The sequence below is a fragment of the Balaenoptera acutorostrata genome, chromosome 17 (genome assembly GCF_949987535.1).
Source record: "Balaenoptera acutorostrata chromosome 17, mBalAcu1.1, whole genome shotgun sequence".
Taxonomy (NCBI): Eukaryota; Metazoa; Chordata; class Mammalia; order Artiodactyla; family Balaenopteridae; genus Balaenoptera; species Balaenoptera acutorostrata.
The window spans coordinates 68,315,993-68,388,081 of NC_080080.1; positions in this window are offsets into that span (position 1 = coordinate 68,315,993).

Sequence of the window (72,089 nt, forward strand, 5' to 3'; positions counted from 1 at the left end):
ATTTAGAGGTTCAAATAAAATAAAGTGGGTTCCCGTTGTAGACTGTGAAGCAGATGTGAATGGCAGCAGAACAGCTTCAGAACCAATACTAACTGGAACATTAGGGCAAAGTGATGAGCACGGACTTTTTTTGTGCAAGGCCATGGGTGGTTCTGATCATGCACTAGCCTCTTCCCATCTTCCTCAACAGTCTTTCTACCGCGTCCCCTGGAACATTTTTCCAATGGTGAACACAATCCCTCACATCCTCAAACTTTTCTCTTCATGCTCTTGTTTTCTCTTTCCCATAGCTGAGCCTTGGCTCCCTCCTGCAGGAAGTGCTCCCTCCTGCAGGAAGTGCTCCCTCCTGCAGGAAGTGCTCCCTCTCTCTCTGCTCAGGGCTGCTTGTCCTACATGTGGCAGTGTCAAGGGGGGGCCAGGGGCCCCTCACCTCCCCATCCTCCAGCAGATTATCACTCCTCAACCCTCCTGGGAAACCACTGCTCTGAGTCCCGCCCTTCCTTATGCCCCACCGCCACCTATCAATCTGCAGGTCACTTCCTCTATTTGTTTAATGTGTTTGCACCTGCCTCACCATCTTGCTCCCAGCCCTGGGTCTTTGCAGCATGTCGAGTCACTGCCACCTCCATCTCCTAGCTTCTCCTACCCTTGACCTGTTCAGCTTTAGTTACCTTTGCTTTAACTCCAGTTCCATACTTTGGAATGTGCCATTTCTGGGAACTGCACACCATGGAAATCTATTTCAAACATCCCTCTTTCAGGCCACTCCGGCTATTTCGTTTAGCTACACCCACTCACTGTGCCTGTTCTCAGGCCTCAAGACCTACCTTATTGCCTCTATGTCTATCACTCATGCCTTCATTTCCCATCCAGGTTGGACTTCATGGTCTATAATTTCAACCACTTTTTAGCCAGTGTCCTCCAATCCCTTACTCCATTGTTTATGGTAGCATTTTGCTGGCAAAGCTCCTACCCAGGATGAGCCTATCTTCATAACTGAGCACATTATTTAGGTTTTGATCACTGTAATCACACGGTGTCCTACTTCTATGGGTACCTCAATACTGCCCTGAGAAAATTCTCAGCTTCCCTACTAATTTCTCCTAGGTGTTCTGTTGTGACTATTCTCAATTTTCTTAATTTTTCTCAAACCTCTGAAACTTCCAACTTGCCATGTAACTAATAGATACTCTGTAAATATTTTCTGAGTGAATGAATGAATAAAAATTGAATAAATACAGGCTTCCTTGGTTTTAGTCAAAGTAGCTTAACATGCTCTCTGTAATTATGAAGATATCTGCCCTCCCCAAATTTATCTGTAATTCAATGTATTCCTAGTTGAAATGTTGGTAGATTTGTATGTGTGTGTGTGCGCATGCAAATTGACAAGTAGATTTTACTTTGCTGAGTTAACTGGATATTCATATGGAAAAAAATGTATCTGGGTCTCTACCTCATGTCACACACATGGAATCAGTTCCAGATGGATTAAAAGTATAAATGTGGGAAGTAAACTATCAGGCTTTTCAGAGGAAAACACCTTCTTGCCTTTAGAATAGGAAAATACTTCTTAAACATGAAAAACACTAATATACCATTAAGAGAGTGAAAGGCAAACCATAGAGTGGGAGAGGTCTTCACAACGCATGTGTCCAACAAAGGATTCATATCTAGGATGTAAAAAGAATGCCTCCAAATAAGTGAGAAAAAGGGCGGTCAGGCCATCAAAAAAATGATCACAATTTGAATACAAATTTCACAAAAGAGGATATCCTAATAGCCAGTAAACATTAGAAAAGAAGCTGAACTTCATTAGTAACCAGTGAAATGCAAATTAAGCGCACAGTGAGATATCACTGCACACCCACTAGACAGATAAAATTAAGAAGATGGAAGATGCAAAGTATAGGCAAAGACACTGGAACTTATATGTTGCCAGTGGGTGGACCTAGAATGGGAGAAACTGGAACTTATGTATTACTAGCGGGTGGGTAAATTGGTAAAAGCACTTTGGAAAGCTGTTTGGCAGTGTCGTGTCTGCTAAAGCCAAACACATGCATACCCTGTGACACAGTAATTCCACTCTACACATGCCCACCAAAAGCCATGAGCTAGAATCTTCATAGATGCAATATTTGTAATAGTTCAAAACCGGAAATACTGAAAGAATGTGGCATAGTCACACAATAGAACACTGTAAGTAGGGGCTGGTAGACTCTTTCTGTAAAGAGCCAGATGGTAAATATTTTAGGTTTATGGGCCGTATTTTAGGTTTAGGAGTTTCTGTTGCAACTCCTTGAACTCTGCCATTGTAGCATGAAAGCAGCCATAGACGATATGTACATGAATGGACAAGGCTGTGACCTAATAAAGCTTTATTTACAAAAATAGGCAGCTGGCCAGAGGGCCATGGTTTGCTAACGTCCACTATACATCAATGCACTAATAAAATTATGACATTTGCACAATGAGATACTATACAGCAATGAGAATAAGTGACCTACAACTCTAGGTAGCAAAATGGGTAAATTTCACAAACTATAGAGTGAAAGAAGTCTTATTTAAAATTCCATATTGTTTGATTCCATTGACTGTGTAAAGATGGGTAAAACTAACATGGTCAAGAGGGTAGTTTTCCTTGGAGGGGAAGGTGGGAACTGTATGAAAGCATGAGGAGGGCTTGGCTGTATGGTCACGCTCTGTTTCTCGATCTGGGTGCTGTGACGCAGGTGTGTTCAGCTTAGAAAACTTCAGCAGGCTGTATGGTTGTGATACATACACTTTTATGTATGCATATTATACTTCACTTTTAAAAAATCCTCAGTTGTATACCTTGGGGAGTAAGTTAGAAAAAAAATTGGTTTGATTGAAGTTCATTCAAAGGGCTCCAGATGGAAGCACAAGCTTCTGGAAAGATCTGTTCTCATCAGGCAGTGAACTGATGGAGACATTTTTTTTTTTGCAGATGCAAAAGTCTTCTTAGTATAATCTAACCTACACTTTTAAAATGCAATGGCTTGCAAATATAATAAAATAACCAAATGTGTTTTGATCTATTTTTTCCTGAGACTACTCTTTAACTGGTATCTTGGGACAACTTTAGAATGAGAACAAACCCATTCGGAGGAAACAGAATGGCCTCATAATTCTCCTTTTAGGATTCTAATGAGAAATGGGTCATTTTCTGGCATTAGTTGAATGCTTCTGGCATAATCTAAGACTGTATGATCACATGATTAGAGAACTGAGGGAGGAAAAAGTATCCCAGGAAAGAATGATAATAGTAGTGATTTACAAGTCATATAGCACATGTTCCTTAATGACTTTCTTAGAAGTTTTTTTTTTAACCTATGAACTATTTTTCCATCCCTTTGTTACATTTGAGCCTCATTATTGTGTGCCTAGATGACTGTGTACATTTTTTAATGCTGGTCACATCAGTGCTGCTCCTCCCCTCCCCCACCCGCCAAGTTCAACCTCACAACATTGCCCACATGAATCTCTCCAAAGACCAAATGTGGTAATGTCATCACTCTGATCAAAAGCTATCAGATTTCCTCATTTTCTACCAAAATGAGGACCTAACACTGAATTGTCCTTCAATAGCCTCTAATCTGTCCCCAACTTCTGTTAGTGTTTATCTTCCACTATTGGTCCGGAACACATGTGGTCTCTGAACAAGCCAACTTTTGGCCTAGTAATGCTCATGCATCTGAATGTAATGAGTTTATCAGTGCTGGCTGAACTCCTGCTTCTCCTTCCAGGCCCAGCCCTGATGCCACTTCCTCCATGCAGCCTTAGCATATCATTCTGGGGAGAGTTGTATGTTCTTTTCTCTCAGCTAGTGCTACATGGGCTAACCATACACGTGATTATTAGATATAATCTAAATAACCTCCGATCAAATTGTTAAGCTCCTGTTAACAAATCCATTTATCTTTGAAACCTAGCATACAGCTTTATATGTAGTAGGTACTCAACAAATATTCATTTAAAGGATGAAAATTCATTTAATTAAAGGATATTACAGGTGTCCACATTTAAAAATTCGGTTCCACATTTCAAGTGTTCAATAAGCACATCACTACGGTGATGGGTGGCACAGATACAGACAGTTCCTACCATTGCAGAAATTCCTATTGGACAGAGCCACTCTAAAGTTACTAGTATTAATTTTCAAAAACTTTAGGATGTAATAAATACAAAGACAGTCTTCCCTCAGCTGTGTTCTAAACCCAAATAAAGTTTCTGTCTTCCAATATTTATATATTACATTAAGCCAATGAAACTAAGGTAAAACCTACTGTTATCATAGTGTATCAGAGAATGACCAAAATCAAATGATGCATTACTAGTTATTGATAATTTCTTGGAGGAGGCCAAAGACTACTATATTCTTTAAATAAATGTCTTGGTTTCATTTCCTCTGAAGGCGTTGTCTTTAAAGTAGAAAATGTCTTCCAATGCACTGTATTTCAGATTTCTTTTGAACCAGTAAGCTTATATTAATTAATTTTTATGAGGTGTATATTTTGGAAATGTAAACAGATAATTTCAATGCGTATTATAATGCCATGTGTGTCCCAAGAGCCCAGAAGGGGAGTTGACTAAATGCCTGATAGAATCAAGCAAGTGCTGAACAGGTTAGGATGCACTTCACCCAAGAGGAGATGTGAATTGGGCATGAGGGGAGGAAGAAGAATTTGTTAGGAGAATAAAGCTTGGAAGTGCAGTCCAGGCAGATGGAAAAGCAAAGCACCACCGGGAGGAAAATCATGTAAAATTAAAAATTTTTAACCTGTCTTTCCCTGATCCAGCCTTTGCCAGGCTCTCTAGCGTTTTCTCCCTCTGCTCCAGCAATACTGATCACTTGCAGTTTCTCACCCACAACTACCCCATTTATAGCTTCTGTGTCTTAACCTGTTCCTTTCCCTGTGACCTGAATGGCCATACTCCTCCTGCTACACCCTGACTCTTTTCATCTGCCTAACTCCTAACCCCTCAAGTGTATCCTCTTCCAAGAAGGCTTCCCTGTACCCTGCAGTAGTGTTTCCATAATTCTGAGTGAATACACTTTTATTGTATTGATTAGATTGTGCATTGATTTTATTTTCCAAATGCTCATAAAAATACAGCTGTGGGATTTACTTTTAGGTTATTGTAAGCTAAACTCTAAAGAAAGTTCATGTTTACTGATAATTAAGGAAGTATTCATTAAAGTTAAGTAACACTTTTCATCTATCATATTACTTTTAAAAATTTGAAGGCAATAATGGGAAGGGTGGTGGATGGAAAGACCATTTGTTACATTGCTGATAAAAGGATGCATTCTTGCAACTTTTGGGAAACAATTTGGCAATATGATTTATTTATTTATTTATTTGTTGATCAATTGATTGTTTTTATTTTTTTAATTTATTTTTTATTTTTTAATACCTTCACTGGAGTATAATTGCTTTACATTGTTGTGTTAGTTTCTGTTGTACAATAAAGTGAATCAGCTATAAGTATACATATATCCCCATATCCCCTCCCTCTTAAGCCTCCCTCCCATCCTCCCTATCCCACCCCTCTAGGTCATTGCAAAGCATCATGAGCTGATCTCCCTGTGCTATGCAGCTGCTTCCCACTAGCCATCCATTTTACAGTTGGTAGTGTATATATGTCAATGCTACTCTTTCACTTCGTCCCAGCTTCCCCTTCCCCCCCTTGTGTCAAGTCCGTTCTCTGCGTCTTTATTCCTGCCCTGCCACTGGGTTCATCAGTACCATTTTTTTAGATTCCATATATGTGCATTAGCATACTGTATTTTTCTCATTCTGACTTACTTCACTCTGTATGACAGACTCTAGGTCCATCCACCTCATTACAAATAACTCAATTTCGTTCCTTTTTATGGCTGAGTAATATTCCATTGTATATACGTGGTAATATGATTTAAAGGTCTCACATTTTGATCTAGAAATTCAGATTCTGGGAATGAAATCAAAGGAAACATTACTAAAACTGGGAAGGGCTTTATGTACAAGAGTGACCGTCACGAGTTACTTATACTTGTGAGAAATTAGAAATGGCATGTGTATTCCCCCAAAGAAAAATGATTAAGTAAAAAGCACAATATAGTCATATTCTCAGCAGAATTTTAAAATGCTGTTAATAATTACTGTGATAAATCTTGTAACATACTGTCTAAGCTTGGGCTGTTATAACAAAACATCATAGCCTGGGTGGTTTAAAAGATAGATGCTTATTTCTCACAGTTCTGGAGGCTGGAAGTCCAAGATCACAGTGCTGGCAGATTTGATTCTTGGTGTGGGCCTTCTTCCTGGTTTGCAGATGGCCTCCATCCTTCTATGTCCTCACCTGATGGAGAGAGAAAGAGAGAGACAGAGACAGAGATAGCGAGAGAGATAGAGACAATGGGCTCTGGTGTCTCTTCTTATAAGGACACTACAAGCAAGGAGCTGAGACTTGTCTTCAGCCTTCTTAATGATTTAGGAAATGGATGAGAGGTCCCTTGAGTTTCTCTGGAGTGCAGCAAAGGTAGAGCTGACAAAGCATTTTCAGGAAGAGTAAGGCTATAGGGAAGGGTTTCTCCATTAAGGGGAGTAACCAAAACTGAGCAAAAGCCTCATAGGTAAGACATGCATATTCTACTGCTCTGGCATTGGCCTGAACCTCAGGCAGAGCTCCCCTGTCCTGTGTCACCAGATGTGCAGGAAGCCGAGTACTCAACTTCTATACTACTCTACCCATTGGTTTGATGGCCATTCAGAAATGGGTCAGAAATTTCCCCTAAAACAGATAGTTTAGTTTGCAGTGCGAAAGTTAGTGACACTTTGCATCCTGCTTTTAGAAGCCGATGAAAATGACTTTTACGTGTGCATCATTTCATTTAGGGCATGTCCAGAAGGTTTGACGTCAAAATTGCAATTAAAGTTCTGTCGCATTACCTCTGGGAATAAAAAGGCTCAAAGGTGAATTCTGCAGCAAGCATATCCATGAACGGAAGCAAAGGTGCGGTTATAGAAGCATGTCAGGACTGCCACCCGGGCCCCGTAGTATCACTTGATTTCTCAGAGCAAAGCATTGCTGTGTGTGTGAAGGAGATTCAGGGAGGGTCTATAAGTTTGGTTTGCATGACTGTGGTGTGATCTCTTCACTTAATCCTGTCCCCCTGGATTGTGCACAGAGACACTTGAAGCATGTTTCCCAGCTCTGGGTTACCTAAAGCACACAATCATCCAACACAAGAGTGCTCCTGATGGCTGAGCACGTTTGACCCCAGTGAAAGTCCAGTACTTGGATGGGATTAAATTCTGCCTCTTTCAGTAAATAGTCTAGACATGTGTCATTATACTTTGGACAGTGTAATGGGCAGGTATCTATGCGGGTCACAATTTGAGCTATTTGTCAGAGCCATCATATAGCCTTCTCCAAGGTCTTTTTGACTCTGACTCCAAACTGGTACCACTGCTAGACTGGACCGTCAGTGGGAAGATGGGTCCCAGTTATTAGAAACAATAGGAGACGACTGTAGAATAATTTTATTCCCTGGTTGTTATTTTTGCTCAATCAACGAAATTGAGTTCTGGGACCAAACTTCTGCAATTTACTAGGAAGATGAATTTTGCTACTGTTTGGAGAGTGGATTAGAGAGAGCTAGAGAGGAAGCCAATATAGTAACCCTGGTGAGAGGTGATGGTGGGAACTCAGGTGATTACAGCGAGGACCGAATGAAGAAAGTTGATTCAAGATATGTTTTGGTGGTGGAGTTGCTGGGATTTGCTGAAAGATGAGATGTGGGTAATGATTACAAAAGCATCAATGATAGCTTCCAGGTTTCTGGCTTGAGGACTTGAATGGGTGATAGCTTCATTTCCTGTAATGAGAAAGACTTAAGGGCAAGAAAAACTTGAGGAAAAATTTAAAACTCCATTTGGACACATTAATTTTAAAATTTCTGTGAGAAAGTCAAGCACAGATGCAAAATACGTAGCTGGATATGCTTGTTCGGAGCTCAGATAATAGCTATCAATGCTGGAGACATACACTTGGGGCTCACAAGCATGGCAATGTCATTTAAATCCACGGTTACTGTTGATATCTGGGGGTCAGTGGAGGGCAAGAGACTGATCTCTGAAGTTTTGCAGCACTTGGTTCTGGAAGAGAGGAAGAAAGCGTTAGGAACTATTGACTCTCTTTCTGACTTATTTCACTTAGCATAATGCTCTCTAGATCCATCCATGTTGTCCACAAATACCTTATGACTCACTTACGTGTGGAGTTTTAAAAACCATACAAACAAAATGAAGTGACAACAGACTCATAGAAAGAACAAATGGGTGGTTCCCAGAGGGGAGGTGGGTGGGAGGGGAAATAAGTGAAGGGGATTAAGAGATACAAATCTCCAGTTCTAAAAAGAATAAGCCGCAACATGTAATAAACAGGATAAGGAATATGGTCAATAATGTTGTAATAACTTTTGTAGGGGGGCAGATGGTTACTAGACTTATCGTAATGATCATGTCATAATGTATGCAAATGTCAACTGACTATATAATTCACCTGAAACTAACATGACATTGTATATCAACTATATTTCATTAAAAAAAAAACAACTATTGAGAAATAAGTGCAAGGAATTCAGAGCACAAGTGAGAACGTGTTGCTTAGTTGCTCCCATTCTTACCCTGGGTCTCTGTGGTCTTCTCTCTCCTCCCATCTCCAGCCTGGGAGAGTATACTTTCTCTGGGCACCTGGGCTTGCACCTCTCAGAGACCAAATGGAGAATGGTCAGCTTTTCTGAAGAGCAAGTGATTCCACTTTAGAGTGTAATCCACTCCTTTCCAAAGTTTGTATCTCTGCTAAGAGGCGAGACATACACTCATTGGGCACATTAGCCCCCAAAGGTCCACTGACCAGGATGATCCTAATAATTGGTATCATGTAGAAAGTGTTCAATGTGTACCAGGCACTAGTCTAAATGCTTCAAATGTAGTACCTCGTGTAATGCACACAACAGCTTGTGAGATTGATAGTATTACCCCCGTTTGCACATTCAACAAATATTTGTTGACCACCTTCTATCTCTGGGAAACAGGTTTTGGGGGAGGAATACCCTGTGCTCACATTAGAGAAATTGGTTTAATAGATTTTCTTCCTTCTGCCTGAGTGAGAGCAGCCAAATGGAGGTAAAGCAGGTTCCAGGAATGAGAGGGAAGACGATGATGATGGAGAGCAGGCTGGGCAGAGTGGGGGGGGGGGGGGGTTCATGTAACTCACGTGGCATCGATCATTGTAGGAAGCCTTCAGTAGTTTCAGTTAGAAGGGTCTGAGTCAGACTTTTCACTCTTGCAATTACTGAAAAGATATAAATATATACCCATTTATCACCTGGCTTTAATTAATATACCTGCACAATGGAATGTCCATAAAAGATGTTCAACACAAATACACTTAGAAGGAAAAGGATAAAAAGCATTGATCCAAATGAGTTTGATTAACACCTGTTGAACTTCTTCTCCAACAGGGGTAAAACACTCCCAGAAATAACGTAGTGATGTTTAGAAAATGACGTAATTGTTTTAGACCACTAACCAATGATTCCGTGTTTTTGTGTGTTATATTCATACTTTACCCTGGGATGTAATTTTAGTTAGGAGGGGACCCCATTTAGTACAAAAATATACTCATTAATGTAATAGAGGTGGAATTCCAGAGAATTGCAATGCAAAGTGGAAATTAATTTGGAAACCTACATTCTGGCATTAAATAGTAAGAATTTACTTATTCATGGTTAGAGAATGTTAAATAACTTTTCACGTTTATATATTCACTGTAGGTGACAGAGTGAAAACTTCACAGACAGAGAGTTCATCTGATCTAAAATATATATTATTTATAAACTCTTATGAATACCAGATTTTGCCGTTTGATGTAAACAGCCAGATGTTACCCTTATGGAGTTATCGAAAATTATTAAAACATGCTTAGGGCTCATTTCATCAAATAAATACATTTCTGATTTTAGAAAGACATGAGTTGAGACAAGAAAAGGGCAAGACATGAAGTTGAAACAAATTTTTAAAAAAATACTATGCATCCCAAATGTTTCGAATGTTCAAATATATCAGAAATTCTTTACAAATCCCTAAGGAATGAGCATACAAACACTGTGCAGCCAACAGGGAAGTATCATTGCAATAATGACAGTTTTATTTAATCCAGACTTCCAGAAGCAAAAGTGATTTAACTATTTTGTGAAAATGATGGAACAGTTACCGATGATGATAATGTTTAATGCTTTCTATGTACAAAAAATACGTATCATTAAAATAACCTCTCCTTTTCAGAAAAGAAAGCTTTCATAAATGAACATTTAGGGCTGTATTCTTTCCTAAAGTTCACCCTAGGTACCATTAGCATAATGGGAATCTTGCACCAGCATTAAGGAAAATATGTCTCACTTGGGAGTCTGATTTCCAGTTTGGATCCATGGTAATATTGCACCTGGTATCTTTAAATGAAATAGGGAGTTATGTGTACAGAGGGTGGTGACAAATAATATGCTAAACAGTCATCCTTATGAGATAAGGACTGATCCCTTAGGGTTTGGATTAGGTTAAAATTGAAAGCAAGCAAAGATTCAAGTCAGATAGCTTAAGGCTAGGATTTTCTGTATATTCATATCTCTGATTTTCAGTCTTACCTGATGATTTCATGTAGAAAATGACGGAGACACAAAAAATTGTTTTGAATTCTTTTCTTTCTGTAACAACAAGGCATACGTCTTTGACAATCACGTAAATACTATTACTTTTTTTTTCTTTTGCCAGCCAATATTAAGGTTGTATAATCAAAGTGCTAATCATTTCTTGCGTTGCCGAATTCACCCAATGAACTGTAGTATCAGAAGGAAACAGGGAAAGATGTCCGATTCCATCCAGTTATCTGGGTTCAGCAGCTTCAAAATGCTGTGTGTGTGTGTGCGTGTAAGTAAGTGTGTTGTGATGGTTATGGCTGTTCATCAGGATGACAGTTACGGTGAATTTATGAGTAAGTGATTATTTTTTTCTCTTGACATAAATTATTTGCATCAGGACTGTTCTTGGATGCCAGTTCATGAAGCCATTAATTTGCGTTATGAAGGACATCTGCACATAGCCCTAAGATCGGATTACTGGTGCTTAAACACTCGTAGTCTATCTCTTTTTTCTTGATATATTTCATACATGATTGCTTATCCATTCACTTCCAGGGTTCTGGTCCTTCTGCTACCAGGTTCTCTGCTGGTTTATAGCAGCAGTTCTCCATCGATATGTGGCCATGATCTAATGACCATAAGTGATAGACAAAGGTGATTTTTTTATGAGTAATGTGGTAGTAAGTTTCGCAGATGGTGTATTTTTTAAAAAAGTAAACACTATCCTTACACTATCATCCATTGTCTCAATGGCATTGTGATCTGCCTTTTTGGATAGGACAGAAGGATTTGGAGCTACATAGGTGTTTTTGTGGAATTTAGCATTATTGTCAATATGTCCACGAGGGCAAGGTAGACATAGTCCTTCCTCATTGTGCTTCTGGAAAAATACGTCTGAGAAATCTGGTTTAGAAAATGCCACAGCATCCAGATACAGTGGTTTGACATTTGACCAGGCAATCTATTACATTTTGTGTCATCATCACCATCACTAAAATGGTGATGGAGCCTTTAAAAATGATGGTTCAGGAGCTATGACTACATCCACAAGCTTCAAGTGCCTAATTCATCTATCTGCTCCAATTGCCTCAGAAACAAGACCAGAACCACTACAGATAGAGCAGAAATGCACTTGCCTTCACTTGTGCAGTTGGAAAATGATGGAAAACAATAGCTAACAACTTTCCTTTATTGAGTACATTCTACATATGGTCTTTCAAATATTTTCAATATGTCTTTAAGTTAGGATCATTGTCTTTTTTCTAGATGAAATAACTGAGCTTTAGCTGTAAATGGCTGAGCAGAGACTTCAGTATGCCTCTAAAGTCAAAGCACTTTCTACTAAATGATGCTGTTTTTCAAACCTCACTGAGGACCAAACTTCAACTGATGGACCATATTCAATTACAGGGAATTGGGCTTGAGAACAGGCAATTCCTATGGATGTCTTCCAGCAGAGTGAAACAGTCGTGTAAGCCTAATAAAATGATAATTGTGACTTCAAAATCCCACTGCCAGCAGTGAGATTTCTAGGAAGGATGAGAAAGCCACTGATAATTTCAACACTAGATATTATGCATTTCATAAAAGTAAAAACTTTCACTGACTCCCATTCTTATTCAGTACTAAATATGGAATTTTAAGCATGGTATTAGATGAAATATCATAAGGTATGAAGCCTGAGAACTCAATAATGAGGAGCCAATAATGGACACTGGGAAGAAACGGCCCATGAGGGAGGAGAGACACCAAAAGAATGTGGTGTCCCTAGAAGCCAAGTGACAAGAATGTCTGAAAAAAACCAGTGATCAGCTATGGCAAATACTTGAGAAATCAAGTAGGATGAGGTCTGGGGACCCAAAGTGGAGGTCTTCTCTAACCCTGTAAGGAATTATATTAGTGGATAACGGGTGCTGAGGAGGTAGAGTCTGTGAAGATACACAACCATTCTGAGTGTTTTTCTAGAGAAGAGAGCAAGAAATGGCAGTGAGGGTGATTATTGGGAGAAAATGTGGGATCGAGAAGAGGATCTCTCCTGCTTTCTTTTCTCCCTTCCTCCCTCCTCCCTCCCTCGCTCTCTTCTTTCTTTCCTTCTTTTTTTCTTTCTTTCTTCCTTTCACATTTGGGTAATTTAAAACATGTCTGTTTGCTGATAGAATTATGCATTTGGGAGGAAAATTTTGATGATGTAGGAACAGACGGATATAACTGCCAAAGTCCTTGAGTAGGTGAGAGAGTGGGGCTCAGGGCACAGAGCAGGTGGGAGGGGGTTAGCCTTAGCTTGGAGCAGGGAAAATACATTCCTTGAAGCAGGAGGGAAAGCACCCATGTAATTTGGGGTAGGAGAGGTGATGTGGGTAGCTTTTGTGATTACTTTTATTTTCTCACTGAAACGCACCAGCTGATTTGAATGGGTGGTGAGAAGTTGAGGGGATGACGGATGTGTGAAGAGCAAGGGGAAGTGTATTCGTTTCCTGGGGCTGCCATCACCAAGTGCCACAAATTAGGTGGCTGAAAACAACAGTAACTTATGGTCCCCTAGTTCTGGAGGCTAGAAGTCTGAAATCAAGGTGTCGACAGGACCATACTCCCTCGGAAACCTGTAGGGGAATCCTTCCTTGACTCTTCCTAGCTTTTGGTGGTTTGTTGGCAAGGCTTGGTGTTTTTTGGTGAATAGATTTGTCAACTGAAAAAAGAAAGTACAACGTGAGAGTTGTGAGTTAAGTTTTGTTTGGGGCAAAATGAAGACTAGAACCTGGGAGACAGCATTTCAGATAGCTCTGGAGACAGCGTTTCAGATAGCTCTGAGGAACCGCTCCAAAGAGGCAGAGGGGAAGGTCAGTATAGGATTTTAGTGAATGGGGGGCACGTGCAGTCAAGCACACATGTTGGCGGAGGCTGGCTGCTACTCACGAGAGCAGAGGTCCCTGTTAATGATTTTAGTGTTTTGCTCGATATGAGGAGATGCAAGAATTGGGCTCATAAAATCTTCTCCTGAAAATATCTAACTATCTAAAGGCCTGTTCTGCCAGTTTTTCCCAGAGCACAGAGTGCGGCATCCCTGACCTCCACCCTGAACTCCTTTCAGGGGGTGTTGAAGGGCAGCGGCTCATGATTTAATCCTTGTAGAGGCAGATGGCAAGGTGCGAGTTTTTAGTTGGCAGGTTCTTCTCTCCAATCCTCTGTCGTCACATGACGTCTTTCCTTTGTGTGTCTCTCCCTTTTTATTATAAGAACACCAGTCGCAGAAAGTAGGCATAGAGGGAACTTTCCTCAACATAATAAAGGCCATATATGACAAACCCACAGCCAACATTGTCCTCAATGGTGAAAAACTGAAACCATTTCCACTAAGATCAGGAACAAGACAAGGTTGCCCACTCTCACCACTATTATTCAACATAGTTTTGGAAGTGTTAGCCACAGCAATCAGAGAAGACAAAGAAATAAAAGGAATCCAAATCGGAAAAGAAGAAGTAAAGCTGTCACTATTTGCAGATGACATGATACTATACATAGAGAATCCTAAAGATGCTACCAGAAAACTCCTAGAGCTAATCAATGAATTTGGTAAAGTAGCAGGATACAAAATTAATGCACAGAAATCTCTTGCATTTCTATACACTAATGACAAAAAATCTGAAAGTGAAATTAAGAAAACACTCCCATTTACCATTGCAACAAAAAGAATAAAATATCTAGGAATAAACCTACCTAAGGAGACAAAAGACCTGTATGCAGAAAATTATAAGACACTGATGAAAGAAATTAAAGATGATACAAATAGATGGAGAGATATACCATGGTCCTGGATTGGAAGAATCAACATTGTGAAAATGACTCTACTACCCAAAGCAATCTACAGATTCAATGCAATCCCTATCAAACTACCAATGGCATTTTTCACAGAACTAGAACAAAAAATTTCACAATTTGTATGGAAACACAAAAGACCCCGAATAGCCAAAGCAATCTTGAGAACGAAAAATGGAGCTGGGGGAATCAGGCTCCCTGACTTCAGACTATATTACAAAGCTTCAGTAATCAAGACAGTTTGGTACTGGCACAAAAACAGAAATATAGATCAATGGAACAGGATAGAAAGCCCAGAGATAAACCCACACACATATGGTCACCTTATCTTTGATAAAGGAGGCAAGCATATACAGTGGAGAAAAGACAGCCTCTTCAATAAGTGGTGCTGGGAAAATTGGACAGGAACATGTAAAAGTATGAAATTAGAACACTCCCTGACACCATGCACAAAAATAAACTCAAAATGGATTAAAGACCTAAGTGTAAGGGCAGACACTATCAAACTCTTAGAGGAAAACATAGGCAGAACACTCTATGACATACATCACAGCAAGATTCTTTTTGACCCAGCTCCCAGAGAAATGGAAATAAGAACACAAATAAACAAATGGGACCTAATGAAACTTAAAAGCTTTTGCACAGCAAAGGAAACCATAAACAAGACCAAAAGACAACCCTCAGAATGGGAGAAAATATTTGCAAATGAAGCAACTGACAAAGGATTAATCTCCAAGATTTACAAGCAGCTCATGCAGCTCAATAACAAAAAAACGAACAACCCAATCCAAAAATGGGCAGAAGATCTAAATAGACATTTCTCCAAAGAAGATATACAGATGGCCTACAGACACATGAAAGAATGCTCAACATCATTAATCATTAGAGAAATGCAAATCAAAACTACAATGAGATATCATCTCACACCGGTCAGAATGGCCATCATCAAAAAATCTAGAAACAATAAATGCTGGAGAGGGTGTGGAGGAAAGGGAACACTCTTGCACTGTTGGTGGGAATGTAAATTGATACAGCCACTATGGAGAACAGTATGGAGGTTCCTTAAAAAACTACAAATAGAACTACCATATGACCCAGCAATCCCACTACTGGGCATATACCCTGAGAAAACCATAATTCAAAAAGAGTCATGTACCAAGATGTTCATTGCAGCTCTATTTACAATAGCCAGGACATGGAAGCAACCTAAATGTCCATCGACAGATGAATGGATAAAGAAGATGTGGCACATATATACAATGGAATATTACTCAGCCATAAAAAGAAATGAAATGGAGGTACTTGTAATGAGGTGGATGGAGTTAGACTCTGTCATACAGAGTGAAGTAAGTCAGAAAGAGAAAAACAAATACAGTATGCTAACACATATATACGGAATCTAAGGGAAAAAAAAAAAAAAGGCCATGAAGAACCTAGTGACAAGACGGGAATAAAGACACAGACCTACTAGAGAATGGACTTGAGGATATGGGGAGGGGGTGGGGTGAGATGTGACAGGGTAAGAGAGTGTCATGGACATATATACACTACCAAATGTAAAATAGATAACTAGTGGGAAGAAGCCGCATAGCACAGGGAGATCAGCTCGGTGCTTTGTGACCACCTAGAGGGGTGGGATGGGGAGGGTGGGAGGGAGGGAGATGCAAGAGGGAAGAGAAATGGGAACATATTGTATATGTATAACTGATTCACTTTGTTATAAAGCAGAAGCTAACATACCATTGTAAGGCAATTATACTTCAATAAAGATGTTTAAAAAAAAACAAAAAACAAAAAACACCAGTCACCTTGTGTAGATTAGGGTCCCACTGTACACCACTATGAGCTCATCTTAATTAATTACATCTACAATGACCCTATTTCTGAATAAAGTCACACTTTGAGATATTGGGGTCAGGACTTCAGCATATCTTTTTTAGGACACAATTCAACCCATAACAAGAAAATACGAAATAGTTGGCTCGAGGAGGGGAGTGAATTGAGTAGGGTCATGAAGTAGTACTTCTGGTAGCTCTAAGGGTCCACTTGAGGGTTGTGTTCACAAAGTTTAAGAGATCTCTGTCTGTTTAGGTACCTTTGGAAACACAAGTGTGTTTCTTTTATTGTTCTCATGTTGGTTTTTGTGTTAGTTTAGTTTTTATTTTAAACTAATAACTTCACTTTCTTGACAGAGGACAAACTTATCACTCCTCCCAACGATAGCGTGGCCTAGCCAGGCAGATAATTCTTTGGACTGAAACTGCTTTTTTGCTAAGAGTGCAATAGATGAAACATGAAGAAACTTTATTTTACATTTTCATATTCTTACAAACATGAAATTTCTCTTGTGTAGTGCAAATATACCTTTTCTGCTATTAAATCAGCTGCCGAGTAAATCATTTTCAAACCTGATAGACGGTTTGTTTTTCAGAACTCTTCCAGATTATAAACAAAGAACCCCCCCATAGAAACCTCACCAAAATATCTTTCCTTTATGGGGAGGTATTTAAAGGCAACACCTGTAAAAACATCCTTCTCTGAGCTGTTTCTGAGGGCACAGGGAGAGAATAGTCTGTGCTTTATTCTTGAGAACCGGCCTGCACATTCTTAATTCAGGGGAGCTGAGAATGACCAGGGAGTTGGGAGAAGAGAAGAGAACTTTCCCAACAGTAAACTTCATCTTGACAGATGAAGAGAGGTTGAGAGAATAACTTGCCCTTGGTCACTGAGTTACCCAGCCATGGGGGTAGGATTTGAATGGAGTTCTATATAATCCTGACCTCTGTGGGCTTCCTGCTTGACCACGCTGCCAGTAGATGTGTTTTCTGGGGCCACTTTTCCCCTCTCTCTCCCTGGGCCTTTATGCATTACTGTAATTTATGTATGTGTCTGTCACCTCTCAACTAGAATCTAACTGAGGGCAAAGTCTTTGTGGTGCTTCTTTTTGTAGTGCTACCCCGTGTGTCAGGGTGAGACTGAACCTGAGAGGGGACAGAATATGGCCACTTCCGGGTGACTGACACATGACCCAGGGAATGGAACCCAGACCACAGACTGACTGAGAGGGCTGAAGTCTCACCACTATACCACCAGGCTGCTAACTTCGATTGTGCTAGTGGGCTGAGATTAGAGGAGTTTATTTGATAGAGGAAGTCCTGGGGGAAGTGTACTGGGCAGAGGGCATCACTAATGCAGGGAGCCTGAGACAGTGATCGGTGTACCCCTTGCGAGCGGAGGCAAGCAGGCCGCCATGGTTGGAGCTGAGCAGGCAAGGGGGCCTGAAGGGAGATGTCAGGTGGGAAGGTGGGCCCAGATTACAGCACGGCCTCGTAGGCCAGACCAAAGACTTGAGCATCCTCTTGTAAATGCGATGGGGAGTTGCTGGAGGGTCTCTGAAGGGGGTGGTATGGTGATGTGGTTGGTAGAGGAGGGACATGGCAGTGCTGCATGGAGTAGCAGAGTGGATGGTGCGGAGGCTACAGCCTGGCACCCAGGGATTCCCACACAGAGTAAAGAGGCCGGGGCACCAGCAACCGAGGAGGCGTCCTAAAGCTGCCCGGCGCACAGTGTTTGTGCTACTACGGAAGCCTGTCCTCACTTGTGGTCACAGGCTGGTAGAGCCCTAGAATATTTATTTGTTTATTTATTTATTTATGGCTGTGTTGGGTCTTCGTTTCTGCGCGAGGGCTTTCTCTAGTTGCGGCAAGCGGGGGCCACTCTTCATCGCGGTGCGCGGGCCTCTCACCATCGCGGCCTCTCTTGTTGCGGAGCACAGGCTCCAGACGCGCAGGCTCAGTAGTTGTGGCTCACGGGCCCAGCTGCTCCGCGGCATGTGGGATCTTCCCAGACCAGGGCTCGAACCCGTGTGCCCTGCATTGGCAGGCAGACTCTCAACCGCTGCGCCACCAGGGAAGCCTGAGCCCTAGAATAGTTGGGTTTCACCAAACTAGGATCTGTCATACATTAAATTTTCAGTGGGTACTTATTGAATTAAAAATATCGATGGTAACATTGTTTCTCCAAAGAACACCAGGCAAATTCTCATGTCAAAGTTATCCCACTTTTCTTTCATCCCGTTTGGGAATGTTTTAGCAGTGGCTTCCTGAATATAATTAACCTTAAGTCTCAGTGTGGGAATCCTGCTAATGGTCACTAAGGACTAAGAGGCTGACAGCCGTGGCTGAATTCTCCTGGCCCTGGGAGTGTGGTAGATTTTCATGAGAGCATGTCTGGTTATATAGCCAGAGAGGAGGGCAAGTCATACTCTGTTGATGGGACGGAAGTGATGATGGGGATGAAGACACATTTGGAATCCTCGGCTGTCAGTAGCATGGAAATGAGCAATTCGCTTTCCCTCTGTAGGAGGCTGCACTTTGTGGCGGTGAAAGAACGCTGCCCTGGAAACCAGGAATGTTGGTCTTCACGGGCTCAGCCATTCTCTACCGTGTGACCTTGATTTGCAAACCACTTTTTCTTCTGGGCCTTGGATGCTGTTGGGATTAGCTAGTTTTCTATCTCCTTAAAATCTCTGATGCATTTTTCCAGCATTGGTTGGGTGTGTGAATCCAAGACTTAGTGAATACTACAGGATTTATTGATTTATTTCATCACTTTCTCCTTTGGACGATAGGATTGCCACATAAACCCGGTCTGTCTGAAGACTATTAGTTCTGCACAATTTACGTCTTATTTGAACACATCTTTCCAACCCAACAGCAGAAATTAATCACCAAAATTTCATAATTGCTGCAAAGTGGGTTTAGTTTTATGGCTTCATGATAGGTACCAGGCTAAATGCACTGTAAACAGTCTCCAGTGTGCAAACAAAATATTTACTTAGGATCCAGAGGGGTAAATGGATATCCCAGTCTAATAACCAGTAAGATGGAAAGGGGTCACCCAATCAAACCACAACTTTATAAATTATACAACCCAGTTAGATGTTGTAATAAAAGGTAAAGGACAATGAATTTATTCATGTTTTTAGTATAAATTTTTTTCCCACTGATACTGTCTTCAAGTCAGAGGGAGTTTTGAGAAATCAGATATTTTTTTAAGCTTGTTAAAGTTTTAGAATCTAGTGTAGGGAAACCCCAAGGTTGTATCAACTCTGATTTGCTATTGTATCCCTTCTAAGCTCTCATGAGGGGGGGTCTGAAAAATTTTATGTGTAAGAAGGAATGCTATGTGTTTCATAGCAAAGGCTTGTGAGCCACATCCACAAAGAAATGGTTTTAGATACTTTCAACGGAAAAAAAGAAGCCTCACCTATTATTGTCATGTGCCTTGGTCCAGAGTGCTAAAGTCTTTAGGGCAAGTGACAAGAATCATGTCCAAATCTCAGCACAAAAATTAAATCTTAATTGAGAGCTAAAAAAAAAAAGTCTGGCTCTAATAGGTAAAATGTAGAATGAACTACATTTTATTTTATTTTTTGAATTGACGTATAGTTGATTTACAATGTCGTGTTAGTTTCAGACGTACAGCACAGAGATTCAGTTATGCATAAATATTCTTTTTCAGATACTTGTTGTTTATTTTGTATATAGTAGTGTGTATATGTTAATCCCAACCTCCTAATTTATCCCTCCCCCACTCCTTTCCCCTTTGGTAACCGTAAGTTTGTTTCCTATGTTACATTTCATTTTAGAAAGATCCTTAAAATCTGTCTGGAAAAGATACAGTGAGCAGGCAAAAGAAAAAGAGCATGTCCCTGTTAAAATGGAATCTTTCGTAAAATAATACATCAAATTAATTTCTTCTTTCAACAAATATGTATTGATCACTTATAATGTGCCAGGAACTGTTCTAGGTGTTGAGCCCAGTTCTAGGCATTGGATATGCTGAAAGACACATATCAGACAATATAAATGGACCAAATAAATCTGTGAGATCATGTTTTTTTATATACATATTTTTTAACTTTTTATTTTGTATTGGAGTATAGCCGATTAACAATGTTTTGATAGTTTCAGATGCACAGCAAAGTGACTCAGCCATACATATACATGTATGCGTTCTCCCCCAGACTCCCCTCCCATCCAGGCTGCCACATAACATGTTAATTTACTGAGCGTCTACAGTAGTGCCTGTAGAACGCCCAGCATTTTAAAAACCGTAGTAGCTCAAGAATATAAAACGTAGTGTGCTTCCATTCAAGAGCCCTATTGTCTAGCTGGGGAAGCAGGATGCACTTATTTGAAAAATGATAGACTATTCCAAGACAACTTGTAAGCAAACATGTACTAATCTGGTATAATTCATCATTCTCGCATTTTTATGATATGACTCACTTTGTGATGGAGCTTGGTAGGAAAGTTTTCAGGAGATAAATAAATGGTGAGTTATTGCTTGAAAGAAGTGGAGAATGCAGATAATTGTTATGAGGAGGAAGAATTAAGAGGTGGCATTAAGGAAGTAGTTAGAGGGGAGGATGGAGACCTAGAATACAGCCATTCTATGGAAATTAACTAACAACCAAAATTCCCGCAGAGGAAGATAAAGTGTCTCCCTGGGTTTAAATGAGGAAGTGGTGATGTGAAAACTTCAAACACGTTTGCCAAGTTTGCACAGAGAGATTGCCTGATGAGGCCCTTGAGACTGCTTGGCCACTGTCCCCTGTCGTGATGGGCCAAAGACTCTGTCCTCGGATTCTAAAACAGAGACAAGATTTAAAAAAAAATTTTTTTTTGCTCTCTTTTCACACTGATTAAGCATTCAGTATTTGCTTTCAAGTAAATAATTGCTATATTTGCTCTTTTTCTCTCAAAACATTTCCTCCACTTATTCCTTTGCCTGTCCTTGTCAGTTTTCTTCAGTTTATTGCAGCAGCACGGCCTCGCTTTGAAGACCCTTAAAGCCACGATGAGAAATGACTGTGCATCCTTTCCTAAGGAAGTGTCAATTTAAAAAAAAAAAAAAAAAAAGCACAACCTAAAAGTTGAGAATTGTGTTTTATTTGGAAGACTTGCCAAGGACTCAAGTCTGGGAGGCAGCCTCTCAGATAGCTCTGAGGGACTGATCCAAAGAGGTAAAGGGGAAGCCACGATATATAGGAGTTTTTGCAACCCAGGTAGTTCAAACATCAAAAGATTACTGTTAATTAAAGAAAACCAGACATCTCAGGTTAAGGAATTTAGTGCTTTTCTATATATGGGGAAGATGCAAGCATCTGGGCTCATTGAAATCATTCCTTTGATATGCACCTTAACTATCTGGGGCCAGTATCCTGTTTTTCCATCCTGAATCTCCTCAGGGTGCACAGTTGGGGGTGCCTGCAGTGCTGTTGGCTTGATGGCCGCAACATCCTTTGTTTACTGATACGGCGGGTGACATACTTCTCCCACAGAAGTGTTCTGGTGGGCTTCCTGCTATCATCTTAAAGGTGGCATTTCTAATATTAGATACAATTGTTATTTAAAAACATCAGTAAGGGACTGAAGCCACACACAGTCACAATGCTAAGCATCCCAGAGCGAGTTAAACAAATTCTTCCTCCTAGGAGCATACAACTTAAAACCATCACCGAAATCATTCAGATGATCATTAGCTCACCTCTATGATATTACTGTGTATTTTCAACTATTACACATTACCAGAAAAAGCACTGTTCTGCAATGTGGTATCCAGAGCTGTATACCTCATTGAAAACTGACATCAGGACCACTCCACACATTTCGTCAAATGATTACATTTAAAGCCCATTTTGAATATTTTGCCAAGTTTCTCCCTTTCATGAAATAGCTATAGCCACAGCTTTTCTCTGCCAGATGTATCAGCTTACGTTTTTCTGTACTGATCCCACTTTTTATCATAGATCTACAACCCTATCTTTCTTAAGTATATATACATATATTTATAATGTCTCTATCCTTGTTGAAGAATAACAATCTTTAGTTAACAAGTATAAAAGGCTTTATTGGTAGATTACCCAAGAATGTTTCCATTACATGGTAAACATACTCAATTTTTTCTTTGGAAGAAAAAATGGTGAGCCTCACTTTGGGGATATATATTTTTTTGAACCAGCATCCTAGCACTCTCAAATATTCACGGATGTTCAAAAACTGGCAATAATTTCTAAAACTTCAGTCCAAAGTCTCTGACTGTAAGGATACTAACTCTAATGATCCAGCAGTACTATTACAAAGCTGAAAATGACAAGATTGGGAATGATATTGAAAGACACACATTGTATTTACTGTATATAAAAGATTATGGGCAATACGTACATATGTATTGATATATGTGTTTATGTATGTATCTGTATAAGTGTGTGTATACATAGGTGTACACACATACATATATATCATAAGCCTTTCTACAAGAAACTGAGAAAAGCAAGAGGAGAGTCAGGAGAGAAAAAAGAAAGAAGAGGAATAACAAATGGAAGAATGTAAGGTACAGCAGTGAAAACTTTTAGAAATGGCAATGGGAGAATAAGTCACAGTATTCACAGAGAAGATAGCCAGTAACAAAGATGGAAGATAGAAATAATCTCTGCATTTGGAAATGAGGATGGCTGTGAAAAAGTGCACTTCCTTGTCCCTGAAGTCACCATCATAGGAATGGGAAGGGAACAGCAATGAGGTGGTCAAGAAAAACAAATAAAAACAACCTGCTAGGACCTCCATAGCCCCTGAGGCCCTCAGCCATCTTCAGGCCCAAGGGAAGTATCATTCATTTCTTATCAGTATGCTTACTGGAGGTACAAGAAGCAGTAAAACAGGATTTTTTGTTTTTTAAAAACCAAAAAATTGTGAAAGGATGTACTGTAAACAGTAGAATGCCAACTTGTAGTATTTCAACGTAGGCGTAGTGCAGCAGAGCACAAAAGCATATTATAGGCACGACTGTATTATGAAAACATTAGGCAACTGGTAAAATATCTACATTTTAATCTTTATTACCAAGCTATGTTAAATGAAAGGTAAAATCAAATTTAAATTTATCTACCCTGGATATTGCCTATTACTTATCTGTCAGTAAAATATGAGAATTTCGTTTATTGTAATAGTTTACCCTCCCTTTTTCCACTACTGTTTTGTCCCTTCTTTGGTGAGTTTTGTAACTTTGATAAACTTAAACCTCTGCATTTTGTCCCATCAACTTTCTTCAGTATCCTTTCACTTCCGCTGGGTAAATACGGTTTATTATTGCATCACCTTTACCTCCATCCCTTCTCTCACTCCATGTCCGTTTCTCAAATTCTGCCTGTTGTACTTTAATACAAAGACTCTTATATTCAGTTTTGGAAAAATAAGCAAATCTCCTGTGTGTTTTATGAATAGGTTGATTCTGAAAACTGAAAGTCAATAGTTCTGGCATTATCATGAATATGTATGTATTTTTCATTGCTTAGTGAAGTAGTGGTATAAACCTTAAAAGAGAAAAATAAAAGGACTTTTAAAGGGGAAAGAAAAGGAAAATCTTGATTGATCTGTGTGATATTAGTTCAATTACCTTGTACAATATTAAGACTCAGAAAACGCAGTCATTAAAATTCCTTATAGACTCCGTGTCATTCATCTAAAGCTTTTAAAAAGAGCTCTATCCATCATTAGAGCAATGCAGTTTTATAGCACTGATTCTCAGGAATCTCAGGAAGAAGGGTGTTTTGCAATGGCCATTATGCTTATTTTAAAAACCAGAATATTTTATTTTAATACCTATGTTTATTTTCCAGAGAATAGATTTAGTGCTTCTAACTGAGACGATATATAAGAAGACTTGGTGTAGATTGTGAGAATTGAAGAGAATAATACCGAAGTACATAAATGTGGCTTTTCCAGACTGCTTTAGGGTCTAAGCAAGGGCTAGACTTCAGCTATAGCTGTGCTTGCCTCCAGGGAGTCACCAGTGACTAGTGGGGAGAGTTGCTGAGCGTAGGCAGAAGACTAGGTGTGGGCTTTCCTTCCACGTCTTGGACTTCAGGCTCCAGTAAGAGAAAGCCTTCGATAATTCAGTAAATTCACCATCTTTTCAAAGTTATTACACCTTTGTTTTTTGTTTACAAGGAGTAAACTTGTGCATGAAAAAAGTCATTTTTCTCCCTTATTCTATTACCTTGTATTGTTTTGAATTAATGTACCCTAAAATCCTCAGGTTACCTGCACCACTCATAAAGCCATTTGTGAGGAAAGCCTGTCACATGGCCCTGCCGACCTGGCCACAGCTGACTGAATCACAGGTGGGTCCCCATATCCACCACAACTGGGCTCTTGGGTGCAAGCAAAATCAATTGCTAACTTATCAGAAAAGATTTTTGCAGGGGATAGATATTGGGAAGCTCATAGAACTTATAAGAAGTTTGAAAAATCATTTGTAGAAAACAAGCGTGCAAGGGCAACAGGGGACATTGCCAGGTGGATGTGTCGTGTAGAGTTTACTTAAGATACCACTGCTCAGGCTACTGGACTTTTGGCCATTCTGCCACCATTGCAAATAACCTCTAACTGGCCTGGGAATTTATGTTGCTTCCTCCTGATTTGAATCCCAGGGGGAAGCACCTGGTTTTCTGAGTCTAGGTTATGTGTCCATTCTTTAAGCCAAGGAACAAGGAGACGGAATTTCTGACTCCCTGTAACTACTACTAAAAACACACACAATAGAACTTTTAAACGAATAGAAGGGGGTTGGATGCAGGGCAGCGGAAATTGATAAAATCCCCTACAGTACTTGCCCCAAGGGCCACCCAACTGCAGGCTCGCCAGAAGCCCATAAGGTCTTCTGGGATGAGTGCTTTGCCCAACAGGGGTAGTAATTACAATGGACACCAATTAGACCTTTCCTCTTAAAAAGTAGGAACGTGATTCATGTGGAGTCCGTAGTTTATGCGAGGTTCTATAAGCCAAAAAGCACACCAAGAGAAGGCAATCAACAAAAACCACAGGATAGGAGGTGCACCTAAGCAGAAGGCATGAAATAGGACTTAGAAGTTAGCACCAGTGAAGACAAAGATTCCTTTGATCATCATGAGCACAAAACTAAAGGAAGGAGTACTGGAAAACTTATACTGAGGAAAAACAAGATCATCTGGTTTCGGGGCTTCCCTGGTGGTGCAGTGGTTAAGAATCCGCCTGCCAATGCAGGGGACACGGGTTCAAGCCCTGGTCCGGGAAGATCCCACGTTCCACAACTACTGAGCCTGAGCTCTAGAGCCCACGAGCCACAACTACTGAGCCCACGTGACACAACTACTGGAGCCTGCGTGCCTAGAGCCCGTGCTCCACAACAAGAGAAGCTACCACAATGAGAAGCCCGCACACCGCAACGAAGAGTGGCCCCCGCTCACTGCAACTAGAGAAAAGCCCGCGCGCAGCAACGAAGACCCAACACAGCCAAAAATAAATTAAAAAAAAAAAAATCTGGTTTCTAGAGCTGTTTGTATCGTGAATGACCTTCCCATTCTTTTTTTTTTTTTTTTGACCTTCCCATTCTTGATCATAAAACATGGCTATTCCTATATCCCTTATTTTCTGTGTCTTCTTAACATAATCTGTTTTTTAAATTAGGTAAAAAGCTAAACGCTTCTAACAAATAGATTAAAAGGTAAAATAGCTTACAAGCGATAGACTTTTCTATGTTGCAGACAGGTCAGAGCAGACAGATGGGCTTTACTCCACAGAGTAGAGACATCTTTGCTAACTTTAACTTGAGACTTCCAGAGTTGTTCTAGTAATTTCCATTCCAGCCAGGAGAAAGGAAAGGAAAGAACGAGTTCCGGAAAAGCATTTTTCCCCTAGGGATCTGGAAGCTTCCCTCAATCAATTCTATCCACATCTCAATGGTGAGAACTTAGTCACATGACCACACCTATTCACAAGGGGGGCTGGGAAAATTTTGTCTCTTGCTGGGCAGCTATATGCCTTGGAAGAAGAAAGAGCAGATTTGGGGTAGAAGGAAGATAATAAATTACCCTATTTCCTCAGGTAATTTGAGCATGTCCCAGGTCCTAATGAGCCCTACCTTTGCTGGAAAGGTGTAAGTGATGCATGAACACCCTAAGGAGAAAACAAAAAGGGTTATTTTGTAGATAGACAAATGTAGACATCATCCTGATTTTAAAAGATTAATATAGTATTCTTATTATTGTGCTAACCTGTTTCACACTTCCTACCCGAATGATTCAGTCTATGGAACAGGTTTTTAACTAAAAAATGTTTGGTGCCTGGCCCAGTCCTCCTTTTCAGGGCCTACGCACTGTCTTCCAGCATCTAGGAATACCATCTCCCAAAGGCTTCCAGCTCTGCCCTCACTGGGAATCACCCTTGTCTGCTAGGAACTGCCTCACCCAAGTTTATGTCCCGTCGTCTCATCCCCCAGGGCTCTGCTGATAGTCAGAGACAAGGGAAAACTCTGCGGGCCTTCTTAGGTCCAGGACTCCCTGTAGGACTGATTGGCTGAGGCTTCAGTTGCAACCACGTTGTGAGTTGGCTTTGCCCTTTCCCAGTTCTGCTTCCTCACTCACTTAACAATACATTTCCTGAGAACACTCTCCCAATAAAGCTTTTGCAGACAAATCCGTGCATTGGAGCCTGTTTTCAAGGAACCCAGACTGGGATGTGATGTGATGTGGATGAAATTTTATGAAAATTTGATCAATAATGGGTGAGCTATGAGAACATTTCAATATTTGGTTTCAATTTTTAGATACATTTAAAACCTTGCTTTTGGCTAGAATTCCATCCCAAGTCAACAAAGAGTAAGTACCAGGGTTTCATTAAGTATGCAGGAAAAAAAATCCAGAAATTTTTCTGAGCATCGCTGAATCCTGAAATGACAATGGAGAATTGAAAAATGGAGGATAAAAAGATCACTTGGACAAACACATTCTTTGGCTTTTTATTTCATAATGTACTTAGTGAGTGAGTATTGTATTACCCTAACCAGGTAGCCTTCTGAAATCTCTCCTTCACTCTATCTTTAGGAAATGTAATCATTAATAAAGATTTGGTGGACAACCACATATATTCAAGATCAAGTTCCCTTATGTTTGAAATCTACATGATTTTATTTTCAAATGTATGTGAAAAAGGCTATTTTAATCTGAATAATATTTTATATTACACAATATTAAATATCTCTGTACCATATCTATTATAATAAATGAAATTCAGATCGTACATTGCTTCTTTATCTTTCCTAGACCTACCATGAGAAAATATCAATCTTCCAGCACCTAAAAAAATGAGCCATCTGTTAATCAGATGTTCAATTTTATTTACTCTCAACCCAGTAAACATGTTTATTCTATTTAGCTCCCAAAATGTGCCAGTTCAGTGAGAAAAATATTTCAAATAATGAATACAAAATATGACTAAAAATTTGGTAGCTAGTAATTAATGCTAAGTTCTAACAGTCTGAGAATGATGTGAAAATAAAGGACATTACAAATCATTCCTATTCCCTGATGAGTTTAATTTCTAACTAGCAGATCTGGACAATTTCTTTTAATCAGTTCAGGTGGGTTTTTGGTTATTTTTGTTTTGTTTCAAAGTATGAGGAACAGCCCCCAAAAGCAGAAACAATAAAAATAAAAATAAATCCAAATGGTTTCTAAAATATAGACGTCTGGTAACAGGTTCTCAAATATTTCGATTTTTAAGATCATACATTGTTCTGACTAAAATTTAGAGGCTTTGTGTGACTGCTGTTTGTTTTATCATAAACATGCTTTTCTTATTTTAATGACCTGTGATTACAAATCCCTTGCCTTCTTATACCGTGTATGCTGCTTCTTTCTTCTTTACGAGCAACTTGTGAATATTACTTCCAGCCACTGCAATTTTCATCCTTTTCCTCATTTTAGATCTTACATTTTCTTTCCCCAAACTACAGAATTCCCCCAAAAAGACCGCAATGGACCCTACTGCATCTTTGAATCTGACGCTGATAAGCGAGTGTAAAAAACATGTGGAGGTAATAATATTGATGATGTTGTCTGAATGTGTTAATATTGGTCATGTGAAACAGGGGAGGAGTATTATGATAAGTAGTGTGCTTGCTAATGTTAGCAAAACTACAGCTATACAATCAAGACAACTTATTTTTTATGACTCCACTCTGGGTCATTCCCTGGGCCTTGGGTGAGGCTGTGAATTGCCGCAGGAAAGGGATTCTGTAGTTGTGTGTAGGACCTGCCTTTCTTCATCTTTATCTATTCCTTAACAGACACATGGCTTTGACCTGAAAATTAAGTGTCCTATGTTTCTAGGCTTCCTGGCTTGCTTACTACCATGTTTTAGAGCTCACTGCTTTTAAATTTAACTCTGGCTTAATCTTGGGGCATTACTCTGCCCCCAGGACAGCTCCGATAAGTTCAGCCTTGGGTGTCTAGCTCCACGACACCCTTGACACTGCTCAGTTACGTGAAGTATCAACATTATCGAAAGACGCCATAACCTCAAGGTAATGATTAGGGAAATCATGATGAAGAGATCCCAGGGATGCTAACATTCCTTCCTTTTGTCAACTCAGAATCTCTTAGAAAAGCAACTGATCTAAAATTGATAAGGCCTTCCCTTGTCACTAGATTGAAAGTCGGCTGAGAATAAATGTATCGGAAGCTATCTTCAGTGTAGGTATCTACACCCAGAGAGTTCTGGTTTCTTCATAGGCAATGGTCAGGGGTGTGCACGCAGATCTAAGCTACTGTGAACTCAGAGCCATTAGCAAAGACATCCACAAAGCACAAGCCTGAAATTTGCCCTGGTTCACGTAGGTACTTACTATTGGTAGCTGCCCTCTGATAGATGAAGATTTACTGTCCTTGTGTCCCAGTCTGTGCCTCTAAAAATCAGGTAGGAGAGCGTGCATTTGACACCCATGCTGTGTGCTGGCGTTTGGTCTGGTACGATAGTAACCTCAATTTGATGGTTTTTCTTCCCTCTGTGTTAAATGGAAATCATGATCATCTGAAATAAAGTTCTAAATTTTCTTGTGGTATAACTCACAGTGGACAAGAAAAACAGCTAAAGTCTTTGAGTGGATGATTCTAAAATTAAACAGGAAGTATTGTTTTTATAAAGGGATTAGAAATTGAGTCAATTCATCTAAGCCACATCAGTGAGTTAGTGAAAGGGCTGAGAACAGATTTCATGTTTTATGACATCTGGTCTGGTCCTTAGACTCCTTGTCTACTGTCTCACTGTGTGTTCTTGGAAAAATCACTTCCCATATATTCATTTTATGGGAAAATTACATTGAATCCATCTTATAAATGTACCAAGGGAAATCTAAAATCCCCTGAGGGCTGGGCCGGTGTCTGTTTTCACTTGCTTACACATGCATTGCTGCCTCTCCTAATTGAAGAGGGCATTCCTGATGACTTATTATCTGTGCACATTTCAAAAGACCAACCCAAGGCAAAGTCCATATCTCCTTAGCTCACAGATCTTTTATAGACCCTCATTCATGGGATAGGTTCTAGGGATCCTGGAGAGAGATTCTGACAGTTATCCCACACATAAAATTCTTCAGACTTCTGTCTTCAAGAGTTTCCACTTCCCCTTCAATTTTGAGTATTTACGTAAGAAAGATGGCATTACTTGTTAATAAATACTTGCCAACCCGTTAACACAACCGAAGCGGTTCCACCGGTCCTTCCAAGCAACACTTTTGGAGAGCAATGGGGGAAGAGTTGGAGAGGGGAGTCCCAGGGAGAGCAAAGCAACCATGATGTTCCTACATCAGAGCCACAAGCGGTTTTATTTCCTGTCCTTGATTTTCTGCTTTGATACTACTGTCTCCAAGTACTAACTACAAGTCTAGTCTAGGTGAAGAAATGGAGATTTTTATTTTGATGTTATCTCTATGAATGCATCAGAGTGATATGGACCAGGAAGTCATTGAGGTCATCCACACGGACTCATGATGACCTTGAGAGTAGCAGAGGAGACACTTCTGAGTCCCCCACCCAGAGTGATGTAGTTGGTGATTCAGGCCCACTTACCTTTTAGTTCTACCTGATATTCTCAAATGGACCTACTCATGGAAATACTGCTACGTCAATGTTTGTCTCTAGTTTACTGAATTCTAGAGTTGAGATGAAGTGGTGAGAGAGAGGCTGAGGAAGTTGGATTTCAGAGTCCCCACTACCATTCAAACCATAAAAATCCTGATTTGATCAGGACTTACCTCTATGATTTCATTGGGAAGAAAAGCACTGCACTAAGTTTTTCATTCAGGTTCTTACAAATAAGATAGAACAACTTCATGTTTAAGTAAAATTTTCCACGTAGCTAAAATAACCGGGAAATACATAAACATGTTCTACTTTTATATTTTCCCATCACAGTAGAATCATTGGTCAGACTATGTTGCAACGAGCAGGGCTCTATGTCCCTTGATACTGTCATCATGGCCAAAAAGAGATTTTTTTTCAGTAAAGTATCATCAAAACATGAACCACATCAGAAATATGAGTCATGGAGTCCCCATACCTAATCAGTCTATTGAAACTAATGGTACCAATTAAGGCATGCCTATAGTTTCTTTCAAATTCTTCCAAAAATGATATACTGAATGAAATGTATAAGCTATTAAAAATGAAGAGCAAGCGGCAACTGGAAATTAAGTGCTAACATGCCACTTTAAGTGGGAACACATGGTCTGTTAGAATACCGGTGTGGAAAGTTAATAGTAAGACAAGGGGTTATGAGTATGAATGACATTACAGATGAGTGTCTTTAGAGCCTTAATGAGAACTGTTTTCCCCCTGGTCCACTCTTTCCCATCATTCCATCATTCTTGGGCTATTTCCAGGTTCAGGGGGATTCAGCAGAAACAACATCCCTGGTAAGAAGTCAGCGATATTGACAACATTCCCTAAGTGAAACTTACAGATTGATCCATGGGGTCATATTAAAGCAAAACTAGTTTGTATGCTATTTCATGGACAGAGCACAAACTGGACTGATTTATGTTTGTTTTGGAGATGAGGGTTTTCATGATCAATTCACTGATTGTTTTTCTTATTTACTGTAACAAAATGAGGAATCTCTTTCATTCAAATGACGAGCCTTAAGAAATCTAGTCTCTCTTTTTTAATAACAATTGTCAAAATATATTATATCCCAAGGCACAATAAAGAAAACACAGTGATGAGGATATAATAAATAATTACACTGATACTGAAGGTTATTTTCACTTAAATAAGAGGTTATTAACTTTATTTACTCAGAATATTTTTTATGAACAAGTAACATTGCTTCACAGCTGAAGCCTGAAGGAGGGGAGATATTCTCTCTCCTCATTCCCAATATGATCACCCGCCTCACTTAGTCACCACTAGGCAAACCAACCCCAAAGAAAATTGTGTGTTAGCTATAGAATAGGAGGCATTCTGGCGACAAACACATAAAACAAAAGAATTGGAAAGAAGTAAAGGGAAATATGGCTCATTGGTCCTCTTTGCATGTATCCTGATTGGTTATGTTGATTGGTTGGGAAGATCTTTCCAATACCTGTGAACAAATTAATACTTCTTGCTAAAACCTAAAAAGATAAGCAAAGCTACCAGGTAGCATTCCCACATGTATGGAAGAGATGATATGAACAGAGACAGCAAACACTGATGTACCATGGCAGGTCTAGAGGGGGTCGCTAGAGCTTGGGCTTACACTTATGGAGTTGTGCTATATACAGCTTCCTACTGGGGGCATTCACTCACCAGCTAAGTAGAAAGTGGTCTTGCTTGGGCTTCCCTGGTGGCGCAGTGGTTGAGAATCTGCCTGCCAATGCAGGGGACAAAGGTTCGAGCCCTGGTCCGGGAAGATCCCACATGCCGCGGAGCAACTAAGCCCATGCCACAACTACTGAGCCTGCATTCTAAAGCCTGCAAGCCACAACTACTGAGCCCATGCGCTACAACCACAGAAGCCTATGTGCCTAGAGCCCATACTCCGCAACAAGAGAAGCCACAGCAATGAGAAATGCCTGCACCGCAGCAAAGAGTAGCTCCCGCTCGCCGCAACTAGAGAAAGCCCGCGCGCAGCAACGAAGATCCAACGCAGCCAAAAGTAAATAAATAAAAATAAATAAATTTATAAAGAAAAAGAAAGTGGCCTTGCTTGAATGGAGGATGAAAGGACTATAGAAATAGCATTTTTATACTGTGTGCCATTAGAGAGACTGAAGAACTAATGTGTGAAGTCAGGAAGAAGACATTTTTCTAAAGAGGCAAAGAAGAATTCAAATGTTATAGTACTTCTCATATGTATTTTACTCCAATGACTGTGAACAAATCTGTCTGTCTGAGTGCCATTTTATACAGGACAGTGGTTAAGGGCACAGACTTTGGGGTCAGGCAGGAAGGTCAAACATTAATTTTGCCACACATGATTTGTTGAATCTTCGGCAAATTGTTAAACTCTTGGAATTTCCAATTCCTTAACCATTAAGTTATATGATAAACCCCATGGGTGAGAATTAAATGAGATAGTGCAGGTAAAATACTCAGTAGAATATCTAGCACATATTAGAAGAATAACACAATACTTGGAAGAGACTCAGGTCCTCTACCAGCCTCCCTCTTCATCACCATGCTTCAGTCAAGTTCTCTTTCTTTCTCTCCTTGGGCTTCCCAGGCTTATTCTCATTTCCTACTCTGGTAGTTTTATCTCTCACCACTCTTGTCTTTCATGAATACATACTAACTTTCCTGTCCTTCCTGGTCTTCAAAAAGGAAAGCTTATTTGTGTCTTAGGACAGAGTCTTTCGCTTTTTCTGCTGCCTAGGTAGCATTTTTCCTGATTTTCATGTGGCTATTTTCTTCTCTTTGGTTTGCTCTCACCTTTTGTGTCACATACTTACTTAGTCTTTTCCTGAATATTCCAGCAGCAGTAGCCTCCCTGGCTCTCCCACCACTGGCATAGCCCTATTTTATTTTCTTCCTAGCCCTTATCACTAACTTACATTGATTTTCATGTTTATTTTCTGCCTTGTTCCATAGGAATATAAGCTCCATGAGACCATTTCTGCACTGACCAGCATCTAAAATAGGACACTAAAGAGGAGTACTAGAATCAGTCTTCAAATAAAGGAGGATAGAGGGGAACAGTAGTTACAACAGTTTTATAGCCTTTTGTTTTAGTTATCTTTTATATTTTTAATCTTTCGTTAGCCTTTTACAACAAATCCTTCAGTGAAGCTCTTTCGGAATTTTGAAGACTTTGGGGGCTTATGCATACCAATTAAAGTAGGTATAATTGTTTAGGATAAGAGCTCTCTAAAAGTTTATCAATTTAGAAGTTTTTCCAATTCAAAGGAGCCATCATCTGGCCATTGACAAGTCGGATCTTAATAGCATCTGAAACCAATAAGACACAAAAGGCATTCCCACAAGAGAGTGCAAGGGATGCAGCCCTCACAAGATCCAGATAATTCCCTCCCAAGCATAGTCTAAGAAAGTAAAGGCCTTTTGTTGCATCACTAATAAAGCAATGAAGGTTGAGATGACAAGGGCCTTTTATGGACCGAGACCCCTTATTGACAAACACCCCTGAGAGCTGGTGTGACAGGACGAAGGGACTGCTCGGAATCCCAGTCTATTCCACTAGTGGTCTGCCGAATGTCCACCAGTATGTGCAATTTCAGACGGCTGAGACCAGAGAGAATTTTCTCACTGCTCAACAAACCAAGCTCTCAAGATGAAAGGAAACCCTTATCAGACCAATGGTTTCCTTCTTATGACAAAAGACACACAGAGACAGAAAAAAAAAAAAGACAGTGACCATCTATGAGAGGAAAAGGGTCAACAAACTAAGAGTACTCTAGCAAAGTTCTCCAAGAGTTGCCAAGCCCAGGGATCTAGCCCTATAAGTGTTTTCTCCTGCTAATCTAATTTTAGAAAAAGAGAAAAAATTGTACCACTCATGCCTCCAACAGACCCTGCAGGCAGAGACCCAGGAGGCTGGCTGACTTGGTAAGGATTCTTACCTCCTAGCGGCTTTTGTCAGGTGTCTCAGGATCTCTTAACTGCAGTAGCCTTGGAGCCAGGAGTGCCTAGCCAGTAAAGTCGTATTCCATCTTTGCTGCCAACTGTCGGCGAGGAAGAAATTTCCCTCTACCCTTCTAGGTTCTTCTGGCTGGTCTAAGAATTAAATGGGCTTAAGACATTAACAGGAGAAAATCACACAAAGTTTAACAACTTGTATACGTGGGACAGACCCAGGAGAACTGAGTAAGTCCTCGACTAAAACTTTTTAAATGGCAATAAAATTACATCAAGGAAGCAGGGAGAAAGAATAAAAATAAAAGCAGAAAAAAATGAGGTAAAACATCAAAAGTTTAATTGGTATTTTGGTAGACCGAATAATGTGTTTCCCCATCCCTCCCGGATGTCCATAGCCTAATCCCTGAAAATTGTGAATTGATAGGTTACACAGCAAAGGGGAATTAAGGTAGCAGAGAGAATTGAAGTTGCTAATTAGCTGATTTTAAAATCAAGAGGTTATCGTGTATAACCTGGATGGACCCAATGTAATCACGAGGGCCCTTAAAGTGGCAGAGGAGACAGAAGAGGAGACAGAATCAGTGGGAGATGTGACTACAGAAGGTCGGAGCAATGCAGTGTGAGAAGAACTCCACCCACTGCTCTGGCTTTGAAGGAGGAGAAAGGAAGCCACAAGTTTACCTCCACAAAGAATGGAGGTCAACTCTTGAAGACAGAAAAGGAAAGGAAATGGAATCACCCCTGGAGCCTTCGGGAAGGAGGGCAGTCCTGCCAACACCTTGATTTTGGTCCAGGAAGATCTGTGTCATTTCTGACCTTACAGAACTGTAAAACGTAAAACCAAATACAAAACCAAGAAAACCTGTAAAATGGTTAAGTCATCAACTTCGTGGTAATCTGTTACAGCAGCAACAAAAAATTACTACAGATATGTTCAGAAACTTGTCATTTAATTAAAACAATCAGATAAGACAAACTTTTGGCAATGTTTTTAAAGAGGACAAAAATTCAATACAAATTGAGAAACATTTTAATGAGATTAACAAAAGAGAGAAAATGTGATTATAGTGCATGTAATTCTATGGTAATATATTTGAAATCCTGAAGAAACAGAACATTTTACAGGGAAATATAAATTACCAAAGCTGACTCAAGAATAGTTAGAGGTCTGAGTTAACTGATAATCACAGAAGAAATAGAGAAACTGTGTATAAAATAATTTCATTCAGAGAGGTCTCTCGTTAGACTACTCTCAGCTTATTTTTTTTTCTCAGCTTATTTTTTAAATGTCAAGGAAAAGATTGAAATCAAAAAGTTTTCTCTATTATGAAAATTGTTCCAATATTTAGAAGAATAAAGAAATTGCTTCTATTCATTTTAGGAAGCTGGTAGAACCCTGACACCAAAACTGGGGAAGGATAATCCATAACAGTAAAGTAGACAACTTTATTTATAAGTATACCAATAAGAATTATTGAAATAGAAATGAGAATATTATTCATAAGGGTCTGAGACATGACAAAGGTGGCATCAACAAACAGTACTGAGAGGTGTGTAGCAGAAGGGGGATAATTATATACTCTACCTTACACCAATATATATCCCAGATAATTATAGAGTTAAATATCACTGTCCCTTAAAAACCTAGAGTATGTAATGTTATGATGAAGAAAGCATTGCAAATCAATAAGGAAGGGATACTTTATTTTTAAATGGCACAGAAAAATCTGGCTATTAACATTTAAAAGATAGTCTTTGATACTTATCACACAATCACATTTAATTAAAGATGAGATAAATTAAATGGCAGAGCTGTTTAAAAATAGAAAGTGTTGTTTTGGGACAGATAGGTTGCTCAGGATCCTGACCTGTTCTCACAGGTGTTGGAAGACTATTTGTTGAGGTGCTGTGCAAATGCCACTGGAGAGGTCTCTGGTCATTCAAGAAAAAATAGCCTCCTCTGATCACTCTGTATCTCCACCTTTTCCTTATTTTATTTATGGCATTCATCACAGTCTATGAGTATCTTATGTACTGATTTCTTTGTTTATGATCGGATAACTCTAGCGTGTATGCTTTATGAAGCTGGGGACTTTATCTCATCTCTGCTGAATCTCCAGACTCTAGACTGGTATAGAGCAGTCTCTCAAATAATATTTTTATTTTAGATAAATGAATGAATAAACGAATGAATTTATTTTATCTATGAGTCTTACTCTATTTACATGAAATTTAGGGCATATTCTATTGTTACTGTTCATTCATAAGTCATGTAATCCATTTATACTTGGGGTGGGAAGTAAATTTGCCCTGAATCAAGTCATATAAAATAAACACCAATAGCTTGCTCCCTGAGCTGAGGATGTAAGGAACCACTCCAGCATCCTATAATGCATCCATCCACAGACTTAAACCTGAACTCAAGCATATGGACAACAGAGGGAAAAGCTTTTATTGCTGCAGGAGGCTAAGAAAGAGCCTTGCATAATACAACATCTTGATCATATAAAGTTAAATTAATTGCAATGTACTAGTTACCAACCAACCAGTTGCTGGAGTTGAATAACAGTTACAATTTAATATAGTCCCTGTTTACCCTCTAAGAGAAAATGTCTGTCTTCAGAAGTTGCTTTGTAGGCATAGTTAAGTTTTTACAGTATCAGCAGACCAGTGGCAGCTTGGTAGCCTGAAGGGTACCTCACTAGGAAAACAGAACTCAGATGATCTAGGATGTCTGATGGAGGATCAAGACAGCCCTTGTGTAAAGGTTCCTGTTTTAATTTTTGTCTCTTTTCCAAATTTATTTCTACACAAACAATGTTTTCTCTACTATTTAATTCTCATTATTTTCAAACCTGTCATTCCTAATATTTGGCGTATTTAATTTTATTTTTCTTCTTAAACAAACCTAACAGTACTATACCAGATGTCTCTTGGATATGAAGAAACGATAATGTACATCACTCGATGTTTCCGCGAGTTTATTTAATGGCGTACACAGGAAGTGTCAGGCTGTTAATGTTTCTGGAAAATGGGGCATTCTATTTTCATCATATACTCTGGGCTGGAAATGATCTTTTCCCCCTCTTGAAAGGCCTTCCATCAATAGAGCATGTGGAAAATACTGATCCTTCAGGGAATATTGATCCCACAGAGTGAACACTGTTGCCAGGAAGAACAGTATAGAGCACGCAATGTAGAGAGAGAGAAACGCACAAAACTGCCTGGCACATAATAGAGTCTCAATAATGTTTGTCTAATAAATGAATAAATGCCTTCTGTGTTAAGAAATCAAGCAGGCAGTCAGAAGTGAACTATGGGAATTGAATGGAAAGAAAATTTGGAGAGGAAGTAAATTGTTTAAAATTTTCAGCAAATTGATTTGTCAATACCCTTTGTGATTAGTAATAAGGGTTCTGAAAAGGAACACGGACTTCCAACAATGCCTAATGAAAGAACAATAATGATTGGAACAAAGTGAAGGACAGAGAAAGTGCAAGAGACCAAACTTTCAGCAGGAACTCAAGTTTGTCACCAGCTCTTTGGTGAGAGGGTTTAGTAGAATCTGTTGTATATTCCACATTTTTTTTCCTTTCAAATACATCATTCATGTACACATTTAGTCATTTATTCTTAACTAACGTTAATGGAATTTAAATTTATTCTCAAATGGAAGTGGTAAAATGTTGATACAGAAGAGTGATAAGTCACACATGTGTGCAACCACTATGAAAATTATACAAGGAAAACACTCAAAAGTACTATAAAAAATCAAGATGGAATCCTTAAAATGTTGAAATAATGCATTGTAAAGAAAAAAAAGAGGAATAAAGAAATGAGAAACAGAGGAAACAACCAGAGAAAACAAATAAAATGACATATATTCCAATCAAAATACAAATAAACTAATGAAAAGATGGAGATTGGTAGAGTGGATTACAATATGCTATTTACAAGAAATTGACTTCAAATTTTACAGCATAGTAGGTTGAAAGTACAATATAAGGATAGAAGAAGACATACCATTCAAGCGTAACAAAGCAGGAGTTGCAATATTACTATCAGATAAAGTAGGCATCAGAGTAAAGAAAATTACTAGCGACAAAGAGAAGCATTACATAATGATAAAAGGATCAATGCACTGGAAGATATAATGGTCTTAAATGTATGCACAAAATAAGGGAGCCTCAAAATACATGAAGCAGAAACTGATAGGGTTGACAGAGAAAGAGACAAATCCACAAGTTAGTTGAGGACTTCAATGTTCTACTCTCAGCAACTGATAGAACTACTATACAGAAAATAACCTGGGATAGAGAATCACTCAGATGAATCTAGTTGATATATTTAGAACAAAGTACCCCAAAATATCAGAATACATGCTTTTCCTAATCCCATGGAAAAGTCATCAAAATAGGTTATATCCTGGGCCTTAAAAGAAACTTCAACAAATTTACAAGACTTAAAACCAAACAGAGTGAATCCTTTGACCATAATTGAATCAAACTAGAAGTTGGTAGAAGAAAGACAAGAACAGCATCTCTATATGCATGGAAATTAAATAACACACTTCTGAACAATCTATGGGTCAAAAAGGAAGTCTCTAGAAAATTTAAAAGTACATAGAATTTAATGAAAATGGAAATACAACTTATCAAAATATGTGGGGGTGCAGCTCAAGTAGTACTCAGAGGAAAATGTATTGCATTAAAATGCTTGCAATAGAAATAAAGTAAAGTTTTGATTGAGTAAAGTTCTCAGTCAAAAATCTAAGTTTCTATTTCAGGAAAATAGAAAAAGAAGAGCAAGCAGAGGAAAGAAAATAATAAAGAGAAAAGAAAATATATAATTGATAACAGGAAAACAATAGGAAGTTAATAAAATAAAAGCTGATTATTTCTAAAGTGAATAAAACTGACAAATTTTATTTCTTTAGAAAGATTGACTAAAAGAAAAATAAAAGATATCATTACAGATCCTGCAAACATTAAAAAGATAATAGGAGGATACTAAGAACAACTTTACATTCATATATTCAACATCTTAGATAAAATGGACCAATCCTTCGGAAATCACAAACTGTCAAACTCAACCAAGATGAAATTGATATTATAAATAGTCCTATAAGCATTAAAGCAGTCCCCAACATTTTTAGCACCAGGGACCAGTTTTGTGGAAGACAGTTTTTCCATGGACTGGGGCGAGGGGGGACGGTTTGGGATGATTCAAGCACATTACATTTATTGTGCACTTTATTTCTATTATTATTACACTGTAATATATAACAAAATAATTATACAACTCACCATAATGCTAACAGGAGGCGGAGCTCAGGCAGTAATGCAAGCGATTGGGAGCTGCTGTAAATACAGATGAAGCTTTGCTTACTTGCCGCCACTTACCTCTTGCTGTTTGGACCAGTTCCCAACAGGCCATGGACCGGCCGTGGCCTGGGTGTTGGGGACACCTGCATTAAAGAAATTGCATTTAGAATTTTAAAATCTCCCAATAAACTAATCTCTAGGCCCAGATGGTTTTACTGAAGAATACTCCCAAACATTTAACACCAATTTTACATAGTCTCTTTCAGAAATTAGGAGTGGAGGGAACATTTTCTAACTAATTTTATGAGGTCAGTGTTACCCTGATACCAGACAAGACAGTACAAAAAAGAAAACCACAGTAACTAACTCTCATGAACTTAGATGTAAACTTCCTTAACAAAATACAGACAAATCAAATCCAACAGTGTATAAAAGTAATTTTATCATGACCAGGTGGGATTTATTGAACTTTTGAAGGGCTGGTTCAACATTTGAAAATAAATCAGTGTGATCACCATATCAACGAGGACAAGAAGAAAAATCATTTGATCATATCAGTTCACACAGGAAAATCACTTGAAAAATCCAATGTCTATTCATAATAAAAACTCTCAACAAGTACAAATAGAGGGGAATTATCTCAACTTGATAAAGTACATCTAAAAAAAACCTACAACTAACAGTAAATGTAATGGTGAAAGACTGGATACTTTCCCCTATGATTAGGAGCAAGGCAAAGATGTGAGCTCTCATCACTCTTAGCTTAACACTGGAAGTTCCAGCAATAAGGCAAGAAAATCAATAAAAGGCATACAGATTGGAAATGAAGAGGTAAACTTGTCTCTGTAGGCGACCTGACTGTTTTCATAGAAAATGCCCAGGAATCTACAAAAACAAAAACAAAAACAAAAACTCCTAGAACTATTAAGTAAGCTCAGCAAGGTCACAGGATAATACAAGATCAAAAACAACAAAATCAGTTGCTTTTCTGAATACTAACAATGAACACGCAGAATCTGAAATTAAAAACACTATACCACTTATAATTGCTCTAGTGAAAAAGAGGTACTTAGGTTTAAGTCTAATAAATGTGTATGGAATCTCTAAGCCAAAAATTACTAAATGCTGATGAAATAAATTAAAAAGATCAAAATAAAAGAAGAGACATCCATGTTCATGGTAATGCATTTCCTATCAAAATCCCAGCAAGTTTTTTTGTTGATATAGATATGCTCATTCCAAAAGTTATACAAAAAGGCACAGACTCTAGAATAGCTAAAAAAAAAAATCTAAACAAGATACTTCAAATAAAATTTGAAGTATCACTCTACCTGATATGAAGGCTTACTATGTAGCTGCAGTAATTAAGACAGTATGGTACTACAAGATAAACACATAAAGCCATGGGACAGAATAGAGAATCAGCAATCAACCCACGCAAATATGCTCCTCTGATTTTTGACAAAGATGCAAAAGCAATTCAATGAGGCAGGATAGCCTTTTCATCAAATAAGCTCACATTTTTACAAAAATTAACTCAAAATGGATCGTGGGCTGAAATATAAAATGTAAAACTAGAAAATTTTTAGAAAAAAAAAGTAAAAAATATTTGAGATTAAGAACTAGGTTGAGTTTCTAGACTGAATTCATAAAAAGAAAAATGATGAATCAAGCCTAATAAATCGGATGAAAAGACAAAACTACAGACTGGGAGAAAATATTTGAAAACCACATATCCAACTAAGGACTAGTAGCTAGATAATACAAAGAACTCTCAAAAGTCATCAGTAAGGAAAACAAACAATCCAACTAGAAAACTGGCAAGAAACATGAGCAGACATTTCATTAAAGGGGATACACAGATGGCAAATAAGCACATGAAAAGATGCCAATCTCACTACTATCAGGTACATGCAAATTAAGACCACAAATAGATACTACAAACCTAGCAGAATGACTGAAATAAAAAATGGTGACAACACCAAATGCGGGCAATCATAAGACATTAGAACTCTTATATGTTGCTGATGGGAATGTAAAATGGAAGATTAATGTGGATAAAGATTTGGAATTTTCTTACAAAATTAAATAGGCCGGTATCGATTATCCAGCAATTGCACTCCTGGACGTTTATCCCAGAGAAACAAAAACATGTTTGCATAGCCCCAACCCGGAAACAGTGCAGGTGCTCTTCAACAGGTGATGGTTAAAGAAACTATGGTGCACCCATAGCGTAGCAAAGAAAGGGAACAAACTCTTGCTACAGGTAAAAACTTGTTTGAGTCTCCAATCTCAAAAAACAAAACAAAACAAAAAGCCAATCTCTAAAGTTTACATAGTGTATGATTTCATTAACACAAGATTTTGAAATGACAAAACTGTCAAAATGGAGAACAGATCTGTGGTGTCAGGGATTAGGGACAGGGGTCAGGGAGTAGCTATGCAGGGGTGCAGAAGAGAGGTGGGTTTAGTTTGAAAAGAGCAGCATGAGGGAGAGACGCTTCTGGTGCTAGAATTGTCCAGCGGCTTGACTGTGATGGTAGATACATGAACTTATGTGATAAAATTGTATACAACTACTTACATAGAGATGCGTGCACACACAATTACTAGTAAAACTGTAGAAATGTTAATAAGATCAATGGATTGTATTAATGTAAATACACTGGTTGTGATATACTACAGCATTGTTCAGTGACACTATTGGAGGAAACTGGGGAAAGGATATAAATGATCTCTGTGTTTTATTTTTTCTGGGGAAAGGGTATAAATGATCTCTGTGTTTTATTTTTTAACAACTGGGTGTAAATCTACAATTACCTTAACAAAGAAAAATATGAGTGTTAATACCTAGATTTTTTTAGTATCTTAGTCAAGAATGCTTAACAATTCAGTCAAGAAGTCATGTAACTCATCATATGCAGTGTTTCTGATGAGTTGACAGTTTTTCATCTTTAAATATTTGAGGATCTTTATCAGTATATTAAGACTGCATGAACTTTAACTTTTTATCAGTGTCAAAAGTGTCTCTCTCTCTTTTTAAATGTTAGCAGAAATAAATAGGAAAGAAGGCAAAATTAGTTTCCAAAGGTTACTTTGACTGGTGAGAACTGGCATCCTATTTATTCATGACCGAACTGTGAAAACAACACAGGGCAGATGAGGGCTGTTTTTTAATAAGCACCAGCCAGAGAGAGTTGAGCAAACAACCTCCATTTATTTCAAATGATCACCAAAACCAAGAACGGAATAATGAGAGGATAAACATAAGGTATTAATTGAGTCACTGTCTCCATTTCTTCCTGGGAAAATGCAAAAATATAAAACACACACACTCAAAAGGATACATTGAAATCCCTTTAGAGTTGCCTTTCATTTCATTGGGAGACAGGAAATGACTTAAATAGATTTTATGGTATTCTTAAGAAATAAATTACCTTGAGTGATGAAATAATGTAAATCTTAAATAGTGTGTTCTGTGGAAATGTTTTGGAGAAGGGTTCTATAGCTGCAGATCTTTTATCTAAAAATAAACACAAGGACAGCAATTACTCACTGCTCTGTGTAAAACCCTGAACAATCACACTTGCAAAGTTTTTTAAGATTCTGAAGTATTCAGCATATTGTTTGCAACACCTTTCCCATCGTGAATACACTCTACATGAGTAAAGCCAGGTTGGTTGGCAGACAAACTCTCAGAATAGTCAATCTTAATCACAAAGTCATATGTCTATGAAAAAGTCTTTCCTTCCTTTCTGTCTATTTAGCATCTTCGTCATGTGAGAAATGAATTATTCACATTTATATCCATTTCACTTTTATGTAGAGACGTGACCTATATCAATTCTCTTTCTTTATCTTTCCTATTCAAATAGTTTGGATGGATTCAGCATGATTTATCTCGTTGCTTTAAAAGATACTCTATACTGCTATAATCTCTGTTTTCTATGAATGCATATAATCCCATATTCCTGAAATCTCAACTACTTTTCCAAGAAACATTTTCCTACATCATTCATGAAATATCACTTTATTATTGTATTAGTTTGGGGACTGCTGGAGCAAAATACCTCCAGCTGGATGGTTTAAAACAGCAGAAATTTATTTTCTTACAGTTCTGAGGCTGGAAGTCCAAAATCAAGGTGTCAGCAGAGCCACGCTCCCAATAAAGGCTCTTGGGAAAAACACTTCCTTGCCTCTTCCAGTTTCCGGTGGTTACTCTCAGTCCTTCGCATTCCTTGACTTGCAGCTGCATCACTCCACCCTTGGTTTCTGTTGTCATATGGCGTTCTCTCTGTGTATCTCTGTCTTCAAAATTCCCTTCTGTTATAAGGACACCAGTCATTAGATTCGGACCCACCCTAATTCAGTATGACCTCATATGAACTAGATAACATCTGCAAAGTCATTATTTACAAGTAAAGTGATTTTCGCCCTACGAGGGAGTTAGGACTTGACCATATCTTTTTGCGGGACACTATTCAACCCATGACAATTGTGAAAATACATTTCGATCCATGCTGATAGATTATGATAAGGAAGATATTTATTAGCTAATAAAGTCCACATACCACTCTAAGGTTCATGAAATCTTTTCCTTTTTTTTTTTGTTTTTTTTCGCTGAGAAAGAGCTTTATTTGCATTGTATCTTTGCTCTTGTTACAGTGTGATAACATTTTTAAAAAACGTTCTAAGCAATCATCTGTCTGCCTGCCTTTCTATTGATATTTTGCTTCTCCAAAACAGAGATGGTATATATAGTTGTGTGTGTAAGTCCTTAGGCCTTGTTCACTGTGACAGCATTGCATCATGGTTCCATGAAGACTGCAGAATTTATATCCAAAAACATGCATGCAAATGTTACATGACTATGAAATCTTTTTCTGATTGTAGTTTTCTTAATGTAGTTAAACTAGTTTTAAGGAAATATACAATGTTAAAGATCAAATGATTTTTAAGTTAACTTGCAAGCATATGATAACTTGAATGGAGAACAGTTAAATCCTGTAGAGAGTTGAGCACAATTTATATGGTACTTTAAATAATCAACAGTTTATTTCTGCATGGGTGATCGGTATGAATATGGTACAAAGTTGAAAAACAAAAGAGGAACTTGTATTCTACCTTTCATCTTCCAATCATCTAATTTCCTTCTTTAGAAGCAAATATTATAATCGGTATTTTGTGAATATTTCCAGAAATATTCTTTACATACTTGCATATACAAGTATCCATTCATCTCTCTCTCTCTCTCTCACACATCCATCTATTAAAAATCAAAACACACAAATGGTAGCATATTATAGACATTGTATATATTTCTCTTTCATTTCACAATAAACAACTCTCTTTTTACTCCTTGCTCTCCTCCAGGTACTCTCCTATTTCTCTTGTCTCTTTTATAGCAAAAAAGTCTTCTGTCCTCATTGTTTCCTTTTACCCACTTCCTGCTTTCTCATCACTGCCCTGCCCTCAACTACTCTACTAGAATGGTCCACGCCATCCAAAACAGCCATCCCCTGCTCCACTGTCACTGCCATTTTATCCCGCTTCCTCTGTATCTCTTATCTCTATTGTCTTAGTAACTGTTGTACTCCTAGCAATTTGATGATGAAGAATGGTACCTCATTGTAGTTTTAATTTGCACTTCTCTTAATATGAGTGAGGTAGATGATTTATTAGATGCCTGAGTTATTTGTATTTCTGTTTCCATGTATGTTTGCCCATATCCTTTGCTAACTTTTCAATTAGGTTTTGGTTTTATTCTCACTGATTTATAGGAACATTTATATATTAAGGAAATTAGGTCTTTTTTTTTTTCTGACATGCTCTTCAACACCATATAATAACACCTTCCCTTCATTACTCAGCCAGTCTCATTTGGATTTAAATATTCTTTGCTTCTTGAAGGCTCTCTCCATTTGCTGCACTATTGAAACTTCCTGCCCTTCTATTACAGTGTTGATGGTGAGATGAGGTATCATCATCCCCATGTCTTCTTTCCTGGTCCCTCTTCACGCCAACGTGGATTTGTCCTTTACTCAGTTACTAGTAAGGATACTTGATTTCCATAAGAAAAGGTTATTCCTATCTCTTATTCTGTGTGTCATCAAATATATATATAAACTTGCCATCAATTGGCAACTTGAAATATTTATAAATCTGGTTGCCTGCTAGAGAATGTAATTCCATCTCTCTGCCATTTCTATAACCACTAGGCTTCTTGTTTTTATTTCTTCACTGGAGAGCTTTGAACCCCATGAGATAATTCCCTTCAGCAACTATTGAAGATCTTCAGCTCATAAGAATATAACTGTAACTATATGAATAACCGCAACCTCTTTTAACTTTATATTTACACGCTACTTCAAAATTTTTTAGAAAGAAGTGACATATAAAATACATTTTTGTACATTAATGCTCAAAAAGTGAGATGCTAATAATAATTCTTTAAACGCCTCTCTATAATGCTTTTCTTGAGGAAGCAAATCTTAGCTAAATATAGAAGATTGTTGAAGTGGTAAAATACGGCATAATTTTCCAACAAGTAATAAAATCATTAAATAGCTGCAGTACACACTTTTCGGCTATGACATAAATAATGTATAAAGTGTTTGTTTATTGTTAAGTTGTGTTAGACAATGTCTGTAGCTCAAAACATATTTAATTACTGATTCACTATTCAAAACACAGCAGTTACAGATTTTCTCACAATCTTCTCCGTATAATAATATATAGATGATTTATTTACCCTTTAGGATTATAAAAAATATGTAGCCCTTCTACACAGAAGTTGCTTGATGAGAATTAGAAGCATAGATGACCGCAGTCTTATAGGAGTCCAGATCTAGGGTATAAATTTTAACTCTCTGCAAAATGGAAAGGAAAGCTCACAAACCATATCTTTGATGTGAAAAGTGTTATGAAACATTTTGCATTAAATTAGAAAGTTTCAAATTTAAACTGACTTTTGAATACATTAGAGAAAGAAGAAATTCTATTTTTAATCCAGTATTTTAAACTACTAATATACATAACCTTATATAGAAAAAAATTACATAGGCTTTATGTAATAAAAGTCGGGCTTGGGTTTTGCTGAAATCTGATAAAGCTTGGAGTGATTTCATTAAACACTGAGGAGAAAATTTCAGGTGAATTAAAAATGGAAAAGAAAAATAGCTTGATCTAGCCTAGTGCCATTCTGATTTTTTGAAATAATTCAATGAATTCATGACTGAGTGCCTATGATACACGCCAAGATTTTGGGGCCCTAGAATGAATGAATAAATTATGTTAATGGTCTAATATTCTAATTCGTTCCTTGTACTAAACCTTTCAGGATTTCATAAAACACTTATTTTGCTATAGAAAATACCTGCCCACCCATCTAAAAAGTTCTTGTATCTCCACTCTGACCATTTAATTCTTTTTTTTCCCAAGAATAAGGTCAGTTTCTTCCCCTTCTTTAGAGCTTTTTCTAGTTCTTTGACACATAAGCCCTTGTACCAAAGTATTTATTCTCTGATCAATAAATACCTGTTAGTTTACTAGCAATGATGCAACCAGCATTCAAAATATACTACAAACATACCTTCGAACACATTGATTTTTATGAGACTAAAAATATGAATCTAGTACTATGTGGTAAATGGAAGTCAAGTAGGAGGGGGAAATATAAATTCCTCTAACTAAAAAATTTCTATAATTCAATACACAGAGATAACTAAATAAACCAATAGGTATAAATATATTTCAACTTAAAATGGTTACGTGATTGCAAGAGTCAAGTCTATGGAGTAGAGTTGCCAGATTTAGCAAATAAAAATACAAGACATTCAGTTAAATTTGAACTTCAGATAAACACCAACTAATTTTTTAGTATAAACGTATGCTGTTGTTTATCTGAAATTTAACTTTAATCAGGTTTCCTGTATTTTATCTGGCAAACCTCATCTTGAGGTGTAGTTCTCCTGCCTTGGCTCATTCTTAAGGCCAACGTTGGGTTTACTAGTGAAGAAGTTAGTGGGCACACTGCCACTTTGTGGCAGCCAAGAGCAACGACATTACTGCTGTTGAGAGAGGAGGTACTAGTCCAATGATGGGACATTCATTTTCATTGTGCAGAACATCTTGGATACCAAGATAGCTAAAGAGCCCTTTAAAGAAAGAAGTATGGAAATCCCCATGCTTCCCAATGACGTCAGTTTTGGTTGGCATGATGGCATGACTTATCTACTTTCTGGAGAACTGATATTCCAGCACTTCTAGATAAGCTTTTGAAGAAATGGGACGATGACTTCACCAGCGACTATTGCCAGAAACAACATCTAAACTATTCTCACGGGACCATAGTGATGGTAAAGAATTGCTTATAAGAACATGGTGTTTTGAACAGCAAATCTGATTTTGCTTTTATTTAGCAATATCAAACCAATATTTAGTTTTACAACACTTTGAAAGCAATTGGTTTTACCAGTAAAGAGAGAAAAAGGATAAATTAACTTCCTGAAGCTTACATATCAGGTCAATAGCAGAGCTGGAGAGAAGAGTGATAATTTCCTAAAGTCTGACCCTTAAAGCCTTTCATTAACTCAGAATCACTATTGTTTTCATAAATGAGTCTCTTTCAAGCACCTTAAAATATTATTTCAGAAATACGAGCCGTACATGTGGAGCTGATAATCTTGTGATAATTTAAGGAATCCCTATAGAAAAATCCCAAGTGAAAATTCTCAGCTACCTTCAGAATCTCCAAAGCAATCAGAACTTCCAAAAATTCATTTGCTCTTGTCCTTTTCATCTTCTGACTGATTTACTTTCATAATTATATTTTCATGTTCTTTGGAAAAAATGAGTATTCTTGAAGGATAGTTTTTTTTTTTTAATTCGCACAAGAATATATTGGAAGTTAATTGATACTAAGCTACCAAATCCTCATTTACTAACACTGTGAAAAGTTTTAATGAAGCCTGAATTTTGTGTGCCTACACTTAAATATTCAAACCTCGACAATAAGCAAAGGTAGAAAGTGGAGGTTCAAATATATTCCAAATCACTATTTTTATTCATATTAGAACTATATGTAGGTATCGTCTATGTTAAAATATTTGAAGTTGTTTTTACCCTGAAAAATATGCAGAGATTAGGTCCCGAGGCTGTTAAACTTAAAAAAAAAAAAAGATTATCTTAAAAAAAAAAATCATGGTTTTACTAAACGTCAGACAGAGGCAAACACTGGTAGATTTACCAGAACCACAGTTGGCTATAACATTTTACTAAGAGTGTTTCAGTTTTATCTTGATGGAAGATTACCCAATAAATCAAATTTTCAGTAATTTGTCTGCAGACAGTAGACAAAAATATGCATATGTCACATTATTTAGTATAGCAACCTGCCAAACATGCCATGTAATCCTGTGATAAAAGATAAAGGGCAAGGTCACTTGGGCCTTAACGACTTACTGGCAGAGCTGTTGACCTTATGTAACACTTAACAATGAACTGGGTGTTCCAGAAAAGAAGTGGTTAGCATTGAGAAGAGAGATAATGTTAGACTGGGTGAGAAATGATTATGAAAGAATCTACGCTGACCACCTCAAGTTTCTTTGCTATATTTTTGTGATTTACAGTATATGAAAAGATGACTTCAGTGAGTTTCAGACAAAATCTGCACTATATCAGAATGCTTTACTAAAATACAGGTGTGTGTTACAAAATAAGTTGATCAGTTAGTGGTTGTATTGGAAAGTGTTTCTATTTTAGAAGTAGCTGACTGTAATCTCTGGACTTATTTTGCTTCCTTTCTCCACAAAAACATACCAACTACTAGGGCTTAAGGTTTCCTTATGCTTTTTGTACACAAATACAAATGTGTTCCCATTTTTCTGTTATTTATTTTGCCCACTGTTACTTCTTTTTTGCCACCCTTCTGCCATGTTCCCTCCACCTCTTTGGTGTGTCTGAAAAATATCCAGTTCCATTCTAACTGCTTCCTTCCTGTTCTTAATGTGAATGAGGTCATAAAAATAATTTGTACATAAAGAGTTTCTCCTGGAACTCATGCAACAAGCCACAGTAATTATTCTATCTTTGACAATTAAGAAAATCTTGAAGTATATGTACAATTTTAATAATAAGCAGATACCCAAGTCACTTAAAACTAAACTTTGTTTTGTAAAGATGCAGTCCTAAGAAGTAGTACATGTACTCAAATGAAATTATTGAAATTCAGTCTAAATAAAATGGAATTCAATAAACAAAATTAAAGGCAAGACTATTCACTTAAAATGTGTATACATTTTTTCTGGGTTTAAAAGAAGCAATCAAAATACAAATTCAGAAACTCCCAACAATTAGTGTATTATTTTGATTACTAGTTCAGTTTTGATAGCCTGTGAGTGATTATGTCCTTTGGAAAAGCTAACACTTGAGAACAATACCATCATCTGAAAACCTGCCTTTCTTGATCAACTAATATGACTTGCTAGTCACTAATATGAACAGTCTGTGGAAAGTTAATTTCAGAACTGAAATGATTAGAAAACCATGGTGAAGAGATTCATAGTTTCATGCCCTGAAATGCTGGCAATGTTCCTGGACCTATGCAAGGCCTTCAGAATTATTAATAATGTTTAAAAAGTGGTCCTGGAACAAAAAGATTCAAATTAAAGAAATACAAAACAGACATCTCTTCTATTCATCTTGCTTTTCATATTGTTTTATCTGCTTCCAATTTTTATAGCATAAAATCAGTTTTTGAGCATTATAGTCTTTCTCACCTGTTCATGTATGCTTCAAGTCAAAATTTTAGGTTCAATTACTGGCACCGAAGCCACCTTTTAATGTTCTACATGTCTCCATTTTCAAATTCAGATATGATAAAGGTGAGAAACTGACAACAGGGGAAATGCACTGTAGGAAAATTTCCACTCACTCCTTGTGACATAGCTCAAACGTTACCCCTTATGTAAAGCCTCTCTGGACTTCCCCATCCTTCCAGAGTACTAGCAGGGTCCTCCTCTGAGTCCTCATAACCCTCCCTGGTGTTATTCCTTTATTATACTGTATGCTCCTAGAGGGGGTTCTTCTCTTATTTGCAACTGTAGGGTCTAGAACATTGATCATGATACAGTAGAACTGCCAATCAATGTTTATTGAATAAGTGGAAGGATGAATGAATGAAAAGATCTACTAAGTACTTGGAATTTCTCTGTAGAGTTACTGAAAGTGGCAACCTAAATTAGTGTAGGACCAAATACTGAGTGGTCTGATAAAATACCCAAGTCCAAGTGAATTAGAAAGATTAAAAACAAAAAACAAAAACCAATAACTTGTGAATCTGGTAAATATAGTTTCCAAGCTAATAGGCACACAAATCTTTATTTACACATAAAGAAACTGTGTTCTGTAGTCTTCGTATTTCAATGGTTTTCTATCACTTTGGGAAGTACATGGTTATTGGTCAATACTCTTGGTTGTGAGTGACAGAAATCATCTCAAACAAACAAGTCTAAAGGAGGAGTTTATTGGCTCACAAAAGGGTGGTGGAAGAGCTGGCCTTGGGCCTCAAACAAAATCAGAATCCTCTCTCTCTCTCTTTCTGCATTTTGCTATTTGGCTTCATACTCTTTTTCTACTGATGGATTTTCCTCCCTTCTTTATCATATCGAATGGAGATCATGACCACATTGCAGCACTAGCTTCACATCCCAAAATTCCCATCCCCAGAGGTGAAAGTGTTCTTTCTCACAGGCTTTACATACAGAATCCTAGGAAGCATTTGTGTAGTCTAGCTCGGGTGCTGTGCCTCTTTCTGAACCAATTGCTGAGGCTACAATAATGGTTTTTCTATCTTGGGTGACATGTCCACTTTGAAATTAAGAGCAAGATCTGCTAATAGGAAAAGAAGGAAAACATTTTGGGCAAAGACAAGAGATTATATAAGAAGAGGTGTCATATTTTCTTTTATTTTCTCATAATGAACCTCTTGACACTTCCAGGCAAGTTGAGAAGAGTTTGTTCTATTCTCAACCAAGATGGCTAGTCAGATCAACATAGCAGTAGAAGCCATCCATGGTGGTAGAGATGGTCTCAAATGGAGACTGGTAAAGAAAAAGCCCATAGCACAGGGGCAGATAGAAAAGTAAAAACTTATGTTACAAAGAGATTGGAAGCCTGGATTCTTTCCAGCCAAGAGTTCTTGTTCATAGGGCATCATGACCATTGCCAGGATGATACTGTGACCTCAGATACTGAGGCTGTATTATAAGGGATATGGACTGTCCCAAATATTTCTAATTAAAGGGCATCACAAAATTGATTTCTGCATTTATATTCTGAACTTAGCCTATTTTGAGACATAATGAAAGTTGATAATATAGAGGAAAAAAGTAAGACAGCAGCAAAAATGTTCTCAAGACTTTTCCAAACTGATTACTGTCACATTGACTATAAGCTTTAAGACCAAGCTTTGAGGCTAGATATAGATAAATATAGTATGTTAGTATTTTGAACTGAATTTTACTAAATTTCTACATTTAGAAACTTCTCCCAAGTTTATATTCTTTAAGAATGACCCAGATGTTTTTAGACTCCAAGCAAGAATGGTATGCTATTTTGCCAAGCTTGCAGAAAGGAGTGTACTAAGGCTTCTCTACTTATTTTCCATCAACTCATGGAATAGTTTATTCACATTTAAAAAGGCAACTTTGCTGTAATTATTGTACTTTGGAATCTTCTACTAAATCTTCTTACTTAACAGATTTCCTTAGTATTCCATTAGTAAGAATGTTAAGATCAGAGCATAATTACATTCATTTTGAATTCTTTGTACACAAGTCTTGACTGGCTTATGAATAAGCATTTCACACTGCTCATTTTCTATGGAAAAAAATGGTTGTTTTAAGAGAAGCAAGAGTCCAGTGTAACATTCTTCCCATATGACATTCAGAAATCCACTTGGACATACAATCTGTTTAGGTTATCCATATTCAGGCATCAAAATCATTGATCCCTTACAATATTTTATTAAATTTGTTTGTTTGTTTGCAACATTAAAAGCAGTAAGCATACATCAGGATTAAACTAACTCTATTATCTTAAATATGTCTTTTCATAGGATCTTAAAGAGATAATGCCTTACCTTATAAATTCTCTAATAATATAAATTCAAGGCTCTTTTAAATAACATTTTATGTAAAAAAGGCAATGAATGACCTTTTAGGTGTGTAGCCTTCCTGCAACTCTGAAACCCATAGGGTTCGATTTATTTCTGTGGTCAAGACGTGTTCATTCATTACTTCATTCAGCAAATTTTTCTTATACAATTATTAATTCCACAGAGCGCATTATTTAAACCCCAAAGGTAAGCCAATCTGGAGTCTGTAATTTTTTTCTGAGACCTCAAAGCCATTGATTCCGTCGTGATATTGGTATATGAAGAAGGAGCTTTTCGTTTGTAGGTGTGAGCAATGACCAGATATCACTGCTTGGCCATGTTTAACCCATTTGGATAACTAGGATGGTTTTAATTTAGTTCACTTTTATGTTCTGAAAAGAAAATGGAATATATTTTCCTTGTATAATAATTTACTTTATATAAAGCAGTTTCCTATCTATTCGCTCATCACGATCTCATGACAAACATGTGAAGTAAACAGAGAAAGTGTTGCAAACCTCCTTTTGTTGATGAGGTCAGAGAGGTTAAAGGACTAGTAAAGTCATGAAGCAAATAGGTGGGAATGCTTGACCTGCACATAGACTATTTAAACCCAAGGCCATTCTCCCTGAAAACCTGTTGTGTTACATCAGCCAGAGAAGAGAAAACTTTCAGGTCCAATATCACCTCGTATTGGTTCCCTCTAGGTCATCAACTCCAAAGGCCTCAGCTAAATCAGGAGAACACTTAAAATGAGCATTTCTTTATTAACCTAAATTCCAAGGTGATACAGCTAGTCTCAAAACAGCACTATTTAAAGGAAGGACTGTTACGAATTCCAGTGAAACTCTTGAAGACTATACTATCTTTGGGTCATTTGCTTTTCTTGTTTATTTGAATTTAAACATCTACAGACAATCTTGGCAAAAGAGGATATTTTCTCTTGAATTCTTTGCTGTGTCACTGATTAACTATAAAGATAGAATTACCTCTGAGGTTAAAACAAACCCTTGAGATTTGGTGGTTCACTGCACCCACTTCCTCTAAAATTCTAGTGGTTCATGTTTGTGAAATTTTCTTGAGTTGACTGAAGTTACTTGATATGGAAAATAAACTACACTAATCAAATTCAATAAGCATCCCACTATTTTCCTCTTTGGGCAAACTGGAAACCATGTCAGTTAGCTTCTTTAAGACTGAGTATTGTGACTGGCAGAAGAACTAAGGAACTAATTCGAAGCAAAATAAAATGAGAAAGCGGTATAAAATTAATAAATGACAACAAAACCACTAGTCATTCTAAAACTTCCCTCCTCTAAATGCATTTTATATTCAGACTTGTATTTTATTTTTTCCACACTGATAAATATTAAGTTTGAATGTGTCCCTTTTTCTTTGTAACTTTATTGTAAAGCAATCCCATGCTGAGCTAATGAAAAACAGGGTTTCAAGACTGGTGTCATCCAGTCTCCTTTTAGTGGCACTCATTTCTTGCCACAAATCTGTTTTGGGGGCTGAGTAATACTAACAAGTTACTTAATAAAACACATATAATTGCCGTGCTTAATACAAGTTTGGTGATTATGAGAGGCTAGAGCTGCAGTCTACCTCCTGGTAATTAGCTCCTTAACACATAAAAGAAATATTGAGTATTTTTCCCTTACATCACAAATGAAAGCTAATCTAACTCCAAATACCTCTGTGTGCTTTATAAAGATCTCTTCTTAAATAAATCTTATCCTGCACTGTACTTGGCATAAATTGAAATCATTTTCAAATATTTACTATATATCAAATAAACCCCTTGCCACACCACCTATGCCTAAAAGGCTATGGTTTAATCATTTTCTCTTTTCTGAGCATTCTATAAAACATATTATATATCTGAACTACCATAAAATACCATTCTTGCAACTTTGCCAATTTCAAAATGCTGCTTTGAATAGTTTATCATTGGTGTGCTCCATTTCCTTTCTTGATCCTCTTTGAGAATCAGCCAAACAAATACTAGCTAAATTTATTTGCATTTATTAATGTTTCTTAGCCTGAACATTTCTTACTGAAGGGAAATGATAGGGCCAGAAAGAATAAAATTCAATACTTGGCTGAGTCTCCCATAGCATGGGGTAATATTAGATGAAAAATAGAGACTAAGGGAATGTAAACTCTAGTTTATTCAGTTCAGCTGATTTTCTTCCTATTAAGGTATATTCTATTAGATAGTTCCCCCCCCCCTTACTAAATAACTAAGCTCTGACATCATAAAGAAAACTGCAGTTCACATCACTAAGGCTAATATCACCCAAAGATAGCTTGCTATTTTAAATAATATGGAAACTACATTGGGATGACAGATAAGTAAAACAATCCACTTTATTTTTAACTGCTTTTGATGTGTTCCAGACTTTGAATATTCAGACAAAGAAATAATAGAAAAGTTATTTTTTTTTCCCTTTAATCACACCTCCACACCCCCAAACTACTATCCCTCCATCCTCACCCCTTGACTGTTTCGGACAAAATTGAAGAATACAACTCTTCTTTTCTTGCCAGGAGAATAGTTCTGGGCTTAATTTCAGAAGGTCTCAGATCACTACCATTCTTTTCAGAGGAGTACTCCCAGGTATGACTAACATCCTTTCTCTTGTTGGGGGAAGTTGGAGTTTTCATCCTGGTGCAATATCAGCTCGAGGCTGGACTCAAATCCTGAGATGCTCTGTCATTTGCCTTTGGCTCTGCATTTGTGAGCACTTGTGCTGAGGCCCCACAGTAGGACCACATTTCTGTCACAAACCAGCAGTGGAAGACCGAGATCACACCTAGAGCTCACACTTTTCAGCTTGTTGTTTCATACAACATTGTTCCTGTACCTAGATCTCGGGCACGATTTTCCATTAACACCATTGTTCAATACAATATATATATATTTCATCCCTCCAATGAATCTGCCTACAAGGGGATTTTAAAAAAACACTAGTTCACAGCAGTCATTATTATTGCCTGTCTGTTTAGAAGACTTCCATTAGCCATTTTTTAAAGCTAGTAAAGAATTTCTTCTTTTTCCTTCTGAGAATGTCTTGACTTTTCCCTCATTCCTGAAGGATATTTTCTCTTGATACAGGATTGTCAGTTGACAGTACTTTTCTTTCAGTACATGAAAAATGTTGTGCCTCTCTCTTTTGGCCTCCGTGGTTTCAGATGAGAAATCTGTTAAGCTCAAATGGTTGTTCCCCTCTAGGTAATAGGTTCTCTCTGACTGCTTTCAAGATTTTTTTCTTTGTCTTTAGTTTTAGCAAACTTAATTATAATGTGTCTTGGCATGGATTTCTTGGGGTTTAACCTGTTTGACGTTTGCTCAGCTTCTTGAATGTATAGGTTTACATCTTCTACCAAATTTGGAGAGTTTTTGGTCATTATTTCTTTGAACACTTTTTCAATCCCATTCCTTCTTTCCTTTCCTTTCCTTTTGGGACTCTGATGGTGTGGATGTTAGATTTTTTTTTTTTTTTTTTTTGTCACACAGGTTCTTGACACTCTGTTCATTTTTTTCAGTCTACTTTCTGTCATTTAGATTGGGTAAATTCTATAGATGTCTTCAAGTTCACTGATTCTATACTCTGTCATCTCCATTCTGTAAATAAGCCCATCCAGCAAGTTTTTTATTATCAGTTATAATATTTTTCAGTTCTAAAATTTCCATTTGGTTCTTTTGTTTTCCCAGCTTTATTGAATTATAATTGACAAATAAAATTGTAAGATATCTAAAGCGTACAATATGATGATTTGACATACATGTACATTGTGAAAGGATTCCCCTCATTGAATTAACACATCCATCACCTTATATTTACCTTCTTTTTAATTTGTTTATGAGAACCTTTAAGTTCTGCTCTGTTAGCAAATTGCAATTATTCAATACAGTGTTATCAACTAGAGTCATCCGTTCTTTTTGTGTAACTGTTACTTCTCTGCTTAGATTTTTCTCTTTTTTAATTGTGTTAAGAGAGTTCATAATTGTTTAGTGAAGTATGTTTATGCTGACTGCTTTAAACTCCCTGTTCCGTAATTCCAACGTCTGATTCATCTGGGTATTGTTGCATGTTGAATGTCTTTTCTCATTCAAGTTGATTTTTTAATTTGTCTTCTGAACATTTTAGATATTAGGAGTCTCTGTATTCTATTTAATTTAGTTTGTTTGTTTTTAGGCAGCCATTGGGTTGACGTGTCATGTGAAAGCCTGGTAGATGTTCATGTTTAGCGTCGTCACTTTGTTGCTGCAGAGTTGGGTTAGAAGTTCAGCTCTCACTGATGACACCAGGAGAGCTGAGAAGTGGAGTGCCAACTTCTTTGGTCACTTCAGTGAGAAATGAAAATAGTGACTCACGCTATTGGTTGTGTGCCACACTGAAATGAAGATTTCCTCATTGTGGAACCTTAAGTGAGCCTAATTTAGAGTTTAGCTGACCAATGGTCGACATTTAAGTGAAAGACAAGTTAACTTTGTCACTTAACACCACTGACCTTTTTGGTGGTTGTTTGTTAAGGTGGCATAATCTATCTGGTTATCGTCACTAACTTTAACTGATCATCACTATATGCCAGGCACTGTGCTAAATGTTTACATGAATTATGTCATTTAATATAATTACCTATAAATTTGGTTTTACTGTCTCCATTTTACACGTGAAGAAAGTGAGGCTCAGAGAAGTTAAGTAAGTTGCCTAAGGTCACACAGCAATGTTGTGGCAGAACTGGGAAAGATGTCTTCATCCCAGAATGCTATGGTGAATTGTGAAACATACTATTTTTAAGTACTTTAAAATCGTTCACTTGAATACAAGCCATTGGAATAATAAACAAATCTCATCTAGTCATTAAGCTAATTCTCAAGAATCTGTCCTTATCAACTCTTGGGATGCTGAGGATGTAGTGGGGAATACCAGGTGTACAGGACATATGGTTTCTAGTCATTGGTTTCTAGTGAAAAAATCTCACCTTGGAGTTTTTCCTGTGTGACCTTGGACAACTTACTTAATCTCTCTTAGTCTCTCTTTCCTCATCTACAAAATGGGGTTCAAAATGCCTACCTCATTGGACTACTCTGAGAAGTAAAGTAATTACATATGCAAAGGATTGGTAAGTTAGTTCTTTTCCCTTTCCTCAAGTGAGGAAGTCTCTCTCTCACTCTCTCTCTCTATCCCCTTTCATCTCTCCTTCACCACAACAATGCTTTAGAAACAGTCTATGATCCAGTCTGTTCAATAATTCACAATTTTCCAAGTTTCTTCAAATTAATAAGAAAGGATTTCAAAGGTTGGAAAAGAAGGGCTTTCATTAAAAGTTTCTCTTGTGGATTTTCATGCTTAAAAGATTACAGGATAAGAAATACAGTGCTTTGTGATATATGAAGTAGAAAGGCAGGTTTTAAAATTCCAGCCATATAATTTCCTAAATTGTCTGGTTTGAGATTTGGGGCCATTTGGATTGCCTGTGCCACGCACACATGAGTGGTTCTCCATTCTCTGGGAGGGTGGTCTGTTCCAGAAACTTCCACTTGCGAACTGTTACAGGAAAACTATTCCATGGCTAGTGCCCTGGTTCCCTATTATTTCCACTCCAGCCTGTTTGTCAGTCAATAAATTGCTGCCTCTTGATGTGTCTCGATATATCTGGTGTTCTCCATCAAACAATGAAACTCCCAGGCGTTTTCCACTTTCCTGACTTCGGCTGAAGCGTGTTTGGCAAAGCATGGCCGTCACTCAGCCTGCCCTTTATGGCTTAATGGGGAGAAGCGATTGCATGCCAGTGTGGATTTCCTCGATGTTATGTTATGCTCACTGACACCAATGGGTGCTTTCTTCTTAAATCAGATGGAAATTTTCTGATATTGCCAGACAATTACTTGATAGTGCTTGGCTTTTGTTTATTCACTTACCAAGGGTCCCACCGGAGGCTCCCCAATAGGAGAAGTGTTGGCCAAACTAAAAGAGCTCTTGGAATTTCAATAACACGGGCTGCTTACTTTTCCCCTTTGGTGTTTATTTTCAGTCTATAGTTTGATTGGATTAAATTTCCTTTATTTAGACTTCAGCAAGAACAACTGACATAAAGGAAGGTAGGGGAGTTGAAGGTTAATTTGAAGAGACAGTCAAGTAAATCACTGACATAAAAATATCAGATCACATACCCGGGCTTATTCGCCCTGTGAGCCAAATGATCTCAGTGAGACACCTCTTTAGTTCCAAAACTAGGACAATATGCGTCCGCAGGTCCACTGGTACGCTGGAATTCAGAGGAAACGCAGCTCTCTGATTTTCTACTTGGCATATATACTGTAGCTTCGTTGTAAAGTTAAAGTTTGGCAGTGTGTTTGACATCAGATGGAAATACGTGCTTTTAGTCAACTCAACACTTGCGAGGTCCTGTTAAAAGTACTCTGAGTATATGGCTTTGAACTTTTTATGCAAGAACAGGAAGAAATTCAAACTGATGTGGTGTGCTAATATAGCTGTTTTCAAGATTCACTTGTTCCATTGTTGGAGATTGTTCAGTGGGCTTACGCAATAGTCTTCCAAAGCAAGGGTGCTTTTTATATTGCAAGGGAAACCAAGTGGACGGGATAGAGTTTTTCACATTGTCTAAGGTATGATTCGTTATGTCACTAGGATAACATTTTGCAGTTGTCTGCTTCTTTCTATTCTTAATGTTATTACTTTTATTCAGTTACTCACTGTCGCTCAATATTTAACCACCAGTCTTCACCTGGACTATTATAGTAACGTTTTGATAAGTTTCCTCACTCTAGGGTATTCAAAACACTGCAGTTAGTTTAGTCAGAATGACTTGAATATCATCTACTCATCTCTTCAGACACTTTGATGGCTTCTGTCATCCCAGGAACAGCCATACCACACAGCCCAGAATTCAATTCTTTTACATGGTGATCCCTACCTTCCTGTTGAATCTACCATAGCTCCCCTTCAGGTCCTAACAAGACTACTGAGTGTCCCCCACACACACCCACACTTCCCTGCTCCAAGTCTTTGCTCTCTGTGCTGTCTCCCCAAGATGATCCTTCCTCTATTTTTTAATGCTTAGAGTTTATACGTTTGTCACCACCTACTCAAATTATACTTCCTACATGAAATCTTTCTTTATGCTCAGAGTTTTGCAAAGAACCCTCCCCTCTTGTAACATTTATTTCTCAAAATTAGTAAGAATTTCTTTTGCAGACAGCTAAGATATATTTTACTGGAGCTCTTTTTTTGTGGAATTTAATTTATGAATTTTAGAAGGATTTATGAAATAAAAATGTGGGTTTTTAAAAATGTTTAGATGGATTCCATTATGGAAGTTCTTTATATGATTTAAAAAAATCTAATCTTTCAAGTTACCTCCCTACAGAGTGAACATAGGTAGCTCTCCTTGCCCAATTGTATAATTCTAAGTTAAAATAGCCTTTTCCACAAGTTATCACTCACTTGTATCAATAGCAAAAACCCTTCATAAATATAACAGTAAGTGTACCATTTTTCTAGTCATTTATTTCTTCAACTATGTACCATAGTTATTTATACAAATGCCTTCTTTACCAGCCTCTTAGCTTCTTGAAGTAAGAATGTGTACCTGATTTATCCATGATTTCCTGAAATTCTGGATACATAATGTTATATAAATTATGAGTAAAATAATCAATCAATCAATTGTATAAGTCATTGGTGTCCCCTCTCATATTACTAGAGTAGATCCACAATTTAAAGTTTATGTAAAGGTTAGTTTTACAAAGTAAGCAGAACACTGTGCAAAACAAAAATATTTAGGAATATAAAAAATGAATCTCAGATCGGTAAATAATTTAAAAAATTTTATTTGGCTTCCATAATTTCACAGATAAGTAGGCAACACACTTAAACTTTCCTCATAAAAGCAGATGTTCAGGAAAAAATCAAACTGAATAAAGATTTAAGTAATATTGTATTTCTATAAACCTCATTTTTGAAAAGTTCAGCCATATATTTTTGTCACTTATCTGTGTCATTGGCTATGGTGTCACTTCATGGGTAAGATCCCAATATACACATGCTGAGTATTTGGAATGGTATTAATATTTTGATAGTACTGAGAGTAAGATATCTGAGTTAGTTAATTTCTGTTCCTCCATATAAGAAAGGGTTTTAAATCTGTAGCCATTCTACAGTTGCTATGGGGATTAATGAGAAATACTGCGAGACCAAATCTTGATCGTCAAAGATGTGAGGGGCAGAAGTTATTAGCTATTACTTTCCATTTTCTTTCCACACTCTCACTGACAGAATTGCCTGCTCAGTAAAAAGAGAGGTTATGTGATTTGTTATACCTCTCTCCATGATCCGGAATATAGGCAACTAGAGGTGGCATAGGGTGCTATGTAGGCCAGAAGGAAGCTACCAGTATGCACAAAAAAACAGTTTGGTTTACTTGCAATCCCCCTGATCTGGTCACCTATGTTTCTAGATTCTTGGAAGAATGTACTGCCTACCATGAATTTAAGGCAATAGATTATCTTAGTCACATTTTCCAATAGAACAGATTGAAACCCAGGAAATAATCAGCAAAGTTGTTTGTAAAAAAGCAGAAACCAAACTCCTGCAATACTTCACAAAAGCTGGTAGCTTATAGTCTTCTGGGGGGTAGATTAAGATCCAAGATTGCCATAGCCTTCATTTTATTGACCCTCACTCCACTGTCTGGTTTGAGAAGAATGAATGAGAGTGAAAGAGGAAGGGGTCAGGGAATTATTATTGTTAATTGAAAAGCATGAAATGAGTAGCATGAGCCATAAATTATGGAGCTCACATTTCACAGTTTAATCAAGGAACCAAAGAGAACAGCTGCAGGAAGCCTACAGTCGCTCTTGTGGGAGCAAAAGAAAGGTGCTGCTGGGACCATTTTGAATATTCTGGGATAGTACTTGCTTTTGCTCTGTACTCAAAGCTGTATAGTGATGCTAGTTTCAGAGAAAAGGGAATTGTCCAAAATTTCTGTGGATTTCCCCATCAAAGTTTTGAATAGAGTATTGTGTTCCTTTCTTTGGATATTATGTGGTCGAAAATTTTGAATAGCTGAGATATCACTGGTAGCCAAGAGTATAGGAATGTGGCAGGAGCTGCTCAGTCAATTCCCACTGACGTGTGACTAGGCCCTTGTGACCCACCTAGGCAGATGTACCATGATTAGAGCAGATGTCACTGCTAGGAGGGTGGGTCCTTGTGGACACTCTAAGAGTTACCACTACTGTTGAAGGAGCCAAGCTTCCAACTGGGGGGTCCAGGAGGAAGACTGCTCAGGTCCCTCCTGTGTTCCCTTGGTCATTGGTTTCTGGTTCACCGATAGATTTAAAAGTCCAACTATTTATTAAAATTATAGTTGCAAAACACTGGTTTCTTTACTTTCTGATAATGGGCCAAGATCTGCACTTTGAAAGAAGTCTGAGGTGGAGAAAGAATCAAGGCGAACATGGATGAGGATGTCTATGATAAAACACTCTTTCTTTCTAAATGGTTTACCACAAAAGATCTAAAAACGCAGCTGTGGGACCTTGGTAAGTACATAGCTGGGACAAACCCAAGAGCCTTTTATTTTCCTGCCAATAAGATACTCTATGTTGCAATGCCAAACAAAGCACATTTTTGATAGTAAAAGATAATGCACCCCCCTAGTTGCACTGTTTCATATGGATAATTTATAGTGAATTTCCCATTATGTGGCTGTTACATCACATTCCTTGCTTTCGTTTGTGGCTACAGATTTATCTCTAAAAGCCTTTCTTTTTAGAAAATCTTTTAGGAAGACCTCAAATTCTTAATATTGACTGACATTATTACAAAGTGGAAAGCGTTCCTCTAAGGGTCAATGAAGTGTTATATATATAGAAGATTACCTATAACCTATTTGCCATCATTTCTTGTAACATATGATTTGGAAAACATTGTGGTATGAACGGAGCCAGAACCAAAATTGCACAGAGTTGCTTTAATCATCCCAGTTAATGCTTAAGAGTTTTCATTTGAAAACAAGAAGCAACACATTGAAATCAAGATGAAAGTAGACCTTATTTATAGAATCTCCCACTACTGTCTCATTCATTATTCATAAACACTGTGAAGGAAGGTGTTCAGGTACAAGAAATCCAGGGTCCCTGTCTTTCCTGTTCCTTTGTAGCCACCACCCTTTGAATGCTTGCTTGCTGGAAGCTGTAACCCAACTTCCTTCCCCAGCCCTTACCCCCTGACACATGCCACTGTATGTCTGTACTAGAAGCACCATCTTAGGTCACTTATTTTGAAGCAGAAAACATTATTGTGTGCTAGCCAGGCAGAGTTTTAGAGGAGCAGACAAGTGGTTACTTGCCTCAGATTGCCAGCTTATTTTCCTAAATCCACTCTTTCCCAGCCATCTGTCTTTCTTTCCAAGGATCCCCAGGAAGCCTCCGTTTCCTAAAGTCACCTGATTCTGCCTGCGATACAATGGTAAATTTTGACTCATTTCCACTGGGTCTCAAGGAAGCAGTCGCTAAGTGTGATTTCTCATTTCCCATCTCTGGCTCTTGTACATGGCTGGTCTTATCGAATTTTCCTGATGTCTTCCTGAATTTTTCAGCCTCTAGAGAAAAATGATTTCTCTCTCTCCCCTCTGATTCATTCATTATTCTTCGCTTTCCACATCAAATTTAGGGTTGTTCATTTCTATGGTTCATCTGAGATCTTTTTCTTGTCCTCAGGCTCAAAAACTGAAACTCTAACATTAACTAATGCATATATATTGCAATAGATTCATTCAGAAGAGATGTATTCAAAAATGATTTCCTGTTTACAAAGACATCATAGATGTATTGCAGTGGAAATGGTTTTTCACTATTCTCTGTGAGAGTCACATATTTTAGTTTTGCCTTTGTCAGTCCGGCTACCATTAAAAATGTCCAACTTACCTACAGGTAATATATTAGAACTTAGAATTTAAAAATGTTTAAATTGAGTTAATATTATTATTTTCTTCTTTATTTGATATTACTCATCTTTTTCCACACTGCTATTTCTTTGTTGACCTATAGAGGAAGTAGAAGACTAGAAAGCATTTCATTCACGGTCACACAAAAAATGGAAAGAGGCTCAAACTAGTGAGAAATCTTTCCTAAAAGAGGACCATTATCTGATTCTTATTAAAATGCCGTTACAAAGTGGCCTTTTGTGTACGGCCGTCTACTAGGTATAACGGAAACAAAACTGCAAAACATTGCCCTACTCTCTTGTTATAAAATAACCTTTAGGGAGTTATTATAAAGGTTATTTTATATATTATAAAGATTGGGGATGTGTGCCTCCCCTCCCACCTTGGGATGTGGGAACTGTCCAAGTGCAGTTTCAGTTCTGGCTAAGATGGAGTGAGGATACTCCATTCGGCCTATACCTCTAATTACGACAAAAAACCCAGGGCAGAATATGTAAAGCAACTATTTGAGGACTCTGAAAATAGATAAGAACAGGTAGATTGGGGGCCAAAATAAAAACTAAAATGAACCATTGTCTCAAAAGGATACCTGCACCCCCATGTTCATTGCAGCCTTATTTACAATAGCCAAGTATGGAAACAACCTAAGTGTCTGTCCATGGATGAATAGATAAAGAAGATGTAATATATAGGTGTATACACACACACACACACACACACAAACAATGGAATATTATTCAGCCTTAAAAAAGGAAGGAAATCCTGTCATTTGTGACAGTATGGATGAAACTGGAGAGCATTTTCTGACCATAGTACAATAAAACTGGAATTAAAAATAATATACCAAAATAAAAAAATAACCATTTCAAAATTAAAATCCATGTCAAAACAACCCTCAGATCAAACAAGAACTCAAAATGTAGTTGCAGAATATCTAGAAAATAATGTTTCAAACACTGTGCTCAGATTCTTTGGGAAAGGCTAGCATCATGCCCATTCAATTCGGTCTTAAATGTTTATGTTACTAAGTAAGAAGGAAAATTAATTAATTTGATTCAAGAACCCAGAAAAAGAAAAGAAGCCAAATAAAAGTAGAAAAATAAATTAGTAAATATTAAAGCAGATGTTAATTTCATCAAAAACAGTTTAATAATATTGATAAAATATTTGCTAGTACAATCAATAAAGAAGGGAACAAGGAGAAATATCACATTTAGAAGTGAAGTAGGAGAAAAAAATGTAAATTCAGAATAATTTAAAACTAGTAGCATGTATTTCATAAAATCCATGCAAATAAATTTGAAAACCTGGGCTATCTGTACTGATAATATATACTAAAATTGACTACAGAACACAGAGAAAACCAAAACAGATCAATACTCATGTAAGAAATTGAGAAAACTGTAAGAAACCTATCCATACTTTGCTTCTACCTAGTGTTCTTCAAAAGTGCCACACTCAAACAACTTCATGAATAGGACGATTTCAATTTAAATTATTCGAGAATTTAAACTTCGGTTCAAAACTCCCTAATTGCTTCCTACTGTATTTATAACACCATTCAAATTCCTTACCGTGGCTTACAGGGTCCCCCACATGCTAGGGTGACCAACCCTCGTGGTTTCTCCAGGACAGAGGGGTTTCCTGGCACACAGTACTTCAGTGCCAAAACCAGGAGTATCCTGGCAAATTGGGACAGTTGGTTACCCTGTGGCTTGGACTGTATCCCTGAATTTAGGGATTCCTTATTATTCCCCTCCTTGCCTAGCTCCAATGACCCTGACTTCATTATTGAACTATACCAAGAACCTTCTCATGTCACAGAATCTACACTTGTTACCCCCTGTCCCCTCCAGGTCCAGAATGCTTTTTGTCTAGATACATGAATAATTTTTTCTTTAATGGTTCAAATATTGCCTCTTCATAGAGGACTTTCATGTCCCTACCCAAACAATATCTTTCCCACAACGCTTTTCTTTAACCTTACTTTATTTTTGTTCATAGTATTTATCATAAATATATATGATATATATACCTAATATACCTATTCATACATACATATGTATAAATATATACACACCTAATATATGACATATATATTTAAAATACACATCCACACACACATACCTACACACATATGTATACACATACGTTTGATTATTTGTTTTCTGTTTCGACCACTAGAGAGGACATAACCTTATTAAGCACTGTTTATATCCTCAGCACCTTTAATAAAGCTCAGTATATATTAGATGCTAAAATTATTCATGCTGAAAGAATAAGGGAAGGAATAAGTTAAAATTATTTTACAGTCAGACCAATACAAAATTTTCTCAATGAGAGAAAATTACAGACAAATGTCACTGTAAATGTTAACACAAATAAAAAACAAATATAAATATGTTTCAACTGTAGTTTAAAGATAACTTCCTCCCCACCTATCCCAATAGTGATATAGCAAAATAGGAAAAGATAATTTAAAAATTGTAGGCCTCATGCCAAAAGTAGAAGTAAGAATAGCATAGCACTAAAAAACTTTTATTAATGTCAGGGATAAGACAAGGATAATACATTAAAAAGAAACCAAACTGCTAGCCAATGGAAATAGACAAAAGAAAAAAAATATGAGCACAAATACTGGAAAGGAATAACTCGAAACACCATTATTTCCAGGGGGTTTGACTATGTAACTAAAAGAACCAACTAAAAACAGAAACAGGTATAAAATTCAGTTCAGTGATTGTTTATAAAATTAAAATACCCAGTCAGATAGCTTTATTTTATACAAAACAGGAAAAGACTAAGGGAAGAAAATATATCATACACAAAAGCATCAACAATAACAACAAATTTAGTAAGAAACTCCTTTTAACTCTTTAAATTAAAATACGTAGTATTTAATTTAAAAACTCCACTAAGGGACATAAATAAAGACTTGAATAAATAAAATTAGTGTAAAAAATTTCGTATGGTCTGTTAATTCTTTTAACTAAGTGTGAACTTAATAAAAATACCAAATTATTCTAATAGCTTTATGAGATATAATTCACATGTCATACAATTTACCCATTTAAAGTATAAAATTTAATAATTTTTAGTTTATTCCTAGAGTGTGCAACCATTATCACAATCAATTTCAGAACACTGACATCACTTCAGAAGAAATCCCATCACCTTTAGCAGTCACTTCCCGTTTTCTCCAACGCCCCCTTCCCCAAGCCCTAGGCAAATTCTAATTTTTTGTCTCTATAGATTTGCCTATTTCATATTAATGGAATCATAAGATATTTGGTCCTTTGCAACTGGCTTTTTTCACTTAACATAATGTTTTCAAGGTTTATTTATGTTGCAGCATGTATAGTACTTCATTTTTTATGGCTGGTTAATATTCTATTGTATGGATATGCCACAAGTTATTTATCTATCCATCAGATGATGAATATGTATGTGGGTCATTTCCACTTTTTAGGCTATTGTGAGTAATGCTGCTATGAATATTTATATAAAAATTTTTTAAGAACTTATGTTTTTATTTCTCTTGGATATTTACATAGGAGTGGAATTGTTGGGTCCTTTTGAATAACTGCCTGACTATTTTACAAAGTGGCTGCACTATTTTAAATTCCTACCAGTAGTACATGAGGTTTCTAAGTTCTTCATATCCTCACCAACGGTTATTATTACCCATACCTTTGACCACAGCCATTCTAGTAGATTGGATTTCTTTCTTTTTTTAGAGAGCCAGCTGAGTGCAGTGGTTACAAGGACAGTCTCCATGGCAAGACCATCTTTGTTTAATTGGAATTCTGCCACCTGCCAGGATGACCTATGTTACCTTTGTCTCTCAGTGGTTTAGTCTGCTTAGGCTGCTATAACAAAATACCATAGATTGGGTAGCTTAGATGACAGACATGTATTTCTCATAGGTTTGGAGCCTGGGAAGTTCAAGATCAAGGTACTGGCAGATCTGGTTCTTGGTAAGGTCCCTCACTGTATGCCCACATAACATTTTCTTTGTGCATATACAGAAAGAGAGAAAGAGAAAAAGAGAGAAAGAGAGAGAGAGAGTGAGAGCACTCTGTTCTCTCTTCTAGTTCTTATAAGGACACTAATCCCATTATGAGGGATCCACCCTAATGACCTCATCTAAACCTAATTACCTCCCGAAAGGCTTACCTCCTAACATTGGGAGTTAGGCTTCAACAGATGAATTTTGAGGTGGGGGGGGACACAAACATTCAGCACATGGCACTTAGTTTACTCATCTGTATAAAGAGCACTTACTTCATAAAGTTATTTTGTGGATTAAATGTTAACATGTCAAGCACACAAGATAAAGGTAAAGCCTAGTCCAAGACTTGATGGATCCGGCTGGTAAAGATTCAATGAGGCACTTTGAGATATGGACAGGTTATTACCTACATAGCAAATGGAAGAGTGCCCAGAAGTGCCAGCTCCCTGGCCCTTGTCTCCCGCCCCAAAATGAATGACACCAAAGCGAAAGAGGCCAGATGAATGCAACACAAGTCGTGAGATACTCTGTTGTTGAGCTGATGCTTGAGGGCAGCTCAGAGGTGTTAGGGTCTACACTACACTCTGAGGGAGGCGAGGGTGGAGAAAAACAGCCGGACCTTCAGGACCTGGGAGGCCATGAGACATCGTTTCATGACAACCTCCCACGGCAGAGAGGGGAGTGAGAAGGAGATGGCCCCGTAGCAGATTCTCGTAAGCCTTGCATCCTCTTGTATTCCAAGAGGATCACAGGGATTCCTGCCCAGACTAAGATAAAGTGTGCTTCAAGCTTTGGCCTGTGTGGATATGTGTCAAGTCACCAGTGCACCCCTGCAAATGCAGGTCAAGCAGCTGGCATGTATTTTAGTGGTCAGTAATGTTAGCTGTTCTTACTAAACAGAGAACACACTCTAAGCATGATTCTAAACCAAAGCCATAGAAAAAAAAATTGTTGATACATTTGACTACATCAAAATTAAATCTTCTATGTGGAAAAAAATGGCATATTAATTATTGGCACATTAGTGTCAATAGATACACACTAAACTGAGGGAAAAAATATAGTAAATACATCAAATGAAGAGACTATTGACACATTCTCTTCAGAGGTTTTCAAGTTTTAAGGAAAAGTATAACAACCCAGTTGAAAACTGAGCAAACTCTAATAGAGAAAAATAAAAAGCTATCCAATCCGACTTATAATTTTTAAAAAGCACTTTAAATTAGAAGATATTATACCTTATGCACGAGACTGGTAAAAATATTGATAATATCTAGTGTTGGTAAGAATATAAATTGGTTCAACTTTCTGATGAGTAATTAAGCAGTATTCATCAATTAAGCAATCTTAGTTGCGTATTGTTTTTGATAAGCATTATATTACTGAATTTTTCCTTCAGTGGCTTCCTTTAGGGAATATTATGGCCAGAAAAATGGGGGATTTTACTTTGTATTTTATACAATTAAGTATTATTGTGTGTGTGTGAGAGAGAGATTGCTTTACAATATGTGTAGATTATACTATATAAAAGCCTTTTAAAAAATAAGATTAGGCACCAAATTTATGTCTTCATAGCAACCACAGTATTATGAGGTACAAAAGGTCAAATAGTTTGGGATGTTTCTCAAAATAATGATCGCTACTGACTTCAGAATGGAGCAAATAAACTAAAATGCCTTTAAGAAAAGCAAAACTTATTAAGGGTGAATTGGTAATTAAACCCTTATTTCTTCCACTCTGTCAAATAATACACAATTAAAATAAGGGTTTCTGAGCAAGGCTGTTTCTACATTGTGAAGCACTAAGCCAAATAGCTTTAAAACTATCAAGTTGTCAAGTGAAAATAGTGAAATATATATGTAATAAATCTAAGTAACAATATTTGGGGACAAAAAAAGGCATAACATTGCTTCAGAGAAATCCCATAAAAAAAACTTAGCTAAACTGCATCCTTAAACATGATTTGGATTTTATTTATATGCAAAGGTAACCTTCAAAACCTCACACAGTGACTCAGACACCAACTCATAAAAGTAGTGCTTGACATTCACAACTGGGCTAGGAGTACTGGTTCTTATGGGCTTCATATCAACTCTTTTTAGGTCTGAGTGTCTTCAACATGAACAATCTTTAAATGTAACCACTCATGCCTAAGTACAAAACCAAAACGTTCAGAATCCCCTCTTCCCGTAATTCTATTTAAAAATTGATCTTTTGGCCAACCTTACGATCTCAAGTAAGTCTTTCTAAATTCTGGAAGTTTGGGTTGATGACAAGTTGTGGTCAGAGGTTTTTTTCTCCTTTCATGACCCCAAGCTGTGCCTCTTATCAGCCTGACGTTGACAGGGAGGAGGAAAGCAAGCATCTTAGGAAAAATCACCTGTTCTCAAATAAACAAAAGCACCCACGTCAGAAATTCTTAGACTGTGACTCTGAAAGTTTATGTCTCTAAAGCCTTAAATGCATATCCTCTTCATGCAGCAATGGGTCCATCAACAGAGTCTTCATGACTGCAGAGTGTTCCTAGGACAAAAAGTTGCAGAAGGAGGTCATGCCTGCAATCATTGTCATGAAGACTTTGGATAGAACAAACAAACAACAGCAGCAATCCCTTCTGCTGTTGAGTCCGATGGACATCGAGCAAGCAAGTTTTTTCTTCCCTCTATCTTGATGTAGAAAATACAGAAAGTTTAATTCTGAGGTAAATAGATTCTGTCATGATTTGGAAAAGTAAAAACTGAGAGATAGGAGGGAGGACAGATAAAATCCTAATGAAGGTTGACGTGATGGTTAATTGTATGTGTCCACCTGACTGGGCTAAGGGATGCTCAGAGAGCTGGAAAAACGTTATTTCTGGGTCTGTCTGTGAGGGTGTTTCTTGACGAGATTAACATTTGAATCAGCAGACTGGGTAGAGAAGATTCACCCTCACCAATGTAGAGGTGGGATGTTTCACCCAATCTGTTGAGGGCCTGAAGAGAATGAAAAGGCAGAGGAAAGGCAAGCTTGCTCTCTCTGCTTGAGCTTCTGTTTGTTCCTCTCCTACACTTGGACATCAGAGCTTCTGATTCTTATGTCTTCAGGACTCTGGGCCTAGTAGCCTGCAGCCTGGGGTTGGGAATTATGCCATTGGTCTTCCGGTTCTCCAGCTCATAGATGGCAGATTGTGAGACTTCTTGGGGTCCATAGACACATGAGCCAATTCCTACAATAAATCTCCTCTTTACCTGTCTATCTATCTATCTATCTACCTACCTACCTATCTATCCTATTGGTTCTGTTTCTCTTGAGAACTCTAACACAGATGGTTAGCAAAATGATGTTTGGCTTCTTTCTGAGGTGGAGAGAACATTCATACCACTTATATTTAAACTATTAAGGGAATAACTTCTTTATGTTGGAGGAAGGTGCTAGAAATATTTCTTCCTGAGAAAGGAAGAGAGACAATCTCTTTATACCTCATTTGGATTCTCCTCCTTAGATTCTTATTTCCTTATGTTGTTTTCTCCCCACGAACAATAGAGAATTTTTAATTTTGTCTTTTTAGTGGGAAAAGTAGCTTTATTCACCAATGGTTTCCTGGGGTTGTTCTCCTGACTCAGGTAGACTGTGAATATGTGGGCATCTGTCTCTGAGGTCCACTTGCCTTCTGTTTCCCATGTTCTCTCTTGATTCTTGTTGCTGAAGATTTCCTGTAATGTGTCCCAATATGTGCCAACCTTTGACATTTACCAAGTTCTGAGCCATCCCCTGCTCATACTGTTTCCACTGATTACCTTAAAATACCATTACATCTGTGTGTGTGCAAGGGAGGAGTTCTTTAAGATAAAATACTTGAATTATACAAACCTTTATTGGTCTAATTCCAGGCACCTTTCAGGACCATGCTGCATGTCATACTTTCTTAGCCTGATGATTATAGTTAAATGTATATAATTTTAATGTCACAAAATATGTTTCAAAACATGATTTTTTAATGGTTGCAGTCTATTCTTTCTCATGGAAGTACTCTAAATTATGGGACTATTTCTTTTGCTGAATGTTTGTGTTAATAATAATTTTCTTTATAATTAATAATATTATGATAAACAACTTGAAAAAATCCTTATTCATATTCTTTTCCTTAAGATAAAATATTA